This window comes from Diadema setosum, chromosome 6 (assembly GCF_964275005.1).
Source record: "Diadema setosum chromosome 6, eeDiaSeto1, whole genome shotgun sequence".
Classification (NCBI taxonomy): Eukaryota; Metazoa; Echinodermata; class Echinoidea; order Diadematoida; family Diadematidae; genus Diadema; species Diadema setosum.
In genome coordinates this window covers 9866676-9938764 of record NC_092690.1, presented here as the reverse complement: position 1 = coordinate 9938764, position 72089 = coordinate 9866676, and the positions used below count along the sequence as shown (strand labels likewise).

General features: G+C 37.7%; 2 protein-coding genes and 1 pseudogene across 2 annotated transcripts in view; all 3 read right to left on the bottom strand.

Moving 5' to 3' along the window:
* Positions 1–18946: 18946 nt before the first annotated feature.
* LOC140229944 (heat shock 70 kDa protein IV-like) lies at positions 18947–42402 on the bottom strand (annotated as a pseudogene).
* A 9833-nt stretch (positions 42403–52235) lies between these two features.
* LOC140229506 (heat shock 70 kDa protein IV-like) lies at positions 52236–56363 on the bottom strand. The gene is made up of 2 exons (XM_072309756.1): positions 56176–56363; positions 52236–54051 (listed from the first exon to the last, which is right to left on the bottom strand). Exons 1-2 carry the CDS (start codon positions 56361–56363, stop codon positions 52236–52238), a joined length of 2004 nt encoding a protein of 667 aa, XP_072165857.1.
* A 9528-nt stretch (positions 56364–65891) lies between these two features.
* LOC140229505 (heat shock 70 kDa protein IV-like) overlaps positions 65892–72089 on the bottom strand; it is a 17607-nt gene continuing 11409 nt past the window's right edge. Inside the window, exon 2 of the mRNA XM_072309755.1 lies at positions 65892–67560. Coding sequence (XP_072165856.1) covers positions 65892–67560 — 1669 coding nt within the window. The remainder of the gene's footprint in view (positions 67561–72089) is intronic.

Here is a 72089-nt window from a genome sequence, read left to right as displayed (position 1 = left end):
AATAAAAGATGGGTCCCACACTTTATTACAATCGCTTTTGGATATCTCAGGCACTTCAGAACTAATTTTCATCAAATAAACGTTGAATTCCTCAAGGAATTCCATGATCTTTCACTTTTCATAAGAGGTTTCTCATTATCTCATCAAAAAATGTTAGAAACCTGAAATTAGGTCTCAACCAAAACTATACGATCTCTTTAAACCAGTCCGTGCGACACTTTGTTGGTTTTGCGATGCACTGTCACATTTATACTTTCAGAATTGTATAGTATGTGCATACTAAAATCGAAAATGAAGTTGTTTGCATATATCTGGCAGATGTAACAACATTTCGTTATCAGTTTTCAGTATTGCAAATCATCACTCAGCACCACACAGTGCGCATTTCAGTGAAACATGTTTGAGAACTGTTAACACAGGCAGTAGCCAAACTTGAAGTTTAGGTCGGAAATTAACTGTCTGACTGTCGATGATTAGCTCACAACTTGCTGGTACTAAGTTGATTAGTAGTCTGTCGAGTCTATGTGTTTCAAGCAACATCCGGAATTTCTACAAGGAGTCAATAGTTAGATTCACACGCTGTGAACATTCTGAAAGCTCCACATTACACACGTACAGCAAAATGATATTGTTGTCTGTGTGAATTAGTGAGAATATAAGTTTATGATGTAAGCATTCGGCGCATTTCTTCACTCTATTCTAGCAGAACATGTATAATGCGTGGTATCAAATCAATCTCCGATACCGTTCTTATCGCTCTACTTTTAACCTTAAGCCTTTGCCACATCATATACAATCGCAACACTCTAAAAATATTTTGTCTAGTTATACTTGCAAGATAACAGATTATGAAGTCGGTAATCAGGAAAAGGACGGTTATGATTCAGCAACTAAAAAAGAGTCTGCACAGTGTAGGATAGTTGGCATGAAAAAGATGTACTTAAAGATCTATTAATAAAAAGGATAGGTTACAACAAGGAGCGTTTTGCTTTGTTAGGTAAACACAATTTAAAAGAAATTATGAAACGTTGTAACCCCCTGTGTACTTACAGATTGACACATTAAGTCAAAGATGCAACAAGCAATTATCTTCAAGTTTCAACGTGCTTTTTCTCTCTCTCTCTCTTGATTTTTAAAATATCTGTATTAACTGTCATAAAAAAGACATACATGTCAAAGCAGAATCCAACATAGTTTCCAAAGTTTCCTGTTCATTTGCAGGTTTATTTATCAAGTGATGTACAAGTACTTGCTTGTTTCAACATCTCTTATTTTTTATTACTTTCTTAATTAAGTTTTCACATATTTCGCAGATTGAATTTAAGATCTTATTGCTTGTTCATCCATGTTTTCACAAAATTGCTCCTTCTTACCTTTCAGAGCTCCTTGTGAAATATGAGCCTATGAGACTTTTTATATCGTCAGGGGAATCAGTACGTGATACCCTCCATTACAAGAAACTACTTTGGCAAACGTAGTTTATGCCTCCCCAGAACTGTGGAACAGCATTTTTTTGTGTGTGTGTTTTAGCAAAAAAAAATTAAAAAAAATAAAGAGGGTGCCCCCCGATCCGCCACTGGATACGGTGTATACACACATAAATGATCATACACTCGCACTTGCAACCTGGACTGGCTTAAAGGGGAAATCCAATACAAATATAAGTGAGTCTGATAAAAAAAGAAAAAAATCTTATGAGTTCAACGGTACAAATTTGACTGAAATCGGATGAAAAATATGGAAGTTATGACTTTTGCTACTTTCTGCAAAACAGTTCTTGTACAGTGGATATATGCTAATGAGTGAGTTAATAATGTCATAACCTCACAAGTATCCATTGATCGAGTACAAAAATGACGAAAATTCATGGCTTCTGTCATAGAAGTCATGGAACGTAATGTTATTCCTGATTGAATAACTTCAGAATAGTGATCAGTTAGATATAGTAGGATTTGAGCATTGGGCATAATTGCGCTTGAATGAAAAACTGGAAATTTCAAAATTTTACGTACAAACTATAATATACGGCAGGTTGTGAGGAGATGACATGCTTACTTTGCTATTTGCATATTCTCATATTGGTCGTTCAAGAACCTTTCCTGGAAAATTAGAGAAACTTCAAAATGTCATAACTTCCTTATTTCTCACCTGGTTTTGATCAAGCTTTTTTACTTTGTACTCTTTCGTATAATACTAACTTATACTTGGACTGGATTTCCCCTGTAAGAGCATTTCTGAAAACAATAAACGGCTGAAAAGAGAAGACAAAGCAACGGCCACCGCGCTCTTCCACGCTTCGTTGAACGCACTGATCTCGAACAAGCGGTATTTCACGTGATCTCGGAAAGTCGAGAGTAACGAGTTTCCCTGACTGATAATCATCATCATCATCATCATCATCGTAGTCATCATCATCATCGTCGTCATCATGCGCGCCGTATGATAATGACAGGTCCAAAGTAGACGTATTGTGTGAGCGGAAAATCGGCTCTAACACACACAAAAAAAAAGGCCACAAAAGGTGGCAGCCAAATCTGGTGTCAACTTAAAGCTGGGACATCAAGAAAGTGGTGGTAATAAAATTGAGTTGGAAATCCGTGGAAATCTATACTTTTCATTCGGATACATTAAAAGCAGCCGTGGTACATCGCTTCGCCGTGATCGCGATCAGTTTGGTGATTGGAAGATGATGGCGCTTCCATAGACGCAGCATGTATAGTCAGGTCGCTTAGTGAAATTACCGTTACACGGTGGATAAAAGCATCAAATTTGGCACATGGATTCCTTTAGGACTATTAAACAATACTAGAGTAGGAGCCCTCTGGAATTTTTTGATTTTTAGGGTGAAAATGCTGAATTTTGATATTTCTTTATAATATGATATATATATATACTATATTGCGTAAGTAGGGCAGGTCGCTTAGTGAAATTACCATTACACGGCGGATAAAAGCATATTTTTTTCTTTTCACACGGATTCCTTTAGGACTATTAAACAATATAAGAGTAGGAGCCCACTGGAATGTTGAGATTTTTAGGGTGAAAAAGCTTAATTTTTATATTTCTTTATGATATCATATATATATATATTGTATTGCGTAAGTAATAGTCAGGTCGCTTAGTGAAATTACCATTACACGGCGGATAAAAGCATCATTTTTTTTTTCACACGGTTTCCTTTAGGACTGTTAAACAATATTAGAGTAGGAGCCCTCTTTAATTTTTCGATTTTTAGGGTGAAAATGCTGAATTTTGATATTTCTTTATAGTATGATATATAATTATATACTGCATTGCGTAAGTAGGGCAGGTCGCTTAGTGAAATTACCATTACACGGCGGATAAAAGCATATTTTTTTCTTTTCACACGGATTCCTTTAGGACTATTAAACAATATTGGAGTAGGAGCCCACTGGAATGTTGAGATTTTTAGGGTGAAAAAGCTGAATTTTGATATTTCTTTATAATATCATATATATATTGTATTGCGTAAGTAATAGTCAGGTCGCTTAGTGAAATTACCATTACACGGCGGATAAAAGCATCATTTTTTTTTTTCACACGGTTTCCTTTAGGACTGTTAAACAATATTAAAGTAGGAGCCCTCTTTATTTTTTCGATTCTTAGGGTGAAAATGCTGAATTTTTATATTTCTTTATAATATCATATATATATATATATTGTATTGCGTAAGTAATAGTCAGGTCGCTTAGTGAAATTACCATTACACGGCGGGTAAAAGCATCATTTTTTTTTTCACACGGTTATAGGACTACTAAACAATATTAGAGTAGGAGCCCTCTTTAATTTTTCGATTTTTAGGGTGAAAATGCTGAATTTTGATATTTCTTTATATAACATGATATATGTACTGTTGCGTAAGTTATAGTCAGGTCGCTTAGTGAAATTACCATTACACGGCGGATAAAAGTATCCGTTTTTTTTTTTTTCACACGGGTTCTTTGAGGACTATTAAACAATATTAGAGTGGGAGCCCTCCGGGACTTTTGTAGAAAAACACTAAAAAGATCAAATTTCAAAATGGCCGACACTTAATTGGGAAAACCTTAACTTTTCATGTAATATGGGTAATACGATGACAATATATTACATTCGTTTTTGTATTTTGGGTTTTCTTTAGAACTTTGGCTTGAACATTGCGTTAGGAGCATTATATTCCTGCGTAATGTAAAGTCTCTGAACTAATGGGGGAGAGGTATAAGGGCAAAAGATGAGAGTTCACAACAGATCTGAACTTATACATTGTATGTTATCACTTTTCCTTACTCACGCAATACAATACAATATATATATATATGAAGAGTTTGTTTGCAAAAACCGATAAGTCCATTTTTGAAGATTTTGAAGTACGGTCTCTGTCATAAAGTACAAAATAATACCTTTTAAATGATATATTGGCCACTACATATAAAGGTACACTTTTGAAGTTATGGTCAAAAGAAGCAAAAATTTTCTTATTATTCTCTTTATTTTTCTTGAACTTTAATCGCAAATATCTCCATTTGGCAAATATGGACTTATCGGTTTTTGCAAACAAACTCTTCATATATATATATATATATATATATATATATATATATATCATATTATAAAGAAATATCATTTTCACCCTAAAAATCGAAAAATTCCAGAGGGCTCCTATTCTGATATCAATGAGTATAATAGGTCCTAGAGGATCACTTTCCAAATTTGGTGCTTTCATCAGCTCTAACTAACGGTAAGCCCAAATGTTGACATTAAGCGACCTGACTAAGGAAATGTGATAACATGTAAGTTCAGATCTGTTATGAATTGATTTATTTTGGAATTGGATTTCGTTTGTGTGTGTGTGTGTGTGTGTGTGTGTGTGTATCTTTTCCTTAAAAATTGCAGGAGGACTCCTAATGAGGAATCCGTGCGCCAAATTTGATGCTTTTATCCGCCGTGTATGTAAAGCAAGACGATTAAAAAAAGTAGCCAACAGAACAAGCGAATCACCACTTTTTAAGTTGAGGGTCGCCCCCTTTGCCCTACCCCTCCCCCAGCCGGTCAAAGACTTTACATTACGCAAGAATATAAACAATGCTCCTGCCGCATTGTCCAAATTCAGGTTTTAAGCCAAACCAAAAATAAAGATATATACTAATATTTTCATCGTATCACCTATCCATAAGTAATGTCACATGAAAAGTGAAGGGTTTGCCATAAGTGTCGGCCATTTTGAAATTTGATCTTGTGTGTGTGTGTGTGTGTGTGTGTGTGGTTAGTCTAATATTGTTTCCTAGTCCTCAAGAAATCCGTGCGCCACATTTTATGTTTTTATCCCCAGCGTATAGAGCAAAACGAGAAAAAAAAAAAGCAGGCAAAAGAACAAGCGGACAACCATGTTTTTCAAGGGGGGGGGGGGTCCCGCCCCTTTTGCCCTACCCTTCCCCCAGCAGTTCATGCACAGAGACTTTACATTATACAAGAATAAAACGCTCCTAACGCAATGTTCAAGCCAAGGTTCTAAAGCAAACCCAAAAAAAAAAAAGTAATATATTGTCATCGTATCACCCATATGACATGAAAAGTTAAGGTTTTCCCAAGTAAGTGTCGGCCATTTTGAAATTTGATCTTTTTAGTGTTTTTCTGCAAAAATCTCAGAGGGCTCCTACTCTAATATTGTTTAATAGTCCTCAAGGAATCCGTGTGAAAAAAAAAATGATGCTTTTATCTGCGTGTAATGGTAATTTCGCTAAGCGACCTGACTATTACTTACGCAATACAGTAAATATATCATATTATAAAGAAATATCAAAATTCAGCATTTTCACCCTAAAAATCGAAAAATTCCAGAGGGCTTCTACTTTAATATCAATGAGTAGGTCCTAGGGGATCACCTCTCCAAATTTGGTGCTTTTATCCGCTCTGTAACGGTAAGCCCCAAATTTGACATTAAGCGACCTGACTAGTAAAGCTTTCTTTTGGCACGTTTCATAAGGTCTGCAATGTGAGAGTCCCACTTGAGATCTTTTTTTATATGTGATGCCCAGAAGTTGTATCGTGTCTACAGAGTCAAGGACACAGTTCTAAGGTTTAATAGGAGCAGCTATCTGGGAGTTACGCCTGAAAGTGATTTCCATCCTGGTACATTTGGCAGGGTTGAGCTTTATTCCATTCATTTCAGACCATTCAGAAAACCTAGTTGCATGTTGGATGGGTGATTTTAACAGCGGCATTCAACAAGGGACACATCATCAACGTACTTATACGCTTGAATACCGGGAGGGGGTGAGTAGTCATTGATCATTGCGAGAAAGATAATGGACCCTAATCGAGTACCTTGAGGGACACCTCCATGTATACTTGACCGGTCGGATAGTGTTCTTTTCTAACGTAGACATCGTTGACACGAGAACAAAAAAAAAAATCAGCGGTCCGTGGAATCACAGTAAGGCGATCTCCAAGTGTGAGTAGTATCACTACTGCGTGGTCGATTCGGTCGAAAGCTTTTGTAAAATCAGTCAAAACTAGCAAGGACGACGATTTCGACCTCTCTGCATTCATGTACAAATAGTGCAAGATATTAATGATGCAATGGGAGGTAGCCAGTTCCCGAATTGATGTTGATCTAATTTTTGAAGCATGTCGCTGAAAGTCCACTTGGATACAATGATTTCACTTTGCTGTAGGTGAGCACATGTACGTGTGCATACATCACGTGGATATACAGGTAATGCTATCTCCCGTAGACGAAGACCAAGGGGGGGGGGGGGGGGGAGGAGGGAAGGTGGTCATTCGTTTCCGTACAGTCAGTGTTATAGAAAGTGTAACTTTATCAACGGATTACTTTTTTTGTTACTTTATGAAAACAGACTTTTATATGAATTTCTTCATTGCTTTGGCAGCTGCTTTCACTTTACACAATACTTTACACGTTGCCATGGTAACCGCGTGTTTTCTTCAAAATCTTGTGGAGTGAACAACTTCCACAGTTTAGAAGCAATTGAAATACAATTTGGCAGGCATTATGGCCTTGAGGTATAGATGTGGAACACATAATTTTTGTGTTTGTCGGACAAAACGTTCCACGGTAACCATGATTTTATTAAAATTTTGTAGATTAAGTAATTAATTTTGTATTTAAGTAATTAATTTTAAAATTGGTATTTATGATGATTCATAGGTGTAGTTATGTAAGATACTTTTCGTGTTTGTATTTGACAAAATGTTGAAATGGTAACCGCATTTTTTTTTTGGGGGGGGGGAATTTAGTGGAGTGAACAACTTCCACAGTTTTGAAGCAATTGAAATCAGATTTGGTAGGCATTATGGCCTTGAGGCATAGATGTGAAAAAAAAAAATGTTGATTAGAAGTGGAAGATTTGTTGAAAGTTGAATTTTTGATAATAAGTATAATGATTATAGAATTTATTTAAATGAATGAATGGAATGAGTAATGTAATATGTATTATGAATATAATGGTTATTATTTTCAGTTTTCTGCAACAAGTATTGCAAAACATTTATGTTTCATGTTATTCGTAATCTGTGACGTATATGTTGTTCAACGAACAATTGTTATCTGTTTGTATCTTTTGTATGTAACGCTTGTGGAAGGCGCATTTCCACATTCGCATTGTGGACAATAAACAATCAGTTCAATAAACAATCAATTCAATTGCATAAAGCTTTGCTGAACAAAAGTCACCATACTAGAGGTGACAACGCCATGTTTGCTATAATATTGGAAGTTCCATCGACAAATATGACTCAAAACGCAACTTTGCGTTTGATCAGAATCACACGCAAAGTCGCGTTTGGTTCATTAACCTTTTCTGTGTCAATGAGTCAAAATAAAGCACTACTTTCAGACATAATAGGGAGCTTTAGATTTTGACGCGCGGACGTTTGAGAGTGCACTGGACGTTCTCCTCTCCCTGCGTCGTGTGGAAAAGTAGCTTTAGATTACGCTGGGACGCAACGTATAAAAAAAATAAAATCCCCCCCCCCCCCCCCATAATGATCAGTGCATGAAGCGGTTCTCTACGTTGCAAACTGAGCGGACGTAAAAATAGCAAAGTACGCGTAGTGAAAAACTCAGGCGACGCAAGCTAAAAATAGTGAGCTTTAGATTTTAAACGCGCGGACGTTCAAAGAGAAAAAAAACATGATCTGAGCGTGCGCAGTAGCGCGGATAAAGTTACTGCGCACGCTCAGATCATGTTTTTTTTGTCTTTGAACGTCCGCGCGTCTAAAATCTAAAGCTCACTAATAGATCGACTTGACCCGCGCTTCTGCGCACGCTCAGATCATGTTTTTTTTGTGTGTGTGTTTTTTTTTTTGAACGTCCGCGCGTCTAAAATCTAAAACTCCCTAATAATGTGGACATGACGTTGGTGTGGCACGTAGAGGGTTAAATTTGCGTTTGGTATTTGTCAAGCACAGGTCCTTACAGCAACAGACTTGCGTTTTAACGCAAAGTTGCGGGAGATTTGGGGGACTTGCATTTTGTTTTTCGAGTTCCGTTTAAACGCAGAGTTTCAATCAATAAGGCCCAGGTTTTGAGTAACAATTTCGAAAAGGAACCTTGAAGAGAAAGGGAAAATAGTGGAAATAATCATGCTGAGAAAGACATTGTTATTGATATATCTGCATTTGTTATTCACAATAAAAACTTGTTCAGTACAAAAAACAAAAATAAACACAAGCAAACAAACAAGTCGTGTCTTTCTTCGGGTGAATATAGCAGGTAATGGATTTAGGACCCTGTACAGGACTATGGGCTTACGTGTTTCGGGTATCATTGCAAAAGAAATTTATAAGTAGCCATGTCTCTATCAGCGAAATAAATTCACATGTGGGGAGGGAGGGGTGTGGGTGGCTCTTTAAAGCTACAGTATGGGGCCCTGTACAGATTGAAATAACTGGCTTTGGTGTTTTGGATATCTCTGTTTTGTACTTCTTCCATTGCAAAAGACATGGGCCATGACTCTTTTCAGATAAATAAAATCATTTGGGGGGTTCTTTGGGACCACTTTGGAGCTACTGTCTAGGGCCACATTGAGGATAAAATAACTGGCTCTAGGGTATCTCTGTTTTGTACTTCTTTCGTAGAAAAAAAATGAATAAGTAAGACATTATTCTTTTCAGCAAATTGAAGCAAAATGTTATGTGGTACAGAAAAGTTAAGTCTCCGAAAAACTAACGTAAAGGATTGATAACATTTGACACGCTGTATGTTATGGGGGTGGGGGCACTTTGGGGCTACTGTCTTTGGCCCCTTACAGGATAAAATGATTAGTTTTGATTTTGTGATTATCTCCGTTGTGTATAAAGAGCTTATTTCCATTGCAAAGGAAATTAGCAATTACTTTTTCAGCTAAACAAATTGTATGTGGGGCACTTTGTGGGGCTCCTGTCATGGGCCCCGTAAAGGATTTAATAACTGGCTTAGGTGTTTTGGATATCTCTTGTGTACCATTTCCATTGCATCGGGTGAATATATCAGGAATAGGATTAAAGGCCCTCCAGGGCTACTGTCTAGGGCAATGTACAGGACCAAATTACGGCCTAACGTGTTTCGAGTATCATTGCAAAAGAAATTAATAAGTAGCATGTCTCTTTCAGCTAAATGAAATCACATGTGGAAGGAGAGAGGGAGGCACTTGATAGTTACAGTCTTGGGGCCCCGTACAGAATGAGATAACTGGCTTTGGTGTTTTGGATATCTCTGTTGTGTACTACTTCCATTGCAAAAAAAAAAATAAAAAAAATAGCCATGACTCTTTTCAGGTAAATAAAATTGTATGTGTATAATGAGCTTTGCTGTAGAGAATAGGTATCATGAATAATTTCAGGGATTATGACCATAATGCTGAATATCGGTGTAACATCTCATGAATCTTAGGTACTTATGTAACTACGGATAATTTCAACAGATTATTTCACTGGTCAGAGTTCCCGCAAACATTTTATTTGTCGAAGTTAAGACACCGAATCAATCATTAACTAACTGATAGTCTAGTGACTATGCCTTTAATTACGTGCGATGTTTCAGAATGAAAGCGCTGTTGTACATCAAGCATACATATTCCTATTATGCTTGAATACAGAACCCACGGAAAATCGCGCGTGTAGATTTTCCAAAAGTACAAGTTTCAATTCTGGGAACATCGCATCGTATCCTGGTCGCTGGTGAAGAATGCGGTGACTAACCTGCTTGGTGTATTGTTTCTAAAAACACGTTCTTCCTGGCAGGATGAAGCGTGCCATTTTAGATGTGTTTTTTTTTTTTATCACATATAAAATGCATTTATTATTACATATGTGACCGTGCATCACAGAACCAACAAAAAGTCACACCCCTTGATTTTACATGAGGGTTGAAAAAAAATGGTGTAACAGGTCAATCAAGTCAATTCTAAGTTTTCCATACTGTATTTTCCTAAAGAGCCCTTCTACATTATTCTTGAGTTTGAGATCGTAAAATGAATGGGAAATTTGGCTTTCAGCACTTTTTCTGCAATCTTTTTTTTTTTTTTTTTTTTTGGTAGAGTATATAGTGCGATCAGGAGTGTCTTAAAAGAACCTTTTCATTTCTTGAAAATCCTTTGCACACTCTTCCATTTCAACTCTATTTTTGAAAAGATAATGCCACTGCGTTATAAGTTGAGCTAAATGAAGCACAGAATGAGCTGATAGAGCATGCCTATCTGAGCCTAATGTTATAATTCCTTCCTTGTTGTTGCTGCGGTGTTTAACATCCTGTTTTTGTTTTTTGTCTTATTCATCGCAGAGGCAGTACAGCTTAGTAAAGATTAAGCGCTAGACTAGACCCTGTATTTCAGAGCTTCTTTTCTCAGTTCATACTTTTTTCAGAGTGTATGCTTTCTTTCCAGTACCTAAATATGTTAGGAGAGCAAATTTGAATTGAGTTATACACCATTTCAAGGCTTAGAGTCTGCTCTTTCAGGATCTACCCTTCACTAAAAATCCATGTCTGGCGACTTTTTGTTAGCTTTGTGGTGCAGGGTCACATAATATACATACTTGTTCATGTTATCCTTTCCCACAGTTTTCACAGAATGTACTGCTTACCACAAGCACTTGAAATTAGGACGATGACAATCCTGTGGAAAACCGAGTTTTGTATCGATAGTTTGTATGATTCCATATAGGCAGGCACAGCCTACCCTTGTTAGTGACCTCTGAAATCTATTGTCGTACAAGCGATAGAACTCGCACTCTCTGTTTCGACTTGAACGCTGACGACCGCTGTCTATTCAAAATATGATAAAAAGGACATATAAAACTGGAAACGAATGTTGAAACTCTTCACACATCTTACCACTCGCCATTAGTGTCATTTTGGATTGTTTGTCATTTGATGAAAATATGCTAGCATCAAATTTTCTCAAAATGCCGTCATGTGTTACTGCTATCTTAGCAGAACGTGAACGATGGACGTTCAGCCTCGTCTTCTTTATGTTTCTGTGCTCCTCGCTTTTTATGCCCTGTTTCGGTGAGTACTTACTTTCCTACTGATCATAAGCCAAGAATACCTCATTCAATGGAGATCTTACATTAGAGTACGGAAAGGACAGTGTCTTTGATCAAAAATGTATTTGTTGATAGGATACCACATGAAAGTAATTTCAATTCAAACGAACTTAGCTATAAGCCTATAATACACTGTATAATCATTTCAAAAACAGCATAGATAAACGAAATCTTGATATCAAGATATCAATTTCTAATAAGTATGAACAATTCCATTTTTGACACATATACAAGTTATTTCCATAAATTGACTTTCATTTTTGTTAACTTTTCGAGCATTTATATGACAAATATAAAATACGTTGCAGTTGTTCCTATCTTTGGTTTCAAGCTCATAACAACTTGTTCCATCCTCGTAACGTCGTTAAAAAATGTCATTATGTTGTTCAATCAGTGCTGATATATAGACTGAAAACCTTGCTTGCCCCTTTGAATAAAGTAGATAATCCATCTGGTTATTCAGCACAATGCAGAGGTGTATAATATGGTGCAACAATAATTGTTGAACCTTTTGCTGTTCTCACAGCATTTCAGATTTTGGTATATAACAATTTATGTGAACAGGCTTTAGAGTGATAGACGGTCTGCAGAACCTACGTAAAGCCGCACATACAGATTCTCCAAAAGGCATAAAGATGTGTGCTTTGGGTAAGTGATGTTGACTATCTTGCAAATAGGAGTTATTCAGGTGCACGTCACGAGTTCGACACCAACCAAACATATAACCCAAGAACGATACAGCCCATGAGTTCGACACTAAGCAACGACGTATTAATCCCCGTGTTGTAGTGTCAAACTCGTGGGCTGTTTTTAGCTAGTGTCGAACTCATGGCTGTATGACTCGTGAATTTGATAAGCCCAGTTCTTCTCTCTATACGTTATGAAGCTTGGAAGGTTTCGGTAGCGCGTTTTTTTTTTTTTTTTTTAACATTGCTGGCACTTTAATTGAACTATTTGTTTTCAATGTACATTGTTCTTGATTCATGAAAAGATGTATGGAAACTCTTGAAAGCTATAGCAGCACAACTGATACTTTAAGGTATTGATAACTTTTGATTAATGAGTATGTCATAAGTTTAGGCATAAACCGACTATCTCTCGTATAGTGGCTACTGAACAGTTTCAAATCCCTGCACTTAGTCCCAGACAAAATAAGTTAGAAATGAGATACAGTGTAGAAAGGAATTTCTAAGTTTTACGTAAAATAGTGATGGTTCATAAAATCATTTTCTTCGATTACCTGGATCAAGAGAGTTTTCTCTCTTCCCCTCTCTCTCTCTCTCTCTCTCTCTCTCTCTATCTATCTATCTCTCCCCTGTGGCTTTAAACCAGCTAACAAATTAAAGTCTGTTTTGTTTTGTTTGTTAGATTTTTATTTCGAAGAAAGGGTTTAGATTCCGTACGATGTGTAAATTTGTGTGTATATATACAAACACACACACACACAGGTGTCTGTGTATAGTTATACATATACACACATACATAAAACAATAGTATTGTCCCAATAGAGGAATGCATTAAATGCAAATTGCATTGATTTGTATTTATTTTGAATAAAAGTTAAGGTAATTGAACCTTGATGCATTCCTCTACTGTGACATTATTGTTTCTAGTATTGTCAATACACGGAGCAAATAGGGCCTATAATGCGTATATATATATATATATATATATATATATAGATATATATATATATATATATATATATAGATATAGATATAGATATATATATATATATATAGTACAGAAACGTAATAAGAAAATTGGTCTGCTCGGCATCTTGAAAGATCTTCAAGATCTAGGATTTATTATTTTTTTTTTTTTACGGCGTTCTTCTTCTACTGATTCGTTAACTTGTATATATATATATATATATATATACAAGGAGCAAATAGGGCCTACAATGTGAACATATGTATGTATGTATATATATATACATATATATATATATATATATATATATATATACATATAATTATATATATCAATTACAAGTATATAATTTATATATAATGTATATAATCGATTATTTACGTACAGGACATAAAGAGCACCAGCGCTCCTATGCGAATAGTACGCGTCCTCATCAGCCTATGACAGTCGGAGCGCAGCATCGAAAGCAAGGTAAATGTAATCAATATGGGCTATCAATTTTCAATAAGGGCGATCAATTTTCGATAGAGCATTACTTTGAAATCATATAAAACCACTTTCTTTAGCTATAATGTATATCTGAAGTTTGATCGCTGCAGCGCCACATGGGTATACTGTATATTATTTATGTACTATTACTATGGGAACGTGTGCCGAGTTCATGCTGTGTTCGAAATCAGTATGAATGGGTACCACGGGTTGTACCTCCTCTTTCCAAGGATTTGGGAGCATATTCATCCCCAGTTCATCCTAAATTCGAGTCTGGTATGACATCCGAGGATGCCAATATGAAAGGGGTATAAGACATGCAGTGTTCCCAAAGCAGCTTGAATCACGCACAGTGCCATTATTCCTTGTATGTAGGATCTAATACTCGAGGAAACAGTGGAGCTGTGGAGAGGGGGGGGGGGGTTCGTAGTTCGATTGTTAGCTTATTAATTAAGGAAATTGCTTCCGTAACTTATTGAAAATGGTCAAACAGCGACCTGAAAATGAAATGTATGTACTTGTCATTCTGTAACTGTGACACGTTCATGCACAAACTCTTTAGTAGATATCGCTATGCCAAGCCAAACAAGAGCAAGACGGTTTAGAGCTCCTTTGCAACAGACTCAGAAATACACAAGTCTGATATCAGAATGAAATTTATATCAAAAGCTTTCATGTTGTACGGTCTTTTGCCCTGCTTTCCAGGAGATGATATAATGTGGTTGCACGTCTACTATGGCATCAGTTTGGTGATTGCGGTCACTGGAAATCTGGTTGTTGTGACTTGCGCATGGTAAGTTTACATACAATAGGTGATGAGACAGCACCATTTATCAAATGGATACAATTCAAAGTACTCACCCTCACCTACAAAGTCAAGCACGGTTTAGCCAATGGATACATCTCTGAACTATTAGTTCCCAAGAATTCATCCCGTGTCCTGCGATCCTCCCGCTCAATCCATCTCCAACTTAGCCCTGGACCCATACCACGTACCTGGCGTGGCAGTCGTACTTTTGCCGTCGCCGCTCCCCAACTATGGAACATGCTCCCCATTCACATGAGATCTTCACCTTCTCTAGATACGTTTAAGACCCTCCTGAAGACACATTTAATGAAGTCAATATGAGTTGAAATTACTATGATCTTATGTTTTTGTATGTTACGGGTTTTTTTTTTCTTGCTTTGTGTGTGTGTATTAAGTATGCTATATAGTTTTAGCATTTGATTAGTGCTAAAGTATGTTAAATAGTGTAACTTATTGTAGAGTTTTGTAGTTATGTTGAATAATGTAAGATAATGTTTTGGTATAATAATGATACATGTAAGGCGCTTAGAAACTATGTATTAAGCGCGATATGAATGTTAATTATCATTATTATCATTATTATTGTAATTATCATTATCATCATTACAATACTAATAATAATTATTAGTAGTAGTAGTAGTAGTAGTTGTATTATTATTATTATTATTATTTTGTATCATTATTATTATTGTTGTTATTATCTGTAAAAACATTCAAAGCCCCCGACTCTCATAATTTGTTGCACGTCATTCACAAAGTTGCTGCTGGGGGAAAAAAAAAATAAGTCTTCACTTCATATTTGACGATATTGAGGTTGTTACTATATTTTTCAAGGTGGGATTAACATGCAATACCAAGAATGCATGACCTTCTGTGCATAGGCCCTATATGGGTAGTAGGAACTTTCGATCCTATGGGTCTTCTTTTATTGTTTTGTTGTCTCTGTATACGCAATGGATGGAATAAAGGTCTTGAGCATAAGAAACTATGTGGAGTGATAAACGTAATGAATTGAATGTGGGATTTCAACATAACGACTATCTTCCCGAGATGACGAAAGAGTGCGATAAATTATAAGCATTACACACACACACACACGCACACACACATGTATACATATAAATGCATACATAAATAATGAATTTATCAATAGACAAAGAGACGTACCCGGCGGAAATAAAGGAATGCGTACACACAAAATCTAGATGTATCTAGGGGTGTCAATCACATGCATTTACCCTTATGAATATGTTTCCTTTCTTTTTCAAGTATATACCAATGGGTATATAATCATGTAACAGTTTTTGCTCATTCTGTTTGCCTTTGGCTCCTTGTTTTCTTCCCTGGTACAGCCTGACGGCACACCTGATATGTTACATGGTTATTGCCCGATATGGATACGAAACAAAGCAAAACAATGACGTCGCCGGCGCTGTAAATGAAAAGTTAGGGAGCGGGACAACGATGGCGCTAATCTGACTGCCATATCAAGTTGATGGATAGACTCCTGTGACCCTCTACGAAATACCAAAGATTTCCCCTCCGAAGCTTGCCCAGGTTATTTTTTGTGGAAACGTCTGCGCAGCAACATTTAAAGCTGTGTTGTGTTTTGCTGGTATATCAAGCTGTGTTGTTGAGCTCGAATGGATAGCTTGTGAACTGTATACATAGCCATAATATTCATACCACATAATATTTTGTTGTATTACTTTCTGATGTAAAGGGTGTGTAGGATACACACAAAAAAAAAAAAAAATGAGGAAAAAAGTGACACGTAGGTTCCATAGCTATACATGCATTGGCATTAAAACTATAACAAACAGACCATATTGCATTTTGCATTCCTTGCAAATAATGCATTTATTTTGTCTAGAGATTCAGTTATGACACAAAACATTGGCTGAGGGAATGATTCCAGTTCACATTTATCATTTTCTGATGTGCTGTGAAACTGTGAGTGTAAGTAACTGAAGTTGATTTCCATGCACATATATTTCTACTTTTATATGTCCTTGGTCATTTTACATTTTTAGCTGCATGAACGTCGATTTTACATGACACCCTCCAATTTATCAGAACACGGAGGCTATAAAATTAGAAATGTTTAATTAAATCTCTTTTCGGAATCTTTAAAAACTGCATGATAAAATATATTGTGTTAAAGGGAACTTGCAACATTTTTTTTTTTTTTTGGGGGGGGAAATGTTGGTGAAAAGACTGCTGAATGAGAAGAGTGCTACGGATTATGACATCACATTTTAACTACGATATAAAGAAAAGGTAAAAAATCCACAAAATATAACTTTATTAGAAAGGTACACATTTCCTTGACTTGTTACTGACATAATTGTGTCGCGTAACATGCTTTTTGAAATAAGTGTTGGTGTAGTCCTCTTTCATTTTGCTAGAAAGTGCAAATATATTGAATTTTTCTTTATATCTTCTTTTATTTTTATTCATATGTGATGTCATGATCTGTCGTAGTCTCCTGATCCAGAGGAACTGTCACTAAAACTATTAAAAAAAAATCATTACTTTTTAATGGATTGTCCTCTTTTCCTCAAACTGTCACTCAAATGTTCCAGAGATATTGCTGCATTCACTCAATCCACATGTATATTTGAGGTAAGTTTCCTATATACAGGTATTGATAAAGATATATTTACTGGAACCTGGTGGCCTGTGTTTTAGTTTATGGGGGTTTTAGAATTTAATATGAAACGGGTTAAATTGCATTTTCAGAATTTAAATATGTATAGATGTGGTACACACGTTTGGTAAAATGTTTCATATATTTCTACTTTTTTAAAAAGTGTAAGCCAAAAGACGGACCTAGGAATCGAGGCTTACGGAAATTCTTCATCTGTTGAGTAATAACGATACACATTCAGGGATAAGTGAATTGTGGGCTGTGTCACCTTTTGTGCTGCGTGTGCGTCTGTAGTATGTACAAAGACTGTGAAGGTAGACAGCGCTAACCGGCATTGACAAAATAACAGCACCGAAGGGAGTGGTCAGTGCCATGTGTATTCTCACAATAGAATAATGAGAAAAATGAAAAAAGCAAGAACAAGAATCCCTTCCTCCTCCTCAACATTTGTTGGGTAATTTCTTCATTTTCAGATTAAATTATTGGGAAATCTATATCCACGTCTATGAAAAAGAGGGTTTTCAAAATATCTAATGGTGCAACTTCCTCCTCCCCCATCTCCGATGAGAACGACCATACATGCATGCACACGACGCGCGCACAAACACACACACACACACACACACACACACAAACACACAAACACACATACACGTTCACACGTGCAAGTCGTGGCTACTGTGTTTCCAACATCAGCATCATAGACAAACACCTTCATGCATCTTTGTGACGTTACCGGTATACATATAACGGTACGTATTAACACTATGAATATCAAAGTCTATAAGCATTGTGATGCTGCTGTAAGAAATCATAAATGAATGGTAGCCAATGATAGTTGTACATGTACGCATGATATTTACACAAAATACAAAATGCTTGGAACACAAAATGCTTTAAATAAACACAATTACAGTGTACATGTATATGCATGATTTATTAACAGCGTAAAAGGAGATAATAATAATAAAAAAGTGTACGTCTACATCAATGTCACATATAAAAGACATATAGAAATGGGAAAACACATAATGGAATAATGACAGACTGTACGAAGACGCAAACCTACGACTAAAGCGAATGCTTGATCTAAGTGGAAGCCTCATTAACACACACACATATAGAAGTGTCTGAATTAAAATGTATGAACAAAGAAACAGCCGAAGGGGGAAGAAACGGTAGGTTCCATGACATTACTCCTGCGACAATTGCTCCCACAAAATACTGTACCTGCACACCAAAGCCAAATACATATAAGTTCCACCCACAAACACAACCTTAACCCTAATCCTAACCCTTACATCGGCCTAAACCAAAAACTCTATCACAACCCTAACCTTAATCGTAAGTCCCTGGAGGAAATAAGACACCAATTGTTGCAGGAGCAAATGTCGTGTCACCGGGTAGCCTTTTGTCAAGGCTCTCTCGCTGTATGATGAGAGCCCAGGCGAGTGGGGCTGTCGTGCTCGGCTGGCCTCGCTTCGCTTGACAAAAGGCTAGAAACAGGGTGTAGGGGTAATTAGAGGCTTTAGAGTGAATGTGAACATGTATGCAGCGTATGTGTCGATGTAATGTTTTAATAATTAGGTTTGTGTGTGTGTGTGTGTGTGTGTGTGTGTGTGTGTATGTGTGTGTGTTTGTGTGTGCGTGCCTGTTGATAGCTCTTATCAATATTCCATTCAAATACTGCATTCACTGCAGAAACGCGATGTTGACCAACTACGGTTGATCAAAAACGAAGAAGAAGAAGAAGAAGAAGAAGCAGAAGAAGAAGAAGAAGAAGAAGTAGAAAGAAGGTGAAGAGTTCAAGCTCGGAAAACAAAACAACTTTCATGAAATGAGGAACAACACAACTTTACTTGTGTAGGGCAAGCATTCGGAAGCTTTAAACAACATACTCGTGCTGTACAGAATATTCATACTCGCACATGTTTCTTTCTTGTGTTATTCTTATTCACTTCCCTCCAATTATGGTCCTTAGGTAAGAAATCACTTATCATTCATAAGTTGCCACTATAGGCTGGCAAGCTTCTGGCAAACTGTTGAAGGAACACTTTCCTGAACAAAGTGTATACATACAATTTCAATACGTTACAGACATTGAGCAGGAGGAACAGAATGCAGTAGGTTTTCATTGAAGGAACACAGTTGAGGTAGAGACGTCATATTATTTGTTGATACACCTTGTACATTGTATAATGTGTATCTCTGTTTGGCTTTTTTAAGTGTTAGTACATGGGATTTTGAAAACTCTATCGAATGGACAAAACAATGTCTAAGAATGGTTAAGAAATTGGAAAACACTTCACCGAAAAGACTCTTTTCCTGAAAACTTTTTATGCAAATGTTTTGAAAATTGTGCCTATAGCTCATTCAGATATATGATGATTTTCATAAAACAATGCATTACTACAAATCTACAATAAATATCATCGCCGTCTGAATGTTAACAACACTACATTTTTTATGAAGTTAATTTTATTTTAAAAAAGATAACGAACCACAATTTCCAAACAGTAATCGATCGTAACTACATGTCGTAGTACTTTTTCGCAACAAACCCCGTATAAATGTCCCCCATGTCGGTTTCATGATCAAGGATAGCACATTATTGTAATCACTGAATGGATTCACACGCAGAAAAGTTACAATCAATACATCTTATATAAATTGCTGAGTACATCAGGAGTCTAGGTTTACTTAATCGACAAGGTGAACAGTCATATCATACGCGCCATCCATTGATTTTGTTTACCATAATTTACTTCAATCAGTGGAACACCGTATAATAAAACCACTAAACATCGTTTTATAGGTCATAGATGTTTACTGTCACTATCTTGTCGCTGCCATAGAGGCACCCTATATGATTTCAAACAAAGTTATACAACATGTAAACTAAATCGAAGCTCTTTACTAGTTACCAAATAATGTCGTTAAACACCCATGAAACATTACGAACAAACATCTAGAAATCTTTACCGTCATAGCAACTCATCCCTCAATTTTTCCCGCTCACACTTTGATAAACATAATAAAGATAACTCTCGCGCATTAAAGTGCACTCACAGATATCACGGGTACACATAAAACGATCAATCCTTGTTAGGGAATATCACCAATAAACTCCAATTCTTTCATGGAAGGTCACAATGAAGTACCTTGGTAAATCAACCCCTGTCACTTGTACCAGAACTGAGGCTAAACTGGATGGTAGCCATGCCTTACTGTCTACTTCAAATCTTAGACATAATTGGGGAGCATGTCTTCTGAAGCTCATCTAGTTTGTGTGTGAACTCCTCCTTAGTAGCTGTGGAGTTGAAACCCAGCCACTGAATGACGTCATCTGCAGCCTTGATGACCATCTTTTTGTCATGAGCAGTTACCTTCCTTCGGGCTGACGGTTCGTTTACAGCAAACTTGACCCTGTAGGCGTAGTCCTCCAGTTGGCTTCTGGTTCTGAGTCTTTTTCGCTGGAGGTGATCCTCAACCTTGAACCTCTCAGCCTCTTTGATCATGAGTTCAATTTCTTTCTTGGATAGACGACCACTTCGGTTGATAATCGTGATATTATTGCTTTTGCCTGTGCTCTGGTTCTTGGCTGTCACATTCATGATGCCGTTGGCGTCGATGTCAAAGGTCACTTCGATCTTTTGCACACCTCTGGGAGCTGGAGGAATGCCACTCAGCACGAACTTTCCAAGCAGGTTGTTGTATTTGGTGAGCGCCCTCTCTCCTTCGTACACCATAATACTCACGCTTGTCACGTTGTCGGAATGTGTTTTGAAGGGTTTAGAGACCTTGACAGGAATTGTCGTATTTCTCTTGATCACGGTTGACATTTCACCACCAGTGGTCTCGACTCCAAGAGAGAGTGAAGTTACATCAACAAGGATCACATCCTGAATTTCTTCACTCTGATCTCTAGACAAGACGGCTGCTTGGATTGCTGCACCGGAAGCCACAGCTTCATCTGGATTGATGGACTTGTTGAGGTCCTTGCCATCCAGGAACTCCTGCAGAAGCTTCTGGATCTTGGGAATACGGGATGAACCCCCGACCAGCACAACGGTGTCGATATCTTTCTTGTTGATCTTTGCATCGATGATAGCCCTCCCAACTGGGCAAAGGCTTTCGTGGAAGAGATCAAAGCAGAGGTTTTCAAAGCGAGCTCGTGTGACGGTCGTGCGGAAATCAACTCCTTCAAACAGTGATTCTATTTCAATACAGGCAATGGAACTACTGGAGAGTGTCCTCTTTGCATACTCAGCTGCGGTGCGGAGACGTTGGAGGGCTCGCGAGTTGTTTGTCAGATCCCTCTTGTACTTTCGACTGAATTCCTCTGTAAATTACTGGACAAGCCTGTTGTCAAAGTCCTCACCACCAAGATGGGTGTTTCCAGCAGTTGAGATGACTTCGAAGATGCCGTCATCGATCGACAAGACGGACACATCGAATGTTCCTCCACCGAGGTCAAAGATCAGGACATGTTGCTCTTCTTCCAACTTCTTATCCAGTCCGTATGCCAAAGCAGCTGCTGTGGGCTCATTGATGATGCGCAAAACATTCAGGCCTGCAATTACACCTGCATCTTCAGTGGCCTGTCGCTGAGCATTGTTGAAGTAGGCGGGAACGGTGATGACAGCATCTGTGACTTTCTGACCCAGATATGCCTCGGCCGTCTCCTTCATCTTGGAGAGAATCATGGAACTGACCTCCTCTGGGGCAAGGATCTTATTCTCACCCATGTACTCAACCTCTAGAGCAGGTTTGCCTCCTTGGTTTATTACCTTGAATGGCCAGTGCTTCATGTCAGCTTGCACACTCTCGTCTGTGAATCGCCGACCAATCAGCCGCTTGACGTCAAAGATTGTGTTTTGGGGGTTCCTGTATTGCAGGAGAAAGTGAAAATATTTTTTTTTTGCAAGAAAACCAAAACACAACCAAAACAAGCGCTCCTGTTTAAAAGATTACTGCATCATTGATCTCAATAGGAAATAGCATCATCTTGTAGTTGTTTGACTTCACAAAATATAGAAGTGATACAGAACCTTCTTTTCACGTAATGGTTTTGGTGAATGATTTAACAAAATGTTCTGGTCACTACGCTATAAAACATCATACAACGAGTGAATGAACAAAGTGATAATAATTCTTTTTCCTGCCAGTCCCTGCCCCAACATTTTTTTTCCCTATTTACAAATGTCATACACGATGCTTTTTCGATTTAAACTTTAGTTCGGTTTCCAGCAGTGACATATATAAGGAACAGGACATTTATACCAATAACTATTTTTTTTTCATAATTGAAATGAAGCACTCTGCAGACATATGAAAATAAATCAAAATTTTACTGCCTTCATCATTCTCCTTTGTTTTAGTCTTGAAATTGTTATGCATTCAAGAATTGCAAAATTATCCCAATATCTGTTTTAAGAATTGCCTCACTCTATCACTTTCGCTCTCTCGTATCGGGACGTTCCATTCTCTGATTTCATCGCTGAGTTTTGTGAGATACATGGGATGACCACGTTTCACTCGACTCTAACACTGCCCAATTTTGCACGTTATCCTTGAAATTTCTACCGCATAATTTATGCGCATCTATAATCGTTAACGCGTTTCATGAATGCTGATGTGTATTTTTTTGTTTCATCTGACATATGAAAAAAAAAAAATGTACTATTTTACAGTGTGATATCAATTCAGTGTTAGCACGCATTCTTTCCATCAACGAAAATATGGTAGGCCTACATGATAGAAAGAACACACAATTACACATAACAGATGCAATATCATAGCAAGAACATGGAACACAACTGCAGTACAAAATAATGCAGAACAGAAAGAAGAAGGAACAAGTGAGAAAGGAAGAGAGGTCTGTGAACAAGCCACTCCATCGGGACAGGTGAAAGTACGAAAGTTATTAATGCTGTAGTCTAGTTCTGAACCCTTTTTATCGATTCTCTTTTTCGTCGAGTGATGGCGCGATCCCGAGAATTGCTACCTCGGGGGCGCATTTCCGCCTTACTCCTTCGCCTAGGCTTTTCTTCGATATATTGCAGTGAACCTGCTGGATTCAAAGTCTAGGAGCTAGCGGCGCACCTTATGAAATCGCGCTATCACTCGAAATCCGTGTCGTACCCACCTACTAATAGTATCTACCGTAGGGGGGGTTCAAACGTACACCAATTAGCGGGATACAAATCTCGAGATTTGCATCGCGATCGGTATCTCGAGTTTTTTGCACGTGTGGACAGAAAAACCCGAAAATTTGCGCGATAAGCATCGCGATGCTAATCCCAAGAAATCTTGCGCTAATTCCTCAATTAGCGGGATAATTTGCCCCGCGCCGGTACGTGTGAACGGTCGGGTTTAGAATCTCGAGTTTTTGTATCCCATCATGCAATGCGCACAACACAACAGCGAGGCCTCTGCGCAGAGGTCCTTCACTTCTTTGGCGCGCCACAACAACCACACCACTGACGCGCAAAAACAATAGCCGGGTTCACACGTACACCAATTAGCGGGATACAAATCTCGAGATTTGCATCGCGATCGTCATCCCGAGTTTTTTGCACGTGTGGCAAGAAAAAACCCGAAAATTAGCGGGATAAGCATCGCGATGCTAATCCCAAGAAATCTTGCGCTGGTTCCTCAATTAGCGGGATAATTGGCGCCGCACTGGTACGTGTGAACGGTCGGGATTAGAATCTTGAGTTTTTACATCCCATCATGCAATACGCACATCACAACAGCGAGGCCTCTGCGAAGAGGTCCTTCACCTCTTTGGAGTACAACAACAACAGCGCGCGAACCACACCACTGACGCGTAAAAGACAATGGACAAAGGTAAGTGCGCGCAGGCAGTGATAGAGAAGGGCGCTGTGTGACCCAGTTTGCAGGCTTTGCAAAAAAACTCGAGATGTGGATCGCGATCGTCATCCCGCTAATTTGTACGTGTGAACCCGGCTAGTGTGCAGGTTTGGCTGTTATTTCGATCGGCAATTAGCGGGATAATTCTGTACGTGTGAAAGGTTGCAAAAAAATCGAGATTCCGAGCGCGATCGCTATCCCGCTAATTTGGAGCGTGTGAACGGTTGCGAAAAATCTCGAGATGATGGAGCGCGATTGTCATCCCGCTATTTTGTGAACCCGGCTCGTGAGTGGGATAAGTTACCTTATGCATGCGCATTAAATTTATGCCTAGACTGTTCTTTCGGTCGGCAATCAGCGGGATAATTCTGTACTTGTGAACGGTTGCAAAAAACCTCGAAATTCCGAGCGCGATCGCTATCCCAATAATTTGGAGCGTGTGAACGGTTGCAAAAAAATCTCGAGATATGGAGCGTGATCGTCATCCCGCTATTGTGTGAACCCGGCTGTGAGTGGGATAATTTGCCTTATGCATGCGCATTTATGCATAGACTATTTTTGTATGCATGTGCATGTGGTGAGCAGCGGTGAGCTGAGCAAGAAGCTTAATTTTTACTTATAGTAGATTACTTAATTGCTGTTATTTTGCTAACTTCACTTCAATCAATTCAAAATTGCAATGGAAGAAGAACTAGATCATGCAGATCTACAGAACACCAGATCGAGGTCTCAGCCTCAGAGCCAAAACTCAGTCTTAGAGACTCCAGAGTCAGAGGAAGATGCCATTCCTTCACCTTTGTTTGTAGGTGATTTTGAGTTGTGAATGTCTAACTTTAGAGTCTATTTCTTATCCAGATCTAGACTCTAGACCTCTAAGTTATTCTATTTTGTTTAGACTCTTGGCCTTAGCCTTAAAAGTTAGGTTGTTTCTAGGGTCCATATCATGTATCAAACTTAATGATTTGTAATAGCATTTTTAGTTTAGGCTTTACTTAGCCTAACTTAAGATTAAGAAGGCTTTAAGTTTAAGCCCAAGGGCAAGAGTCTATAGCTTAACAATAGATGTGTCGCTTTAAAAGAGTTTTATGTCTCAAGATTCCAGTCAAGACTTCAGTATCTGCATGATCTAGTAACTAAGTAGTGCATTTGTAAAATATAAAAAGTAATAGTAGATCTACTAGAAGTAGTTGACAATCTATTCTAATTCATAACTTAGTGTTACCATTTACGCACCCTTAAAAAAAATCAATACTACATGTATTTTCCTCATTTTCCTTCTCATAAAATAATAGTAATTATAAGACCTTCATAATTCTCATTAATCTTTGTATTTCTTTTGTATGTATTGCTTTTTATTAACGTATCTGTATATTCTTTTCATTTTTGTTTCTTGTAGCATGAATTTTGCATAAGTGCATGTGGTTTGCCCAGATTGATTCATAATGTTACGTTTATTTTAGTAGGGTGATAACGGTGCTGCCTGAGTTGAAAGAGAGCGAAGTGATAAACGCGTACATTGCCAAAAGTACGGTATTAAATAGTGAACACCGACCTGGTGTTAAATTTTCGGTGCTCATTTATGGTGCTAAATTAACACCTCCGGGTGTCATTTCCAAATATAAAACTGTTTTTTGAAGAGTTTCTTAGTAACTGCACTTCTTGCTGATTTTTAATTTAAACAAGACGATCAAGAATTTTACATTAAAATACTAGATTTTTGAAAAAATTTGAAAATAAATTTACACCACAGTAACACCAGCTGGTGTGGTCTCTTATTGAAGCTGGACGGGTGTTAAACCATTGATATTAACACCAACAAATATCAAATCAACACCATGTGGTGTCATTTTTGAATTAACACCAGTACAGTGTCGAAATAACACCAGGTACAGTGTCAATCACCACGAAGTGTCGGGTGAACACTTTTCAACACCATCACAGTGCATTTTCTACACCTGTGGGTGTGGTCCTCTGTTGAAGTTTGATCGGTGTTAGATTTAACACCCATGGTGTTAAATCTAACACCGATTTTTTACAGTGTATGAAGAATAAATGATTGACTGACTGCAATTCCATGCAGGATGACGCATATTTTCAGGTACTCAATACGCATGCGTGACAGGTGACAAGGGATATGTATAGACTACGTTCACTAGTCGGTTTGTTACTATTATTGGCGAAATTGCCTAGACGAAGGTGTAAAACGGAAATGGGCACCCCGGGGCCAAAGCTAGAGTGTAACTGCAGGGGCCCACGCGCCGAGCCAATCATCGAGCATTCTTCTTCTTCTAGAGTATATAATGACAACCAACCAAAGTGGGAGTCCCTTTTTTTTTTCTTTTTTTGATGTAGGCACTCATATGTCTTTATGCCCTACAAACCTGGCTCTGGCTTCGCTTTGATGCTAGACTGTGAGTTGTTTCGTCCAACAGTGCTTGAATGCCAATTGTTTGGGCTCCGTCCCTTTTCCGTGGTGCGATATTTTGCCCATTGCGACAAACCAAGAGAGGGAGCAATTGCAATACATTACCATGAGACTGCAGCGCGCCCAACGAAAAATTTCTCGCGTATCGTTAGCTCTATTAATAAAGCGTATCGCAATCCTCCGGTGTCACGCCCTCTACGGCTTGTCGCGTACACTGAATCACCGCTACGAGTAAAATGAATCCAGAAGCTAGACTAGATTGCCCATAGCACAGGACTCAGGACTCAGAATACACTTCCATCCCCATGAACACACGGTTATACACTAGCTGCCTAACACCACCCCATCCCCCCCCCCACACACACACACGTGTGTGTGTGTGGGGGGGGGGGGGGAGGGATGGGGAATGGTGATACACGGGGGAGGGGGAAGGAGGTCCTCTGTGGTTGGCTACTACAGCGCATGGCCCCCATACACTACATAAACAAAGCATTTACCCGGTGAGGTATTATGTGTAATGAAAATGGAATGAAAATATTTTTTCTAGGCTATTCCATAATCTGGGCCTAGTGTAAAACAAGTACATTTTGGGTGTTGAGTACAGTTCTCACGAAAGGAAGATGGGATTCACAGAACCGTTGTGTGGGATATTATGTGTGCTTGATTATTACGATTGATTAATCGGGAGAATAGTCGATTGCAGTTATAACGGAAAATAAATCGGCCAAATTAAAATTTGCTTGATTTTATTTATTTATTTATTTGGTGATAAGCACAATCAGGGTATGCAATCATGACTTTCTCACTTTAAAAAATTGTAACTTCTTAAGGAATGCACCAACTGACTTGAAAATTCACATGCAGCATGCTAAGACATCAGTAATCACATGTGGTAAGACAACAGCTAATTTCTTCTCATTTACTGTTAATTATTAAAGATTAATTACCAAAAAGTCCCCCAAAACCCACGTAATGCGTCAAAAAAAGCGTTTTACAACTTACGTAAAATCAAGATTTGAGGTCCATATTTTAAGTCTACCCCTATGTGTTTGGTATTAAATTAATGGATTTTTTTCCTGGCATTGCTTGCATGCAATAAAAAACAGTGGTTCTTTCAGCTGGAGAAAGTTATAAGGTCTGAAGTCCCATCCTGGTAGGAGTGTATTAATGCTGACTTATTTTTGTGACATTGTGACCTTTTAACCCATGCTGTACAGCTATACATGGAGAAACAGCTTATTTTTCTGCTTTTCCTGAGAGTACTGAAGACACACTACAATATGGTGCGCTGTTTGCCAATAAATGTTCAGCCAGTTTTGAGTTTTGAGCCATTTTCAAATGCTGAGTAAAATAAGTGCAGCCGTTTTTCAGTATTTTCAGTGAGGTATATCCTAATTTGACTACTTTCAAGAATCTTTTCCCCTTATTGAATATCCTTGTTTTTTTTAACCATGAATTGTACATATGTAGAAATCTGTTGTGTGAAAATTTTAGCAAATTTGAGCAATAGGAACTTATTTTTTAATGTTTTTACAAATTGCTGAGCATAAATAAGTGCAATACACGCCCATGTTATACTGCATGAAGGTCATATGATAAGTGTTCAGTGTTCATATTTCAATGCTTGTTCAATTTCTAAAGATATCATAAGCAAAAACATAGTATTTTGGCTTAATATGTCATTGTTTGAGTGTCACAGCTTGGATATCAACTCAAGTCATTATAAATCTCACATTCATTCTTCTATCTGTGTTTACAAATATGAGAATTGATCCAAACACTGTGCGCACATTCAAGGTCAAACTGTACAGATAATTTTTTTATGAAAAATATAATATCTTCCAAAGTACCAGCCCTAATTTCATAAAAATTTGTAATAATGGCCACTATATGTCTGTTACCTATTCCTGAAAGTTGTGCCTCTTCACTCTTTGGCAAAAGTGAAATATGATAAAATATGTAAAAGTGGTTTTATTTGAATTCAAAATAATGCCTACAAAATTGATCATCCATTTCGAGAAGTGAAAATATGAAATTCATTTATATTTTGTGATATGTCATGGCTATGTACTGGTGGTGAATGAAAGGGATATTTATCAGGAATATCTAACAGCAATATCAGATGAAAAAAACATTCTCCTTTTTTTTTAATGAATTTTTCCAATATATTAGTCATTTCAATGTAATTCGACACCCCTAATTTAAATGCTAATTTATGCGCAGTTTAATGCAAAATTTTGACTCTTTCTTTACATGAAATGAAAATTTGAACACTCAGCTACAACAAACAACAAAAAAAGCATTTTCAACAAGTTTTTTTCATTTTTGCCCTGTTACACAATTGCATACCCTGATTGTGCTATTGACCATTTATTTATTTATTTTTTTTTTTGGGGGGGGGGGCCTCAAAAGTTCATGTTCAAAAACTAGGAAGCAGTATGTGCTCAGGTATGGAGATTTAAAACAATTCAAAGCGCCATCTCCTTGTAATACGTATTGCTCAAAACAACGATTCCGTGATTTTGATGCGACATTTACTAAAGTGTAACGAAGATGAACGACGATCATAATGCAATTTGTTCTCTACCCTCTATATTAATAATTCTTTATTCTCGATATGGCACTTCAATTGGATCTTTTCATCTATGCGAACACTTCAACATTTAATGGAAAAAACGTCTTCTTGTCATCTCATGGAGAAGTGTCAATTGCTGGGAAGTCTATCTAAAAAGTTGTTTAAAGGCATCTTTATTCAAACCTGTCTATATCGGCCACCCAAGACAGACGAAAAAGTGGCTGTTATAGACTGGTGGCCACCATGGACAAGTTCTTAGTTTTAGTGGTCGTATACGGCATGTGTCCACGGTAGACAGGTGGTTGCTAAGCCAGGTTTGACCGTATGTGACTGTGCATCACAAAACGAACAAAAGTCGCAACCCTTGATTTTACGTGAAGACTCAAAAAAGTTGAAACGGGTCAACCAAGTCGATGTTATTTTTTTTTTTCATATTTTCTGAAAGAGCTACACGTAGACCCTTCTTCTACATTATTCTTTAAGTTTGGGATCATAAAATGAATGGGAAAGTGCATCTTCTGCAGTTTTTCTCCAACCCTTTTTTTGTAGAGAAAAGAGATCAGGTATGTCTTATAGGCCCCTTTTCGTTTCTTGATAACCCCTTTGCACACTCATCACTTTCAAGTCTGATTAATTTTGAAGGGAAAATGCTACTGCTTTGAACGTTGGGTATAGTCATCTACAGAATGTGCTAATAGATCATGCTCAATTTCAACTAACTTTCTTAATGTGATAATCCCTTCATTGTTGTTGCTCCAGTGGTTTAAATCCTATTTTTGTGGGGTTTTGTGTTTTGTGTTTTTTTTTTTTTTGTTTTTGTGTTGCTGTTGTTGTTGTTGTTGTTTTTTTTTTTTTTTTTTTGGGGGGGGGAGTTGTCCTATTCATCGCACAGCTAGCACGATTTGGTAAAGATTTCAAAGCCCTTGAATAGACAGAAAGACCTTATACTTTAGAGTCTTTTCTCGGTTCACACTTTTCCAGAGTGTGTGCTTTTTTTTTCCTATATGTTGCTAGGTAACACTCTTAAAAAAATCGAGTGAAAGTATTCACTCTTAAAGGAGTTAATTCGAAAAAGAGTGAATTTAGAGTGAAATTGGAGTGAATTCTGAGTGAAAATGTTAATTTTCACTCGTTCTGGAGTGACCTCAAGGATCACTCGAAGATTTTATCGGCAATGTCTAGACGCCGGTGCGCAAAGCAGCGTTTCATATGCATTATGGGATAGCTCAACGGACAAACTTGGCCGGTTTTGGCTGTTGCGTTACGTCTTTATCTATGGGTATTTTTTGTTGAAGATTTCTTTGCTTTCCATCATGTAACCTGCCTATATTGAAGATTCTCAGTAACGAGCCATGATGGCTCTAGAGACCGTAAATCGGTAGACGTTAGAAATTTTAGACTTTTATTTTAGTTGAATCCAAAGTGAAGAAGAATAACAGCAAGGTAAGGAGACCAGACGAATATTACCTCGATCCCTCGACGGTACCTGACCAGTCAAAAATCACTGATGTCGGACCAGCAACCTTTTCAGGAATACATGTACTAATATTTACCGGTAAAAAAAGAATGGAAAACTTGGTACCTATACTGGTCCGAGGTCGGATCAGTAGAAAAATAGGTTGGTGTGGAACCCTGTCATAGTTATCAAAACCCTAAACAAATTTATGTCAAAACTAGATCTGCTCCCGAGTACTGATGGTCGGAACTTTCCACCCTTTCTATTCCCCCCCTTCTCTCTCAGTGTCTCTATACATATTATATTGAGTAAGTTGTCAGTGTGTTGGTGTGATAACATCGTCGGAAATAAAACTGAAACCAAGTTCATGCTTTATTCACCAACAGTTTATTTCGGCACACAAATTTTCGCTGTTTTTCAAGTGTTCTTGGTCACGTTGGCAACGCGGTTGCAATGTACTGTTAAGTGTTGAGAATGACTTCGGCCTAATTGCTATGTTCTCTCGGTAACAATGACATATAACAACAATACCAAACAATAATCGCCCGAAAATTTGTGAATAAACTCTTGGCGAATAAAGGAAGAACTTTACACATATATATATATGTATATATATAATATATATATATATATATATATATATATATACACATATATATATATGTGTGTGTGTATGTGTGTGTGTGTGTTTGGTCCCCCCCCCCCCCCCATGCACAGTTTGGTTAGGCGTGCCAGTGTTTTAGAGGATGGTAAATTGTTGCATACATGTATATTACAAAGGTAAAAGATTCTAAGGTTTGTTTATTTGTTTGTTTGTTTCAAATTCCATCTGAGACGATGACTGGATAGCGCATGCTCAGCTGCACTATAGCTGGTCTGTCATGAGGACGCTTCCAGTAGTTGGACGTGAGTGGGCTACAACGTACTGTTGCGGGAAAACGGTGTTGTTGACACTGACTACTGGGGGTTTTGCAGGATGTACCGAGCGGGAATTATACCCCAATACAGGCAGATTTTACGCAATGGAAGAGAGTAAGTTATAGGGTACAGATACATTCACGCAATTCACCATCACGATGAGAGAGGGACATACATAGGGTTCAAATGGAAGAGCGTTATTTCCGGGCAAACTGCTAGTTTATTGGCAGATACTTTCGTTGACACACGTACATGATCGCCATGACTTATTACAGAACTATTCTAACTGCACGACACGAACACTCTGGTTCCTTGATTCAAGAAGTCTTAGAATCAAGAAGTCCCAAAAGAAGTCATAGGTGCGAGGAGTCTCAAAAGTCAAGAAGTCTGCCCGCTATATAGTCAGAGCAATCATTATCTATACCTTAATGTTTAAATGTATTTCTTGAAACTTCAAGTATTCGCTTGATTCAAATTATGTTGAAGCTCTGAGAAACATAGAATATTTGGGCGCATAACAATTCTTCAGTGGACTATACACAACATAGTATTCCAAACGATGTAATTCGTGGAATGTTAAGAATTTACGGAATGTGCAATGAATGTGTACTTATCAGAGATTCAGGCTAGAGCGGAAATCCACTTGTTTTGGAATGTGCCCATGCAGCTCGGTACTTTTTGAGGTAGAGTTACGCCAAAAATCCTAATGTTTTGGGACGAAGGACGGTAAGAGGAGAAGCCCTTGAAAGTGTCAACATGGAGGGTGCTTGGCACGTGTGGAATGTAAACATTTATGACCCCACGAGCCCACTGCGGAGGGCAAGTGGTACAACAAGGCACAATTGTTCTGCATGGTCAGTGGTTTTCTGCCTATCCACATTCGTTAAGGCCGTGTCACACCATAACGCGGGCTTGTGGCGAGGAGGTAGTTTCCAGCACGTAGAAGATTTTCAGCGGGCGAACAAGAATGTTTGCAATTTTCATTCATGCCTTGTCATACCGTACGGGGGAACTTCTGCGGCTTGACTTGCGGGGAAACAAATTTACTCCAAGGAGCTCTCCGCAGTTGGTCCGCACCTGACAGTATCTAGCGCGTAGTTGCCCGGAGGTGCTCACGCAAGTCCGATTTAACCGCAGCCAAGTTTTGAGCATGAACAAAACTTTTTCCGGGTGAGTTGCGAGAATGCCCGTAGAGGTCCACGCAGAACGCCAGTAGAGGGCTTTTTACACTTGTGTTTCTTAACCCCGGACTTTCTCTGACCCAGGACTATCGTTAGTCCCGTACCATTTTTTCAGCTTTTAATTTTTTACACTCGCCAATTAGTCCCGTACTATCTCTTGTCCGGGGCTAAGGAGAAAACTGACCTTTTTACACTCGTATTTCTTAGCCCCGGACTTTCCAAACCACATGAATATTCATAATTACGCTGTGTACTGTACACGTACACGCACGCACCGGCAGTACTTGATTACCTCGTTTCTGATTGGTCAGTGAGGGTCGGACTTCGTCTCCGTCGCTTAGCCCAGTATTATTTTTTCGTTCTGTTTACACTCACTTGCTTGGCACCGCAATTGCGGTGCTAACCCCTGCTATTTTGCAGGGCCAGATAGTACCGTACTATCGGTGGGGCTAGCCCACTTTGGCAAAAACGAGTGTAAACAGAAAGTGGGCTAAGGATAGTCCCGTACCAACGGTGGGGCTAAGGCCCCCCCCCCCCCCCCCCTTAGCCCCACCGTTGGTCCGGGGCTAAGCAAAAATTTACAAGTGTAAAAAGCCCTTAGGAGACCCTTAGCGGCAGTACTTCCCAGGCAATTCCCACGCAGGTACTTCGCAGTCCCGTATGCAGCCAAGATAATGAAATTCTGTGAGATTTCAGCCATTCCATTAGAGGAATTCCTTCACTTAGTTGTCAGCCCCCACGCGACTGGTACAAAGGTCACACAGTATACTCGCAAGTATAACGCGTACATGCGCTGACTCGCACAAATCCTTTTCCGCCCTCAGGAATGTCCGGTATGCTAGAAAATCCCTACACGTAACAAGCCCGAGTAGCTTGCCCGGAAAGGTGTGACAGGGCCTAAACACGGTTGCGGGTGAAAAAATATGCGTGCGCACCTCCGGGCGACTACTTTTGAGATACATGCTAGGTACTGTCATGTGCGGATATCTACGGGGAACTCCGGGTAGTCAAAATTGTTCTTTGCAAGTCGCACGCAAGGCTGGTGTGACACGGCCTTTAGGTACGTTCAGGGAGGTGACCCACCTCCCTGGTACGTTGTCATGGTTGTACCAGTATATTTCGCGATGAATGAATGAGGCTTGATCGGTGGGAATCTCTCGCACACGGCACGCACCGCCATCATAATTTATCATTATTTTTTAATATCCTATACGACGACCGCCTACCCAAGGAACGGAGTGTTTTGCTAGAAAATGAAAAGGTATGCTTACTGAGGAGCTGTACCATGCACTGAGGCACCTCCCTGGTTATAATATTAAAAAATGTTACATTCTTAAAGTGTAACCAGGGGACCGTTTCATGAAACTTTTTGTAGGTGATTTACACTGACAACTGTTAAAAGCTATTGAAATCTTTGCGTCTGATTGGCTGATAGCAAATTTGTTGGTGAAAACCTTCGACGAACTCGTTGATGAAACGCCCCCCCCCCCCCCCGGTCTTAAAGTGTAACTCGATGCCCAGGCTTCAGAAAAAAGTGTCAGAGCAGGGAGGTTGGTGAGAGCATATGAGAGTGCATACTTACGGGAGTTATAGGTTCAATACATTAAAAAGATCAAGAGCAAGATTTTTCATATTGTATTTCTTACTTTGTAAGATTTATTTCCTGCAACTCTTTCATATATATATATGAATCACAATTGTTTTCTGCGAAACCTACGAATAAATATAGAATTACGATGTACATGATTTAAAGGGTGTGTACAGTTCTGGTCGAGGTGAAGATTTAGCTTTTAACGTTTTGTGAGATATTCAGAAACCACTCTATGAGATGTCAAAGAGCATGCAGTTCTAAGGGGTATCAAAAGTTTATTCGATGAAAATCGGTTTTGAAATGGCTGAGATATCCAAAAACAAGGTGAAACAAAGAGATACTAATAAAGTTGGGGCATGTCGCCTTTTATTATTAGCTCTTTTTTGGATATCTCAGCCATTTGAAAACCAATTTTCATCAAATAAACATTGAATCCTTCTTAGAATTACATGCTCTTTCATATTTCATAAAAGGCATTTCATTATCTCACTTAGGAATGTTCAAAACATGAATCCCTACCTCAACCAGTTGAGTACTGTACAGTCCCTTTAAAGGAGAAACAAATAAATGTGTACATTAATTCTTTTACCAAAATATATTGCATTATCGAATGTCCATATAATTATCTAAGAAATTATGGATTTTTTTTCTAAACCTTCCTCATTATATAGAACCAAAATAATAGAGTTAGGCAAATGCTGATATGGTGTTAAACATGGTAAAGTTGGAATTCAGTTTCATGTTAGATTATGGCGGTATCCAGGCGTGTCCTGGTAGGGGAGGCGGAATTTTCACATTTTCAGCATCTTCTTCAAAAATACAATTATGACAATAACTTGTATACTTCCACCAAATGTGTAGCATCTCTTGGGTAAAAGAATCCCACTTTGTTTGAAGGGGCACCAAGTCCAAAGGCCTCAACATAAGGGACCGTTTGAACAAAATACATGCAAATCTTCTTCAGAACCATAACTGATAAGTAACAGAGCTGATGCAATGTTATATATTAGAAAGTGAATGTATGAATGTATTCATTTCTTAAATTTGATATGGCGGTTGAGGGATGCCGAAGGAGGGGTATTCACGGTAATGTTCATATTTTCAACATCTTCTTGAAAAATCTATGAAATTTTTACTTCACAAGGTAGGTAGCATCCCCAGAACAGAGTGATTCAAAATCTAACATATTACTGGTTTGCTGGTGTGTAAGTAATCAATAAAGCCCCTATGGGCTTTAATTTTCACAATTTTTGCCTATAACATATTCCTGGTTGTTTTACATCCCAAGATGAGAAAGGTCCTCTCTGGTTTTCACTTTGAAATCCTACATGGTGGTCATTGATGCAGGAAAGTGATGTCATGATTTTTATTTTTATTTTTTTTTCTGATCGGTGAGATGTCGACTGCTTGTACGATAAAATTCACAATTTTTATCAGGAAATGCAAACTTCATTCCTCATGCTTCCACGTTTCCTTTTATTTTATGTCTGCTTTCTTTCATTATGATTTCCTTATCTCTCAGGTGCAAAGTTAGCCATAATTAATGATGAATCCATAAGTATGTTTTCGAAAGTGATTTGATTAATTGTATCATACAGAAACAGCAATAAATGCAATGAAAAGAATTGCTCATATAGGACCCTGAAAGCATCTGCAGCTTCGCGTTCGTGATGTGTATAATTATTGGAAGTAATATGTCTGCTCCACGTAATGTGTGGTTTATTGCGCATTATTGTTTTCGAAAATATGCACCCCATAAAATATCCTGCATACAGAAATGATCATGCCTATTGTGGTTATCAAGTGTAGAAACATTTTACAACTCACTGTGAGAAGAAAATTTTGGTATAGGGAGATATCAAAAACTATTGTAGAGGTATGTACATGTACCAGCATCATATTGCTGCTCAAAGGCATACAAGACACTCGCACATCACGCATCAACAACACACTAACACTCACATTTTATATACATCAAGGCATGATAGATTAGGTACAAAACCAAATTATGAAAAGATGGCAATTTTCCCTTCGTAAATAAAGTTTCCAGTATGATGGACTAGTGATGTTTTTCACACGTTATAGGCCTACCTGCCATTCCATCCCCATTTCAGTGCCATTTACTCCCTCATCTCCCCATATGTCATTCACCTCTTCTTTTCTAATAAGCACACTTCATACATTATGTTGGTGAGTTTAGGAATGAAAATAATGATAGACAAGTTGAAACATAAGCATGCAGAATGAATGTTACTTGTTCTATTTTAAAACCATGGCAAATGTAAAAGTGAGTGGTGGGTGAGCAGCCGGCAGAAAGAACTGGTCAATAAACGTATCCAAAACTAAACGTTCTTTACGCGAAACACATTTTCAAAAGCCTAGGCATCGAGTTACACTTTAGGGCTCACACCCGTAAATACAATGGAATATCCCACCCCCTTCACAACTTCGTACCAAAGATACCAAAATAAATGAAGAAAAAAATCAATTAAAGATCAATGATGTAGTTTGGCAAAAAATTGAATAGCTGTAGATATTGAGTATGAATTCCTCTACAAACTGCATTCTGGTTGGAAGATGAAAGCTTTTCTGATGGAATTTGAGGGAACTATATTTCATTGGGTACGTGTACGGAAAATAGGTGATTTTTTGAGTGACAAGAACTCGTAGTCTGGCTTTGCGGACCCCTGGACAGAATTTGGACTGAAGAATCCATCCTGAAAATTTGATGGATGAAAGGGTATATCTCACTTATCCAGGTTAGTGACGCTAAAACACCTCATTTTCCCAGCTATTTTACAGAATTTTTTGAAATTTGATTTTTAACACACCCTATGGGGAAATATTTATGGGTGTGAGCCCCATAGAGGATGCATGCAATGCACACAAGTCTATGGGAAGTATTCATCCCATACAAGCTCTGCTGGTTTATGTTGATCTATTGTGTCAGATCTCTTCCTCCCTCCCCCTTCTCCTTCCTACCCCCTCCTCTACAATACCCCTCTCCTCTACCCCCCCCCCCCCCAACTCTGCTTGGCTACAATTTGTTTTCTTATTATGTTGTTGTGGTACTAGATCTTTGTACATAGCAATCAGTATCACACAACTTTGAATGACTGTGTTATTTTAATGTATTTCTTTGTTTTGGCTACCACTGAAACAGGTCAAAATTCATATTAGTCTGTTTGATTAAACAAAGTCTTTTAAAGTACTTTGTAGGCAATAAGGTGATGATGACACCCCCACAATCAAGGATTACTGCCTGCATTTTGTATTCATCTTATGAAGAACTGATCAACACTGCAAGATTTATTTTTTTGTTTAAAAACCCAAAGGGCATGATTTTCAAAAGTGTCCCTTTGAGAAGCTTTATAACCCTTCAATGTGTAATCTCCCATGTGATGTAGGGGCAAATATCACCAAAAACACGTGTGATGTCAAAAAGTCAAATGAGAAATATGACCTCCACTATAGGGCTCACACCCGTAAATACAATGGAATATTCCAGACCCCTTCACAAATTCGTACCAAAGATACCAAAATAAATGAAGAAAAAAGTTAATTAAAAATCAATGATGTAGTTTGGCAAAATACTGAATAGCTGTAGATATTGAGAGTGAATTCCTCTATAAACTGCATTTTGGTTGGAAGATGAAAGCTTTTCTGATGGAATTTGAGGGGACTATATTTCATTGGGTACGTGTACGGAAAATAGGTGATTTTTTTTTTTTTTTTTTTGAGTGACAAGAACTCGTAGTCTGGCTTTGCGGACCCCTGGACAGAATTTGGACTGAAGAATCCACCCTGAAAATTTGATGGATGAAAGGGTATATCTCACTTATCCAGGTTAGTGATGCTGAAACAGCTCATTTCTCCCAGCTGTTTTACAGATTTTTTTTGAAATTTGATTTTTAACACACATCCCTATGGGGAAATATTTATGGGTGTGAGCCCCGTAGAGGATGCATGCAATGCACACAAGTCTATGGGAAGTATTCATCCCATACAAGCTCTGCTGGTTTATGTTGATCTATTGTGTCAGATCTCTTCCTCCCTCCCCCTTCTCCTTCCTACCCCCTCCTCTACAATACCCCTCTCCTCTACCCCCCCCCCCCCCCAACTCTGCTTGGCTACAATTTGTTTTCTTATTATGTTGTTGTGGTACTAGATCTTTGTACATAGCAATCAGTATCACACAACTTTGAATGACTGTGTTATTTTAATGTATTTCTTTGTTTTGGCTACCACTGAAACAGGTCAAAATTCATATTAGTCTGTTTGATTAAACAAAGTCTTTTAAAGTACTTTGTAGGCAATAAGGTGATGATGACACCCCCACAATCAAGGATTACTGCCTGCATTTTGTATTCATCTTATGAAGAACTGATCAACACTGCAAGATTTATTTTTTTGTTTAAAAACCCAAAGGGCATGATTTTCAAAAGTGTCCCTTTGAGAAGCTTTATAACCCTTCAATGTGTAATCTCCCATGTGATGTAGTAGCAAATATCACCAAAAACACATGTGTGATGTCAAAAAGTCAAATGAGAAATATGACCTCCACTATAGGGCTCACACCCGTAAATACAATGGAATATTCCAGACCCCTTCACAAATTCGTACCAAAGATACCAAAATAAATGAAGAAAAAAGTTAATTAAAAATCAATGATGTAGTTTGGCAAAATACTGAATAGCTGTAGATATTGAGTGTGAATTCCTCTATAAACTGCATTTTGGTTGGAAGATGAAAGCTTTTCTGATGGAATTTGAGGGGACTATATTTCATTGGGTACGTGTACGGAAAATAGGTGATTTTTTTTTTTTTTTTTTGAGTGACAAGAACTCGTAGTCTGGCTTTGCGGACCCCTGGACAGAATTTGGGCTAAAGAATCCACCCTGAAAATTTGATGGATGGAAGGGTATATAATCTCACTTATCCAGGTTAGTGATGCTGAAACACCTCATTTCTCCCAGCTGTTTTACAGATTTTTTTGAAATTTGATTTTTAACACACATCCCTATGGGGAAATATTTATGGGTGTGAGCCCTATAAGACCGAGTTCGTATACACAGTATGTCTCACTTATCCAGGTTAGTGACGCTAAAACACCTCATTTCTCCCAGCTATTTTACAGATTTTTTTGAAATTTGATTTTTAACACACCCTATGGGGAAATATTTATGGGTGTGAGCCCCATAGAGGATGCATGCAATGCACACAAGTCTATGGGAAGTATTCATCCCAAACAAGCTCTGCTGGTTTATGTTGATCTATTGTGTCAGATCTCTTCCTCCCTCCCCCTTCTCCTTCCTACCCCCTCCTCTGCAATACCCCTCTCCTCTACCCCCCCCCCCCCCAACTCTGCTTGGCTACAATTTGTTTTCTTAATATTATGTTCTTGTGGTACTAGATCTTAGTAAATAGCAGTCATCAGTATCACACAACTTTGAATGACTTCTTGTATTGTGTATCTTGTATTGTGTCAGATCTCTTCCTCCCTCCCCTTCCCCTCCCTACCCCCCTCTCTCTACCTCTCTCCTCTATACTCCCCCCCCCCCCCCCTCAACTCTGCCTTGCTACTATTTCTTTTCTTAATATTATGTTCTTGTCACTAGATCTTAGTACATAGCAGTCAGTCATCAGTATCACACAACTTTGAATGACTGTGTTATTTTAATGTATTTCTTTGTTTTGGCTACCACTGAAACAGCTCATACATAAAATTAGTCTGTTTGACAAAACAAAGTCTTATCAAATACTTTGTAGGCTATAAGGTGATGATGACACACCCACAATCAAGGATAACTGCCTGGATCTATGTATTCATCTTATGAAGAACTGATCAAAACTGCAAGATCTTTATTAAAAAACAAAAACAAAAACAAAGGGCATGATTTTAAAAAGTGTCCCTTTGAGAAGCTTTATAATGCTTGAATGTGTAATTTCCCATATGATGTAGGGGCAAATATCATCAAAAACACATTTATGATGTTAAAAAGTCAAATGAGAAATATGACCTCCACTATAGAGGCTGAGGAGGATGCATGCAATGCACACAAGTCTATGGGAAGTATTCATCCCATACAAGCTCTGCTGGTTTATGTTGATCTATTGTGTCAGATCTTTTCCTCACTCCCCCATCTCCTTCCCACCCCCCCCCCACCCCTCTCCTCTACCCCCCCCCCCCAACTCTGCTTGGCTACAATTTGTTTTCTTATTATGTTATTGTGGTACTAGATCTTTGTACATAGCAGTTATCAGCATCACACAACTTTGAATGACTGTGTTATTTTAATGTATTTCTTTGTTCTGGCTACCACTGAAACAGGTCAAATTTCATAAAGTTAGTCTGTTTGACAAAACAAAGACTTTTAAAGTACTTTGTAGGCAATAAGGTGATGATGACGCCCCCATAATCAAGGATTACTGCCTGCATCTATGTATTCATCTTATGAAGAACTCATAAACACTGCAAGATTAAAAAAACAACAACAAAGGACATGATTTTCAAGTGTCCCTTTGAGAAGCTTTATAACCCTTCAATGTGTAAGTTCCCATATGATGTAGGGGCAAATATCATCAAAAACACATTTTTTATGTTAAAAAGTCAAATGAGAAATATGACCTCCACTATAGGGCTCACACCCGTAAATACAATGGAATATTCCAGGCCCCTTCACAAATTCGTACCAAAGATACAATATATGAAGAAAAAATTAATTAAAAAACAATGATGTAGTTTGGCAAAAAACTGAATAGCTGTAGATATTGAGTATGAATTCCTCTACAAACTGCATTTTGGTTGGAAGATGAAAGCTTTTCTGATGGAATTTGAGGGGACTGTATTTCATTGGGTACGTCTACAGAAAAAAAGGTGATTTTTTGAGTGACAAGAACTCGTAGTCTGGCTTTGCGGACCCCTGGACAGAATTTGGGCTGAAGAATCCACCCTAAAAAATTGATGAATGAAAGGGTATATCTCACTTATCCAGGTTAGTAACGCTGAAACACCTCATTTCTCCCAGCTATTTTACAGAATTTTTTTGAAATTTGATTTTTAACACACATCCCTATGGGGAAATTTTTGTGGGTGTGAGCCCTACTCTCTAAAAAAGATCGAGTGAAAATACAATGTATTCACTCTTGAAAGAATGAATACAAAAAAAAGAGTGAATTTAGAGGGAAATTGGAGTGAATTTTGAGTGAAAATGTTCATTTTCACTCAGAATTCACTCCAATTTCACTCTAAATCCACTCTTTTCTGTCATTCATTCCTTCAAGAGTGAATATTTTCACTCGATCTTTTTTAGAGAGTTTGACCGAGTTCGTATACACTGTATGTCCACTTTCCATTGACGAACAGATGAACAGTCACCCTGGTTCGATTCCGTAACAAACTTAACTACACTCGGGAATCGAACCAGGGTGACAGTTGCTACTAACGTATGTTAAGGGTAATATCACATACTGTAATTCCCCCTGCCTTCTGAAAGAGAGAAGTCCAGTGGTCTTTTCTTATGCGAGAAAAATGGAAATATGTTGAATTTTCTTAATTCTTTCTTTAAAATAGCGTTGTACTCATGTGACATCACATGCTATAGTAGTCTTTTCATCCAGCCGTGACTGGATGAGCAGAAACTTAAAAAATCAATAACTTTTGAACGAATTGTCCGATTTTGCTCAAACTCTCGCTGATGTGTTTGTTGCATGCACTCAACCCACATGTCAAAGAAGGTGGCAAGTTGAAGAAACGTGCACTTTATTCAAAATGTAAAGTTTAATGAAATTCCCTTTTTATTTTCCTTATTAATGTAGTTGTACGCATGTGACATCATACACTGTAGTACTTAGTCTTCTCTTCCAGCAGTGACTGCCCAGATATTTAAAATGTTCATAACTTTTGAACGGATTGTCCAATTTTCCCCAATCTTTCACTGATGTGTTCTAATAATATTGCTGCATTCTCTCAATCCTTTTGTATATGAAGGTGGACTTGTCCTTTATCAAAGAAGCATTCAGATTATACTAGGCCTACATGTACTTACATAGCAACTTGATTCTTGGCTGCCTCTCCAACCAGCCGCTGCGCGTCAGTGAAGGCGACGTAACTCGGTGTGGTGTTATTTCCATGGTCATTGGCTATGATTTCCACTTTGCTATTACGAAATACTCCGACGCAGGAAAATGTTGTCCCCAAGTCAATACCAATTGGTACAGATTTTGTCAGTGCCATTTCGTTATTGTTGTTGTTATGTTGTTTTTGTTGTTGTTACTGTTTTCTTCTTAGCAGCTTGAAGATTTCTGAAAGAATAATGACACTGGTGTTACCGGCTGAAATCTACCGCCTCCTGTTCTGCCTGCTCACACTCACATGACCCTTCACCTGCTTTCACCAGATGCAAAATGAAATGTCCGTTGTTCATCCGACCAGCAAACTCTAGCTCCTTTATCGGCCTCAAGGATATATCATGCCTTCATGTCTCCTCTCGATCTCGAAAATCATTGGGCCTCGTGCAGCCGTCAAACTGTAAACGCAACTCGTGTAGTTTATACTCGCCAATGCGATATTTCGCTAGTTTCTGACTTTCTGCACGGAGAATACCGAAATCTACATGACCGACCGCGAGGAACTTGGTGCACGTGCTGCCGTGCTCGTCGAGATGCAGTCAAAGTTCCTGGAAGACTGGTAGTAGTCTGGGCTCCTGACCGTTTACCTCGGTGTGATATTTTGCTAGTTGCGATAGACCAAGAGAGGGTGCAATCATCTTTCATTGCGATAATCGTGAGACTGCGCGCCCAACGATTCTCCCAACAAGTACACAGTAGTGTACTGTTGGGAGTAGTCTGATTTCCAGACCCTTTGCCAACTGGACTCCGCGGCGACAAAGTCGCCGCCTTTGCCGGCGACAAAATCAACTTAAACTATACTAGTTTTCGACGTTGAGGGCGTCAATATCGTGAATAGCGAAATAGTATGGGCAGAGGGTCTGGAAGCCAGACCATGTTGGAAGAGGCTGCACTGCCAGGATGGTGCATGTAGTCTTTAATAGCCGCAGACTCCGTTACGACCAACAAGGGTTTGTGCCTGGAAACTACTGTCCCATAGGTCCTGTATTGTAGCTTCTCACCAAAATCGTGCATGTAATAGTATTGGCGCAGACTCCTTTCCCGACCAACAAAGGTCTCTCTTTCACCCCCTTGGATTACTATGGAGCTACACGTGGTGCATAGTAAATTGGAGTTTCGGAGATTCAGAGATTCAGATTCGGAAAGCGAGCAGTTCTCACACAATGATCAGGGAAGCTGAATTTAAAAGTATAGTAAAATAGAAAGTATCTTTCTGCAATTTCATGTGAACTATATGTATGTGCATGAGCGTTTTTGTGACACGTGTTTGTGTGATTGAATGTGTGTGTGTGCGCGTGTGTGTGTGTGTGTGTGTGCTTGTGTTGCATCTGTCCTATGTAAATATGTTACTATTATATAGTATGTTTAAAACTTTAGTATGTTTTGCTTTGTTTTATATGTTTATCCGGGACCCCTTTTTTACAAGCTCTGCTTCTTTTGGGGTCCCAAACCATTCATTATTCTTAATGCTGTATCCTTTTGTAAAATGACAAATGTTTAATGAATTGGTTGAATAAACTTGAACTTGAACTTGAAGCTATAGTAGCTCAAGGAGAAATCAGCGAAACAAGTATGGAGCGGGTCAGTTATACAGTCAAACCTGCCATAGCGGCCACCTGTCCATAGCGGCCACCTGTCCATAGCGGCCACTGGAAAATTCCCCCCCCCCCCCAGAAATGACATACATTCTACAGACACGGTGTATACCGGCCACCTGTCTAACGTAGCCAGCGGCTACAAATTCTGTTTCCCGCGGTAGATTTTAACCTGTCTATAGCGTTCACGGACCCGATGGAGCCGTAGCCGAGCCAGTAGTTCAGCGTGTTTTTCTGCTTGAATAGCCGTGCCAGTCACTCCCGGGCAACGTTCAGTGATTGCCACTGCTGCATTTATCACTTATTAAGCTTTCTTTATGACTGTATAATAATACACATGCTACTGTGCAACAATTTCATAAACACCGGCGTTGTTCAGTGCATGAAACACACGTGTGTATACATACACACATACAACATGTGCATGTAAGTACATTTATAGATGTATACAACGATGAAACATGTACATGAAGGCAATGCACACGAAGTTGGATAGCCTGTCTATACCGGCCATCTGTCTATAACTGTCTTTTTTTTTTCGTCCCCCTTGGATGGCCGCTATAGACAGGTTTGACTGTACTTATACAAATAACATGAGGGCGGGTGATGAGCTAGTGAGAGATTGTGAAGGAGAGAGAGAGAGAAGCAGTTAAAGAGATGCTACAAGTCTGTGGTGATCTTTCTATTCAGTACACGTCGGCCTACCTGACTGGTTTTAATACATTAGCTGTATGGTCTATAGTTTGTTTTGCAGTGGCTAGAGTTTTGTTAAATTGGAGATATAGGCCCTGTATAACTTCTTTCATTACAACTTACCTAATTTGATACCCTATTCTGTGATTGATCAGCTTATTAATGAAATATATTTCTTGGCTTGGCAAAATATTCTGCCAAGAGAATAAATGTGGGGCCTGCCACGTACTTTCTGAATCGCATGTTAGACGGTTGTACGTAAGCACATTTACCGAGCCGAGGTAGCTAGATTCACTTAGATTATACGTAAGTTGCTGAAAATAAAAATACACCTAAAGTAAAGATAAATCTGTCGTTTTTGCCCTAGTTTTGTGCTCTGCCTATACAAATTTTACCTTATTCCAGGGGCACAAGAACTCCATTAATTTCCCATCGGGCTGATAAACGAAACCCCTTATAAAGATTCAATGTACTTTATTGTTTCCATAAAAAACATGATTCAAAGTAATACAAATTGTCAATTTGACTTCCATTCATCTGACAAGGATAGTTCATCAAACATGCACATGTATATGATATTATTATATTTAAAAAATGCACACTTTGTAATGGTACGAAAAAAAATAAGCGATCGTTATAACGATGGAGAAGAAAATAAACCAACCACTTAGGACGTAGAACAATGGAATGCGAAAAACAACAACAAAACAATGAAATAATTTCATATTAACTTCATCTCTATACCAAGTGTACATTCAAGGATTGATAATGCTGTACAAGTAATCTATAAACAATACTTACTATGTGACCCTGCATCACAAAGCAAACAAAAAATCGCCAGATATGAAATTTTAGTTAAGACCATATTCTGAAAGAGTAGACTCTAAACTTTAAAATGATATATAACTCAAATCAAATGGACTCTCCTGTAACCTATCTAAATATTGGAAAGAAAGCACAAACTCAGGAAAACTGTGAACTGCGAAAAGAGGCTCTGAAGTACAGTTTCTATTCAATTAAAGGGATAGTACAGTATTGGTTGAGATGAGAATTGGGCCTTTAAATTTTTGCAAGATACCAAGAAAACACTTATGATATAGTACATAGCATACCATTTTAAGAGGAATTCAAAGTTTATTTGATGAAAATCGGGTTTGGAATAACTGAAACATCCAAAAACAAAGTAAAACAAAGCGATCGTTACAAAGTGTGGGTCCCACACTTTATTAGAATCGCTCTTTTTGGAGTATCTCAGCCATTTCAAAACCAATTTTTATCAAATAAACGTTGAATTCCTCATAAAATTGCATGCTCTTTCATATTTCATATGAGATTTCTCATTATCTCACCTAAAAATGTTAGAAACCTGAAATTAGGTCTCAACCAGAACTGTACGATCCCTTTAAAGCGCCTAATCTTTACCAGGCCGTTCTGGCGGTGCGATGGATGGGACAAAAAACAGAATGTAAACCACCAGAGTAACACCAATGAAGAGATTATCAGATTAAACTGAAATTGAGCATGCCTTATTGACACATTCTGTCCATAATTATTGCCAACTTTCAATGCAGCAGCATCATCCTTTCTTAAGTTATTAGAGTTGAAAGTGAAGAGTGTGTACAAGGTTTTTAAGAAATGAAAAGGAGACTCTAAAGACACACCTGATCACACATTATTATTCTACCAAAAAAAAAAAAAAGTTCAAGATAAACTGCTGAAAAACACACTTTCGTGCCAATTTTATGACCCCAAATTTTAGCTTAATGTAGAATAAGACTTGCTCTTTCAGAAAATATGAAAAAGTCAAGATTGGCTAGGTTGACCCATTTCCCCTATTTTAAGTTCTCACACAAAATCAGTGTATGCGATTTTTTGTTTGTTTTTGTGATGCACGGTCACGTACTATCTTAGAATGCATATAAAACATATGAAATTTAACACTACATAAGAATATGATGGCGCAGACAGTATTAGGCCGTGTTTACCAGGAATGTGACCAAAAATTGGAAGAAGACATACACACGGTCACAAAAAAAAAACAACAACGACAGCAACAACAGCAAAAACAACACCGACAAAGCACAAAAATAACAGATATGAAGAAAAAATGCACACACGCAGTTACTGGACAACAAAGAACGAGGAAAGAGGAGCAGGGAAGAATGGAGAAAGAAAAGGAAGAGGATAGGAATGGAAGAACTTTAACAATGTGCCAAGCGAGCTTCGTTACGCTCATTGATTAGTCTTGAGCCGTTATATTTCGATATGTTAGGCGAAAGGACGGAACTTCGGTGTTAAAAAAAAAAAAAACAGCAAAAAGCAAACCAAAATAATGATGATAATAATAATAATAATAACAACAACAACAATAATAATAATAATAATAATAATAATAATAATAATAATAACAATAATAATAATAATAATAAAACCACTCATCTGAGGGTGGTGCGTAGCAGACATTATTTGGTTAGCCTTTATCGAAGCCGTCTTAGTTGCAGTAATTTCATGAAAAGCGAGAAAAATACTCAGTGCTGCCCCTTGTGGTCAAGTTTAACCTCCCTGGTTTAATGTTCTACTGTATATGACTTATGAAGAGGTTATGCGAAAAGTAAGGAGCGCCCAGGGAAATCATTGCGTTATGAGATTCCTCGCTGTGAGAATTGGTGCGATGCATGCCCATTCTAGAATCAGTGACACCATTGGACCAGTTATATGGTCCACCGGCGCCAGGTATACAGTGTGATTGAAGGGAAACCAAAACCCAAGAGAAATGTGGATTGAGTGAAAGCAGCAACATTAGCAGAACACATTTGTGAAAGTTTGAGGAATATTTGACAATCGATGCAAGAGTTACGCATTTTTAAAGTTTTGGGGTTGGAACGGCTGGATGAGGACATTACTTGAGTTTATGACATTATGTGTGGACAATTATAAAGAATATAAACGTGATGATGGAAATTCAACGTGCTTTCACTTTTTTAAGAAAGTGAAAGAGCACTTAACTTACCGCTTCCAGAGAGCAGGGGAAATAATACAGTTGCTGTAATGTGTAATTTTCATGAAAAATGAATTTTGTGTAATTCCCTTTATATTTTCTTTATAAAATATTGTTTTACACATATGATGTCATAACCTCCAGTAGTCTCCTTATCCAGCGGTTCCAACATCAACACTTTAAAAAAAAATCATAACTTTTGCATTGATTGTACGATTTTCCTCAAACTTTCACTTATATGTTTACTAGTATTGCTGCTATCACTCAATTCACATTTTTCTCTGGGTTTTGGTACCCTTTGAAGTGTAAATAACATAGCACCGGTGGACCGATGGTGTCACTGATGCTGTAATGGACATTGGCACGGTACGTTGTGAAGGGATGACATGCTCACTTTGCCATTTGCATATTCATATTGACTGTTCAAGAACTGTTTCCTGAAAAAACAGCGAAACTTCAAAATGTCATAATCTCCTTATATTTCATCCGATTTCTATCAAAATTATACCGTTGAGCTCGACTGGATTTTCCTTTTAAATCCGGTTTAGGGATAGAACATGGAAAACAAATTTGAACAAACATTTGAGTAACAAAAAAAAATTATTACGAAAAATAAGATGCTAACATAAAAGAAGCAGATGAGATTAAGGGCTTTCAGCTTGCCTGGGAAAACAGCAACAACACACTTCAAATGTATTTACACAAGATATTCCATACCTGCCTTATGATTTATTGTATAGAAAGGCAATGGGTCAGGTTTGAGTGTTGTGGCAACATGACATAATGTCGAAAGCAAAAAGCAGTTGTTAAAATGTATCGATTGTTTTTATGCTTACTCTACATAAGTATAACAGAGTAAAAGAATATAGAATGTGTGAAATATGTACTCTCAGATTTAGGAAGATCACAAGAACAACAACAACAAACGTCTTTGCAGCAAACAGTAGAGTCAAAAGTAGTCATCCCGACCATAACTAAACAGAATTACAACATTAAATACAGTACAAATGCTTGACAATAAATCGAAACTTGAACTGAAACGAAAATTGAAGAAAATATAAGAACAACTCAATAACAATAATGAAATAACGCAATAAAACTATAAAGAAAAGCAATAAAACGACGAGATCTGTGACGCGATAAGAAAGAACACAAATATCTGTAAGCGATACTCTGGCAATGAAACAAAACAACTCAACAGTATCCGACGCATAATACCGCCAGTCCATGTCCCTTTTCCACTGAAGCTATATAATCACAACGCAAGGATCGAATCAGTCGTAATGTTACTTTACGCACTCATATCTACAAGATGTAGTGAAAATCAAATAATAACAAGTATTATTTGCATTTAGTATAGGTATTGATAAATGTGAACATTTCTATATTTATCTGAATCAAAGCTTGTCGCACTTTGACTGCTATAATCTTTGATTATCAGCTATCGAACCATTCCTTTGTTGAAGCATATATTTCACGCTCAGAGCCTGCAACTATCAATATACATTCCTAAAGAATTTGATAGCGTCATTTCGGCTATCGTTCAAGCTTTATCTCCTAAACGCAGCAATAACAAAATAACTTGGTGCCACAAGGCAAAGCAACTCGGGGGAAATAACGTTTGCAAAGGCCAAAAGAATAGTGTACATGACGCTGTATGTCGTAAAATACGTCACGTATTGTTTTTGTTTATATCATATGATATTGAGGAAACTATTTATCTCTCACATTACAGCATGTGCAGTGCTCTGGGGTACCTCCACTTGACAGAAGTCTTGATTGTTTCTAAAATCATCAATGTAAATGCATGTACCTTATTTATTATTTCCTTAGAGTACGGAAGACGTGCATGCGTGTACAAATTATGAAGCTATTTATTCAACTCAAAGATTGTTCAATCTAAAAGTACACCAGCACTAATTGTTGACCGTCATTAAGTCAATTTGTAAAAAACAAAACAAAACAAAACAATCTATTAAAACAGTTTGACTTTCTCTCAGATCTGAAACAGCCAGCAATCTTCAACTCTTTAAATCAAAGCTTTTATCATCTATATACAGTTTTATGCTTAACATCACACACAGTATGAAACTACCTGACTTTGTTGAACATTACATACATATTTAATTGGCTTACCTTATAACAACAACTTTAAATATTATATGCATCAACAGAGACCTTCTTGCCTGAACTTAGTCTAGCTAGCCACCTCCTTATTTCGCTCATATCACAGAAAAGAGCTTGCCTATACTTGCATGAATATTGGTGTACCGCAAATAGCAAACATCAGTCCATGTCTTGGAATGATGCATATTGTATCATTCCCTGTACTGGGGTCAAGTTGATTCCCCTTTGTTTTAATCCTCTAACTTGTCTACTGAAATCAACTACTTGAGCAAGAGTACAGGCTGTCAGACCAAATTACTTTTGTCTCATATATACCATATAATGGTACACTCATGCTAACCTCTGCATTAGGCACACTTCCCCAATCAGGCACAGAACAATATAAATACAGTTGGAAACGTCAACGTTCCTTCATTAAGCTTGCTCAACATGGCATTCATCGGTAGTGCTACAAATACAAATAGCACTAAGCTTTAATATGAAAACGACTATACAATTATTTCATTATTAAAAGGGTGCAATTCATAGACAACTGAAATGTCATCTTTGGGGGGCATTTCATGAAGGAAGTTGTCGGATAAAATATCTGACAAGTCAATTATATCCGACAAGTTCTGAGAAATTCTTTAGTCTGATTGGCTGATTTCTCTGAACTTGTCGGATATAATTGACTTGTCAGATATTTTATCCGACAAGTTCCTTCATGAAATGCTCCCTTGATATCCACTTGTTATAGTAAGTCAAACTTTACCTATAATATACCACCCATACCTGTGCTTTATTGGTCTGCTGACCTTACTATGACCGTCTTATTTGCCACCGTTTAAAGACATCGTTGCCCCCAACAATGTGCACAAAGATTGATTAGAGTGCTTCGAAAGTGCACTCACATATGATTCAAACCAAGATTTTTTTTTTTTAATCATTGATAACTCTTCATATCTATCTCAAACGGAGTCCTTATTTCATCGCTTAAACACGATGATACTCCGGGACATTGATTATTTACAAGCCGGCATATTCTGATATCAAAGTACAACTTCCCACAACCTTCCACAACATTATTTTCCCCTCGTATTGGATATCCTACATATCTAAACAGACTCCTACCTTGTTACTGTTCCATAACTGTTTTAGACCAGAAGGCAAGCAGACACTCTCTCTCGAGTTTTATCCGATAAACTGAAGCCGTGTACATCTCTTCTCTATTGGACAATTGTAATTAAATATAAAGTTAATTTATGAACCAAGCGAACAATAAGATAATGCGAAGTTTGTTCAAATAGTTGTCACTATCAAATTATGATAGAGTTATGGCAGTTACTTGCGACAAGATTATAATAGGCAAACTATATACCCTTTCACATATCAGCGACAAAGGTGACAATACTACACCAAAGAAGTACTATCAGAATTTGTATCATCTTGCACTGATACATATGCAAACACACTATAGGCCCTACTTTCTCACATAATTAACATTCAAGGATATTGCAAATCCCTCGAAGCCACACACGCCAACACTTCCCTGTAAACACATATATATTAATTATTAAATATCATTAAGTATCACAAGTTCATCTTTTAAACATGCATTCTTGCAGATATTTGTTACATTCAGACGGTGTTAACCTAACTCGAAGATGTTATCGTAGTTAAGTATGTATGGGGCTCCAAATATCGCGTTTTCTCATCCGTCGTGAAATCAGTCATATCGTCACGAAATTACAATTTTTACAACGATAAAAGTTTTCTTCATGAAATTTAATTTTATGACGAAATGACTGATTTCGTTACGACAGAGACCACGCAACCCGTGGCGCCCTATACTTAACTACGAGGATTAAGGATCACCGTCTGAACATAACTTATAAACAACGACACAGGGAATTTAGCGAGAGGGGGTGATGGATCACTTGAGCTTTGCTGATGTGAGCTGCAAAAAGTCATTTCGTCATGTAGGAATGCCCAGGGATTGATTTGGCATTGTTTGAAAGTGGAGACAGGGAGAAGTTACTGTCAAAGGTCACTGAACTTTGGTTAGTATTGTCCTTTTTGTCACAAATTCGGCTCAATATATCCACTGGTACCATTGGTTATATTATTTGGAGTTAAGGATAAAATGATTCCACTTTCATTTGGACGAAATAACAGGGTAAAAGGTTAGATGTCATCTAAACTGGGCTAGATATATCAAATAATGTTAAGACGGACCTTAAATGTACGTATGTCAAAGTGTAATATATAGAAATACATTTCTCTTGTGCAGAGAAGATTAGGTGTCAATATTCAATTGCTGTAGTCGAGATAAATGAGCATTATCAAAATGTAACTAAAGGGCCAGGTTCTCGTGGAAGATAAAGTGAATGCGTTAGAAGAGGAGGCATCTCCGTCTACCGTCGACTGTGATTTTTATCTCCCTGTCTGAAACGGTTACCGTGGCCGGGGTCACTGATATGACTAGATTGACAAATCCTTCATGGATTTCATTTCTCTCTATCTTTTCACATGCTTTATAAGCATTTGTCACTGGTACCACAGCCGCATGTAAAGAACGTTCAGTAATAGAAGGAGCAAGCCAATGCAGACTACGATTAGCACAGTATTGTCACTTTCAGTAGTGCCTCTTTCTTCAGACTGAGGCCGCACTGGACCTGGTGGAGGGGCATTATTTTGCTGTTTATTTTCAGCATACATCTTGCTTAGGATTGGCGAGCAGATGTTCTTAAAATCTGTCAGTTGGTGAATGTACTCTTCATTCGTTGTCTTAGAATCCAAGTCTAGCCACTGAATGACATCTTCTACAGCTTCAACAATCGTCTGTTTGTCTTCAGGAGATAGGTTTCTCTGAGCAGCAGGTTCCTTGAGAGTCGATGTGACCCTGTAGACGTAGTTCTCCAGTCGGTTTTTGCTTGCAAATCTTTTCCGTAGGAGATCATCCTCTGTTTTGTGCTTCTCTGCATTGTTGATTATGGCTTCAATTTGTTCCTCAGAGAGACAATCGATGCAGTTGGTGATGGTGATTTGTTTGTTGCTACCTGTACTTTGATTCAATGCAGTTACAGTCAAAATGCCATTTTCGTCAATGTTAAAGGTCTCTTTGATTTGGGGCACACCTTTTGGAGCTGGAGGAATGCCACTCAGCCGAAACTCTCCAAGTAAGTTGTTATATTCGGTGAACTCTCCCTCTCCCTGATAAATGCGTATAAACACTCCCGTTTGGTTGTCAAAAGCTGTGGTGTAGTACTTTGCTGCTTCGACTGGAATTTGTGTATTTCTCTCGATTACTATAGACATTTCTCCACCAATGATCTCAACCCCAAGAGAGAGTGGAGTTACATCATGCAGGGTGACATTCTGGATTTCCTCGCTTTGATCACCAGATAAGATGGCTGCCTGGACTGCTGCACCATAGGCCACAGCTTCATCGGAATTGATGGACTTACTAAGGACCTTGCCGTCCAGGTGCTCGCGTAGAAGCTTCTGGATCATTGGAATGCGGGTTGAACCTCCAACCATCAAAACAGTGTTGATGTCTTCCTTGTTGATCTTTGCATCAACGATGGCGCTTTCAACTGGATCAAGACACTTCTTGAATAGATCAGAGCAGAGGGTTTCAAAGCGAGCTCTCGTGATGTCAAAGCGGAAATCAATCCCGTCGAACAGCGAGTCCACTTCGATACACGCATGGGAACTACCTGACAGACTCCTCTTTGAACGCTCAGCTGCTGTGCGGAGACGTTGGAGGGCCCGAGGGTTGTTTCTGAGATTCTTCTTGTGTTTTCGTTGGAACTCCCCTACAAGATGGTTGACCAGCATGTTGTCGAAGTCCTCGCCACCAAGATGGGTGTCCCCAGCAGTTGCCAGGACTTCGAAGTCGCCATCATCGAGAAGCAGGATGGACACATCGAATGTGCCTCCGCCAAGGTCAAACACCAAGACATGCTGTCTATCTTGTACCTTCTTGTGAAGTCCATAAGCCAGGGCAGCCGCTGTCGGTTCGTTGATAATGCGAAGGACTTTTAGCCCTGCTATTTCACCGGCATCTTTGGTGGCTTGTCGCTGAGAATCGTTGAAGTAGGCGGGAACGGTGATGACAGCATCTTTGACTTCCTGACCCAGATATGCCTCAGCTGTCTCCTTCATCTTCGTGAGAACCATGGAACTGATTTCCTCCGGGACGAGGATTTTATTCTCTCCCATGTACTCAACCTGTATAGCGGGTTTGCCTTTTTGGTTGATTACCTTGAACGGCCAGTGCTTCATGTCCTCTTGAACAATCTTGTCTGTGAATCGCCGCCCAATCAGTCGCTTGACAGCAAAAGCTGTGTTCTTTGAGTTCCTATAGTACAAGCGAAATAAAAAATGAGATTTAACGTTTGCAGAAAACAGTAATATGGAATTCATCCATAACTTATACTTCATCATTATCTTCTATAGAAAGGGAACAATCGAGATGTGGGAAGAGTAATTCCCATCCCCCCCCCCCCCCCCTAAGAGAGCTTATTTGAGAACTGAAATTCATCGATCTAGTGCACACTGTGGGTAAAATATCTGGACGAATTTTCAATGTTCTATATAATGCCTTATAGCCATATTTTCTTACAATTAACCATGTTTTAGTTAAATGTATTAGCAATGTTCGTTTATCACTATTTTGGCACATTACTGGAGGGGAAGTATTAGGTCCTTACCCCCCCCCCCCCCCCCATCGACGCCATTGTGATGAAACAAATGTACATGCATCTATTCAGTTTTTAATTCCTACACAAGAAGAATGATACCACAGTAATAATGGATTCAACACAAGGAGTATCCTTGAATTGTTGTAAGAAGTTGTTTGTTGCACTGCTGATTGGACCTTATAATTCAAAATGTCTTGAAATGAAAAACCGAGAATGAACACAAAACAATACAAAAACATTAAGCATAATTCAAAGCATATAAGCCTGGGTTGTGTACACATCTTTGCTTGTTTTATAAGAAAATTTCACCCATTTCTGCCCCCCCCCCATTACCCCAATCGTCAAAATATATACAATACATTACCTTTAAACATGCACCGCAAAAATATTGGCGTTTGATTTTATGTGTTCATATGGCACTTCGTGGTGTTGATTTGACACTGTAGCTGGTGATATTTTTGATACTGCGCCGGTGTTAATTCAACAATGACACTACATGGTGTTAATTTGATATATCTGGTGTTACTGCTAATGGTATCACATACGCCCTGTGTCAATATGTGGAGACCACACTAACTGGTGTTACCGTTTTGTAAATGTGTTCACAACTTTTTTTTTCAAAAATCAAGTAGGCCTACTTCTTGCATCGGTAAGTTCTTGTTCATCTTGTTGAACAAGAAGAACAATAACAAATTACCAGTCTTTAAAAAAAAAGTGTCATATTCTGAAGTGACACCCGGAGGTGTTAATTCAACACCATAAATCAACACCGGAAATTAAGCACCACTTCGGTGTTTCATATTTGACACCAGACTTTTTGCAGTGTTGCAAGGTGAACGGCATTATCTATTCACTATTTTCATATTCATACTGACTGTTCAGGAAGCTAGCGAAACTGCAACATTTTATAACTTTCTTGATTTTCATCCAATTTTGCCAGAAATCTCTTGTTGCTGTTGTAATACTTTACTCTTACTTTTCAGACTGTACAATCTAACTAATCCGTTATTCCCCTGAAACGTTCAATGGAGTCTGGGATGGCATTGCACGTTGATTAGAGGGTGTAAAGGGGAATTAATCCCCAAATATACACGTGGATTAAGCGAATTTGCCAATATTAGTAGAACACATCAGTGACAGTTTGAGGAAAATCGGACAATCTGTTGAAAAGTTATGAATTTTTGAAATTTGATGACGAGCCCACTGGATCAGAAGACTACTACAGACAATGACATCACTAGGATATAAAGAAATTGCAAAGAAAATTCCACAAAATATCACTTCAATTAAAATGTATTCCCTGAAATTGTTACTGTCATATGTCGAGGGTATTATCATCCCCCTACTTTCTGAAAGAAGTAAGTCTAGTGCTGTATCATTATGCTAGAAAAGTGAAAAAAAAAATCTATAATTTTCTTTATATTTTCTGTATATGGTACTAGTCCATATGTGATGTCAGGATCCGTAGTAGTGCTCATCAAGCGATTTTTTTCACCAAAACTTCAAAAATTCATAATTTTTGAACGGTTTGTCCGGTTTTCCTCAAATTTTCACTGATTTATTCTATTAAAATTGCTCCATTCACTTAATCAAAATGTATTTTCGGGGTTAATTTCCCTTTAATACCTCAACATGTCCAGGAATTTAGAGATAAAGCTTTTTATTTCGGCCCATGTGTTGTTCTGGTTCGTAGTACATGTATTTCACAAGTAGAGAATGGTAACACAACACACTTCCAACCGACTACTATACAATCCAAACAGAAAGATTATAATGTTTACATTGCAAGTTGGTTCTTGGCGGCATCTCCAACGAGCAGCTCCCTGTCGGTGAAGGCGACGTAGCTTGGCGTGGTCCGGTTTCCCTGGTCGTTGGCAATGATCTCGACTTTGTCGTGCTGGAAGACAGCCACACACGAGTAGGTTGTTCCCAGGTCGATTCCAATAGCTGGAGCTTTTCCTGGTGCCATACTCTAGATTTACTATCTATTCACCAATTGAAGAATTCCAATGATTATGACGCTGTTATATAACCTGGAAGGAGTTGCAAAAGCGCGTTTTCTGCGCCTACCTTCTTGTTACTTCCTTACTCGTTGGTTCACAGTTTAAAAATCCGACGTCCATTTTCCATCAGGTTGGCACAATACAGCTGCTGCTTCGTGCTGTGAAGTTAGATATCTCCAGTCGTTTGATCATTTGGCTAGACGTGGGGCCGTTGAACAATGAACTAAACTCGCTTATTGCTTCATTAAAATCTATTTCACAACTCGCCGAAGCGATCTTGCGCAACGAAAGCCGTGGGAGGAACTTTGTTTTTCCAATCAGAATCGCAAACTCAATGTCATGGTAAGGATTGGCATTGCTCACAACAAAACGCGGTTAAGTCCCGGAATATCCGAGGGGCGCGAGTATCGAACATTCCCTGGTCTTTGTCAAAGACCCTAATGCTGTATAGGTGTAAACCGTTTCGGTAATGTATTCGAATTTTGTGCTAGTTTTGTTCACACACACAAAAAAAAAAAACTTTAAGGACAAGTCCTTCATATACATATGGATTGAGTTAATACAGCAATATTAGTGGAACACATTAGAAAAAAGTTTCGGTAAAGTTGGACAATCCATTCAAAAATTATGAATTTATCTGCGCAATCACTGCTGGATGAGAAGACTACAACAGTGAATGATGTCACATGCGTAGAATGATAAAAGGAAAATATAAAGAGAATTTCACAACTTTTTTTGAAAAAAAAAATGCATATTTCCTCGACTTGTCTCTGACGTATGTCAAGGGCAATATTTTTCTCCCTGCCTTCTGAAAGAGGTAAATTAAGTCGAGATTATAATAATAATTTTCTATATGTATTCTTAAATGGTTCTACACGTGTGACTTTTGGAACTGTAGTAGTCTTCTTATCCAGCAGGACTGAGCAGAAACTTCAAAGATTCATAACTTTTGAACGGAGAGTCCGATTTTCCTAACTCTCACTGATGTGTTCTACTAATATTGCTGCATTCACTAAATACAAATGTATATGAAAGTGAATTTTCCTTTAACAACCACAAGACTTGCCCTGCCTCAAAACAACTAAGTGGATTCCTGTCCAAGTTACTTAATGGGAGGGAACAGGTGAACTGTGAAATGTTTGATTTCTACGCTGTAGGGAAAACAAAAGTCTGTAGATCTATTTCAGGAGAAGCGAGCAGAGGGTAACCTTTTTTTTCGGCTGAGGTCTCTTGGCGTAGGTTTATATTTCACTGTATACGCAACTTATTCCAAACTAGCATGAATTGTGAAAGTGATGAACAAAACAGACATGAGGGAGAACGAATATATTTCTCCCTTCTTTTTTAATCTTGGCGTCAGCTGTATGTGTACGGTTGTTATTCGCGTGTTCACCGGTTGCCTTGCCAATAGTTGAGAATAAGACGTGGGGATATAAACACAATAAACACATTAAGTTTATCAACATTGTATTTCAACTGAACCCTCTACACCTGGAATTGGCGAAATGTGATGACTTCTTCCGTCAAGAGAGTGGCTTTGCCCAACTTCTTTAGGGAGCAATTGGCTTCCTCTGTTTCCGGGGAACGTGGTAATCTTGTGTAAGGTTACAATATTGTAAAATGAGAGGAAAAGAAACATTCTATTGGATGACTACATAGAAATAATGTATGTATAATATATACATATATATATGTATATGCTTATTATGTGTGTGTGTTTGTGTGTGTGTGTGTGTGTGTGTGTGTGTGGCGACGTATACATCACAGTGTGTATTCTTTCATTTGATTTCGTTTCAATATATTTTCATACTTCTATAGAAAAAAACATAGAAAATCAATACAATTATACAAACACAAAAGGAAATAAAGAAATTTGGTTGAAATGTTCACCTTAATGTTCGAAAGTATCTCGATATTAGAATAAACGAAACGTGCCAGTTACAGTAGTAGCCATCCATTGATGACTATAATCTGTAAGTGTGATGCCAACATAAAAGCAGGCTTCTTAAAGTCGTAGGTCCCAATATGATATCTGGTATAGGGAAATATGGAGCACGGAAAACAAATTATGTCAGTATAGCATCATATATATTAGAAATATATATATATATAGATTATATATATATCAAATGATATCAAGGAATGAAATTTGGATATATATGTTATTTGCATTTTCTTTCGAGTAATCTACGATGTACAAGCTTTGCTTCCTAGTATCTCACTCTTCTCCCTTGCTTCAATTTCTTTCTTGGTCTCTATTGCGAAGTGAGCATTGCCTTCCCGATATATGATTGTTTGTATATATATATATATATATATATATATATACAACGTATGTTGTATCATATCATTTTTTCGTGATTTGTATATTATTTTTTTAAATTGCTCTATAACATGAACCGACAAATAAATACATTTATGTATTACTTTTGTTGATGATGGATTTGAAATTGTGCAGGTATAGTATTGAATTTAATTGAATTGAAATGGAACAAACATTTGAGTGACAAAAAAAAATGATTTAAAAAAGCTACCATAAATGACGCAGATGAGACTTAGAGCTTAACTGAGAGACAACGGCAAAAAAAAAATCAGAAATATTGAATTAAGTGATTTCATTACTCTAGTTCTTTTGCGTAGAAAGTCGATGGGTCTGGTTTAAGCGATGTGGCAAAGTGGCATAGTTTTAAAAAGTAGTTAAATTAGAAAATGAAAATAACAGTTGTTAAAACTCATCGATAATTATTGTTAGACCTACTCTTCATATGAAAAAGTAAAGGAATATAAAATGTATGAAGTGCTATGTTGGCCTACTCTGAGACTTCAGGAGGGTTGCACAGAGAAAAAGTATTGTCTCTGCAACATGAAGTAAAGCCTTTTGTAAGGGCTCTCATTGCCGAGGATGTGACCTCGGCGAGTGAGTGGTAGCACCGACTACGACTTCTCGAAATTAAGTAATGCGCTTTCACCAAGGCGACTCCAAGACGGCGTCCGACACGTTTCCGGACAAGGTAACAATCAGCGTTGTTTTTCACCTCTGCAACCATCTTCCTTATCTTTGACTGCTGCCTCGCCATCCATAACTGTGCTGAAGCTGCCACAACTGCTTCAATCCTTCTTCTTGCCCTTCCGGCCTCCACTGCCCTTGGATGGCATGGCAGAGGGAAAGGACATCTCTCGAGTAAGAAGTATTTATATAGTCGTCCCCTGGCAAAAAGAGATTTGGGGACTCTCATCCATTGCTGTGGTTGCTTTTTCTATTTGTTTGGGTTTTTGGTTTTTTTTTTCCTTTGGGGGTGATTTGTTTTTTGATAAAAGGGTCTAAGAGCGAAAAAACATTTAATTTGTGTATTTTGTTTGGTGTTTTTTTTTTTATTTGCACATTTCGATTTAACCATTCTAATTATTCGATTTTCTTTCTTTATAATAATTTGATTTTCTTTGTTTACTTTCTTTACAGTTTGACTTTCCATATATGTTCGGATATTTATCTATCTATCATGTAATATTTTGTGTTGTTCTCTCTCCATGTATATATTGTATTTCTTATGGTTCGTCATTTATATGTAAAAAACCCGCACTGAATTTCCTGTACTGGTTTTTATCGGACCATTTAAACGAATTGAATTTGATTTAATTTAATTGATTATATATATATATATATATATATATATATATATATATATATATATATTAGGCAATTACCTACCTTTCAGCAATGTTCTTTTTCTTCATACGACAAAGGCGTATCTGTAGGCACATCTCTGAATTTCACAGGAATAAAATGACGTATCTGTAGGTATACCCAAACAATTACTCGTACTTTCCAAATTGATTTATTTGGCAAAGGATTTATCTCCTGATAAGGCTTTGCGCGTAAGCAGCCACAGTATGACATTATATACCTACGCCTTTCTGCTTGAACAATCACTCTTACGTTGTTATCGATTAAATTTGGCAGGTCGTAAGAGACGTAAGAGACTGCAATGTTCAGCCGACAGGTATATTCAAGTTGAGCTAACCAGCCAGGATATTTTTTATTTTACGCTAAAGAGTTTTTGATGTGTAGTAAAACAGCAAAGGAGCGCTACACTTGCCTTGGTGTAATGAACAAAAATGTGTGCAAGATTTGTCAGCTGTGACTTAAGAAGTAAACGTAGGAGTGAATCAGAATTTGAACATTTGGGACAGAAGGAACCAATGGATGCAGATAATTATGGAAGATCCTGAAATGAGGAAATACGAAAGTGTGTGAGAGAGGAATATACCTACAGTAGGTAAGATGGAACAAGCTACCACGGACACTGTTGACATATAACACTGTATAATTGCTTCGAAACTTTGATTTTATTATAATATTTCAGATGTATACATGTTCCTTTGTACATTTATATGAAATGTGATATTCTGTGCCTGTTTTAAAGAAATGCTCACTGTACGAAGTTACATTCACTGCATGGAAGAAAATACATGTAATTTGTCACAGGAGCGTGTACTTATAATAATTGTAGCTTTAAAAAGGAAAATATACACCAAAATATACTTACTTTCAGTGAAGCTAGAAATGTGAGTAGTACAAAATGAAATTCGAGGTAAATCGGACACATTTCAAGATGAAAGACCTGCTGTCTTTACTCCTTAATAAAGCGGAAAGAATATTACCTCTCAATATATGTCAGTTACTAGCTGAGGGAATATCCACTTTCCTAAGAAAAATAAGATTTTTTCTTGTTTTTTCTTACTATTTCTGACATGACATACAGTTGAACCCTTTCCATCCAGCGGTAATTGCGATTTTGCCAATTCTTCAATACAGGTTTTTTTTTTTCTTTTTTGAAGTGGCTTATCAGAATTCATCAAGCTTCCCTGATATCTTCTACAAAAATACGTCTGTATAATTATGCTGAACCGTTTATCTTCGTGATAATAAATCGGAGCATGACGTTGGCAGTGTAAGTCCATTGAAAAGCTATCAGGGATTCATTTTAATCATGTTTTTTAACACTGAATTCATCCTTTCATCTTTGGCTCTTCATGGAGAGAACCAGTCCATGGATGCGTCGTTGCTACGCCTAATGCGCACAGGCACTGCGCGGTTATACCATGCACTGTGGCAGCAACTACCAGACTAGAAGCATTCCATCACAAGCATGTTAGTTTTGAAATCCGTCCGACCAGGAACAGACGTATAGCCTTGTGTGTTTGTCTGCTTCAGAAACGGATTTTAATCTTTAAACATCACATCGCATCCTGGTCGCTGATGAAGAATGCGATGACTAACCTGTTTGGTGTCTTGTTTCTATATCATGCGCTTTCCTCGCCAGGATAAAGCGTTTTTAGTCTAATGCCATTTTAGGTTTGTATCACATATATATATATATATATATATATATATATATATATATATATATATATGTATATATAGGGCTTTGTCAAGTCAATACATTTGACACAAGTGTCAAATGTATTGACTTGACAAAGCCCTATGGGCGAAAATTCGTCGAATTTACGTCTCTAACGGAGTTTTTATATTGAACTTTTGTTGTGAATCTATACTTTCTTAGGACTCTATAGCAGAAACTAATTATTGCTGTTATTTATATATATATATATATATATAATTATTAGAAGAAAGAGTCTCAAGTACGCCATGGATCCAACGATTACACAAAAATTTTATTACAAAATTTTCGGTCTGCCTCAGACCTTCGTCAGTGCACTGACGAAGGTCTGAGGCAGACCGAAAATTTTGTAATAAAATTTTTGTGTAATCGTTGGATCCATGGCGTACTTGAGACTCTTTCTTCTAATAATTACAACATTCGAAGTCCAACACGTGGAAAATTCCAAGATATATATATATATATAGATATATATATATATATATATATAGATAATTATATATGTGACTGCCCATCTCAAAACCCACAGTCGCAGATTAGGATTCTCTGTAGTGGACCAACTCCAATTCTAAAAGTTTCTAAAATCTTACCTTAAAGAGTGATCTTTTCTCTACCTACTGTAAAAATAAGAGGGTTTTTCCTGCCCATTTTTAATTTCACTTATACTTTTGCACTGCACGCCTGAGTGACCCTAATCTTTGAATCTTCTCAAAAAGCCTATTTTCTTCCCTTTCTGTGAAATTGCACGTCCTTAATCTCTCTAATTTTAATCACTTTTTGAATGGGCTATGACACTCAAATTTTAACCAGCTATTATCATCTTAAAGCTTATAGCTCACTCTTTTAAACTATGTAGAAAAATGTAAATCCATTTTGGAATATCACTACCTTTTGTGGCTGTTGAGCTGGACGGCCACCTATATATCATATAGTCTAGCACGCACGTTTATATGATAAATGGGTGCGCGCGCGCGCGTGTGTGTATAATTATATAAATAACTGGAAAATGTTAACTCGTTGTTGACATATACTTATTGACTATGATACCGAACCCACACCGCTGTTACGAGATTCGCATCCGTTGTACAATGACAATTTTATATGTCTACGTTTACACAGTTATGAGTGTATAGGTGCATGACAGGAATTATAGGGAATGTTAATAATTCTGGATGGGATGCTCATCTATTTTATAAATGCCCCATTTTTTGAAATTTACGCATGTTATCAAAAAATAAAGTGCAATTCAAAACTTGTGGTAAATATTTTATAAACCAGAATCTTGGTAATGAATCCATCCAATGTGATACGGGATGCACTCCCATCAATAGTCTGTATGTGTACACCTACTTATGTATTATACATTCGTTATAGATAAAGGAAAATACCTGCGAGGGCGTATATCAATAATTGTGGCATGTGGCATCTTTTCTCTGAATTCAACATATGGAAAACACAAGAATTATGGAACGGAACTCATACCCTAGGTAAGAGGTTAACACCTGCCATAGTACACGTACTTGTACTCATACAATATTCCCAGGTTAATAAGCTGCTGATGCAGTACAGATGTACCTACGCAAACAAAGATGTGCTGAATATACATAAACCATTTTCCAATTTCAATTTCAATTTCAATTGCTTATCATTTCCATCAAGAAAAGGATACATGATATAATGTGGAACATTTGTCAATTTGAAGTTTGGAATGACAGATCACTGGACACGATACTAAATAACATGGAAGAAGTAGCAATGAATACTTTGCCATATGCTAACCAAACAAGAAGAAGAACTTCCTAATAATCAGAACAATGAAAAACAGTGTTGCACTAAAAAGCTAAGCTTGTAGGACATGGAACACTCAAAAGAAAACAAACAACCATATTGCTCACCAATATACCAATATAGGACCTACAAATCTATTCATGTGAAATCCATCTATGTACCATTGTACATTATGATGCTGATAAATCACACAATCATCAACTATCAACGGTACTTGTTTTAGAATCCAAACAAAATGTATTGTAACATAACAATGTTATGGCACAGACACTATTCAGTTCATTTAGCCGTTTGTACCAAGAAAACGTGACCAAAACATAAAACATACATGCGGTCACGCAAAACAACAATAATAACAACAAAACACAGAAATAACAGATATGAAGAAAAATACGCTTACGCAGTTACTGCACAACTAAGAACGAAAAAAAAAGAGCAAAGAAGAATGGAAAGGAAAAGGAAAGAGGTCTGTTTGCAGGCATTTCAATCTGAAGGACAGGTGGATATAATGCATAAATAGAGACTTTTTATAGACAACACAATTATCTAGTATACGTGGAAAGCAACAATATTGAAATGTAATTAACTTAACAGATTTTTCTACTGTTACTAAGGTATTCCAAAACCTGAGTCCAGCATACACAAACGTATCTGAGTATGTACAATTCTCATTAACTCATAAATGGAAGATAAAATTCATCGGATCGTCTCGTGGTATAATTATGTATATATTACGATGAAGAAAAAAAAAAGTGAAATATTTTGGGTATACAACATGATTACAGTTGTATTCAAACTTTTCATATTGTCTGCTATATGATTGAGTACTTTAATACTTTTAATTGTCATATGCAATGTAATCTTCCTTTGTGTTCTCCTCGTCCTCCCCTCCTCATGAAAAAAAAAAGAAAAGAAAAAGAAAATTTCAGTGACGTACCAACAGCAAGAAGCAATAGATACAATTAACCATCGAGTACATCGACCAGCAAATGCAATCTATCAAATCGCAATGGAACCACTAGAACAGAATCGAACCGTTTATTTAAAGCAAGAATGTCAGAACGGCTTTTCAAGATGTCATTTAAAAAAAAAAAAATGAGTAGATTTTTATTCGTAATTATCAATGGTTCTGAAATCAAAAGGACTTTATCCATGAGGCCGATTTTATAACAAGGTTCCGTAATAATATACCGTCATTCCCTACACTCAAATTCAGTAAATATGATATATTTCAAAACGTTATACAACGGAAGGGCTCTGCTACATTAACGAGATTATGTGTATTAGATGAATGTCAGTTTCTTTGGTACATCTTGTAACCGGAATAATAAGCCGATATTGCCTAAGAAAGCATTTGGATCCATTTGTGAAGTATTCAGTCTAGAATAGTGTATCCTTTGTAATGTAAAGGATACAGTGTATCCTTTGTAATGTTCATTCTGGTTTTTGTTTAATGTTTGTGATGTTAATGATCCTATATTCTTTACCTGGTCGAATAAATAATGATAATGATAATAATAATAATAATAATAATAATAATAATAATAATCTTTTTTGACTATTTACCCGTAGTTTGTAATAGAAATTATCCATTTTCATTCCTGCGTGCATATCTGATAAATGTCTAATTGTTAAGTTGTAAAATGATGAAAGATTTTTATTGTGTGTCATGCAAGAAAATGAATTCATTAAAAAAAAAAGTAGAAATTATCAACCAGCTAGTCATATTCTACCTCATTTAGTGCAGTAAACTGGATAATCTAAGCAATTAAACAGGATCTGATATATCCTGACAATTGTTGCTGGCTGGAAAATCTTGAAAGATAATCAGCATGTTGTAAATAAAGGGATTTTTTAAAAGTCTTGAAGTAGTTAATCTCTCTGGACAGAAAAGCTGTAAAAATAGCATCGAGCATTTCATTTTAACTCTCCTCTTTATTCCTCTTTTCGTGCAAATTGCTGGAAGATTTTAAGTTCTGCGTCCAAGCAAACATTTCAGAAAACTAATTGAATTTGAGTTTGTACCCTTTCATAACCAGTCCTTACTATGGGTGACACTAAGTCTCCTCCTTACCCGCAAAACTGTACGTTCTTCATGCAATACCTTTACCACAAGTGTCCGCAATATGAAAATAAAAAGCATTGAGAAAGGTTACGCATGGCAGCAGCTAAACTCCCTCATTATTATGCAGTGGCTACTAAACAAGAGTATGTATTGAAATGTTTATTTACTCCATCTCTTCCACATCAGTTAGACAATTAATCAGGTAGTCCTTGCTGTAGTCCTACTCGATGGTAGTCATTCTATCGTCCCCTGGCAACATTTATTTTGCTCATGATTGGTGAGCAGGTTTTCTGAAGCTCCTCAAGCTGCTGTGTTAACTCTCCCTCGGTTGCCTTGTAGTTGGAATCCAACCACTGAAGAACTTTTTCTGCAGCCTTGGTGACCTTTTCTTTGTCACCAGCGGTTAGCATCCTCTCGGCTAATGTTCCGTTGACAGCAGATTTAACGCTGTACGCGTAGTCTTTCAGTTTGTTTCTGGAAGCATTTCTTTTCCGGTGAAAGTCATCCTGAAGTCTGAATTCCTCAGCGTCGTTGATCATGAGTTCAATTTCTTCCTTGGATAGACGGTCCCTGTTGTTGATAATCACGATGTTGTTGCTGCTACCTGTGCTCTGTTCCTTGGCTGTCACATTCATGATGCCATTCGCATCAATGTCAAAGGTCACTTTGATATCTGCTACACCTCTTGGTGCTGGTGGAATCCCTGTCAGCATAAACTCTCCAAGTCGGTTGTTGTACTTGGTGTGTGCCCTCTCTCCCTCATACACTTGAACCTTCAGGCGAGTTTGGTTATCAGAAACCGTGGTGTAGGACCCAGTTGCCACGGTGGGAATTGTCGTATTTCTTTTGATTATTGTTGACATTTCGAAACCCTCGACCTCAATTCCGAGAGAGAGTGGGGTTACGTCAACTAGAACTACATCTTGAATTTCTGCGCTTCGATCTCCAGACAAGATAGCTGCCTGGATTGCTGCACCGTAAGCCACAGCTTCATCTGGATGGATGGACTTGTTAAGGTCCTTGCCATCTAGAAACTCCTGTAGAAGCCTCCGGACCTTGGGGATACGGGTTGATCCTCCAACCAGCACAACAGTGTCGATGTCTCTTTTGTTGATATTTGCATCAGTAATAGCCCTCTCAACTGGGTCAAGGCACTTTCTAAAGAGATCATAGCAGAGGTCTTCAAAACGAGCTCTGGTGATTCTTGTGTAGAAATCAACTCCTTCGAAGAGAGAGTCTTCCCCAATGTTGGCGTGGGGAGCAGCTGAGAGGGTTCTTTTTGCACGCTCAGCGACTGTGCGGAGACGGTGGAGAGCTTCTGGGTTCTTTGTGAGGTCCTTTTTTTGTGTGCGCTTGAATTCCTGAGAAAGATGGGTGACCAGTCTGTTGTCAAAGTCCTCACCACCAAGATGGGTGTTTCCAGCAGTTGACATGACTTCGAAGATACCCTCATCGATCGACAGGATGGACACATCAAATGTACCTCCACCAAGGTCAAAGATCAGGACATGTTGCTCACCTTGCACCTTCCTATCTAGTCCGTATGCCAGGGCAGCTGCCGTCGGTTCATTGATGATGCGAAGGACATTCAGCCCTGCAATGACACCTGCATCTTTGGTAGCCTGTCGCTGAGCATCATTAAAGTAGGCGGGAACAGTGATGACAGCATCGGTGACTTTTTGACCAAGATATGCCTCAGCTGTGTCCTTCATCTTGGTGAGAACCATGGAGCTGACCTCCTCCGGGGCGAATATCTTTTTCTCTCCTTTGTATTCAATCTGTATTGCCGGTTTACCTCCTCGGTTGATCACTTTGAATGGCCAGTGCTTCATGTCGGCTTGCACATTCTCGTCTGTGAATCGCCGACCTATCAATCGCTTAGCGTCAAAGATTGTGTTCTTGGGGTTCCTGTATTGCAGGCAAAAGTGGAAATAAATCAAAAATATTCAAATCAAACCCAAACAAGTACTCTTGTTTAAGATGTAATGTATTATAGATCTCAAAAGGAAATAGTGAAAACTTGCAGTAGTTTCATTTCATCAAATATGAAACTGATAAAAGGCCTTGTCCAAAGCGCTTGTCATGTCATGGTTTTGGTCGACAATTTAGCAAACAAATTTTGTCATTATATTCAGGCTATTTAAAGCCTTGCAACGATTGAATGCAATGGGTGATAAAGATTATTTTTCATGTCAGTTTTTGTCCAGCCTTTTTTGCTAATTATAAAACAATCATGCTATACACAATGCTCTTTCGAGTTCAACTTTTGCTCGGCTTACAGCCTTGGCATATTTCGTGAACGAGACATTTTCATCCATAAGTCAATTTTTTCGAAATTGAAGTAAAGCAAAAGCATGAAATAAATACAAATTTAACGGTCTTTGTCATTCTCTTTTGTTTCAATCTTACAATTGATTGAACTGAACGTAAGAATTGCAAGATTTTCCATGTAATACTCAACTTTTTTTTCCACTCTGTACATATGTTGCGGTGATAAAGCACAATCAGGATATATGCAATCACGGTTTTCTCACTCTAAACTGTTGTAACTTCTAAAAGAATGCATCAACTGACTTCAAAGTTCACAGGCAGCATGCTTAAACTTCAATAACCATATGTGGTAACACAAGTTATGATTTTCTCTCAGTTGCTGTTAATTACTGAATATTAATTACTAAAAAATCCCCCAAAAAAAACATGTGTAATGCATCAAAAAAGCGTCTTACAACTTACGTAAATCAAGATTTGAGGTCTGAATGTTAAGACTACTCCTCTGTGTTTGGTATCAAATACATTTTTGTTTGTTTGTTTTTTCTTTCCTGGCATCCCATGCATGTAATTAAAAAAAAAACAGTTGCCTTATCTGCTGGAGAAAGTTATGACGTTCGAAGTATCTTTATGGTAGGAGTGTAATGTTGACTCCTTTCCATGACCTTGTGACCTTTTAAGCAATGCTGTACATATAAACATGAGAAACAGCTTTTTTTTTTTCTGAAAGTACCAAAGACACACTACAATGTCGACTGTTTGCTAATAAAAGTTTAGCCAGTTTCGAGTTTCGAGCCATCATTGAATGCTGAGGAAAAAAGTACAGCTGGATGCTGTTGTTGTTGTTTTTTTTTTTGTATTTTCAGTGGGTTACATACATGCTTGACAACGAGAAAGAATCTGTTCCTTTTATTCAATATCCGTATTTTTTTTCGCCATAAATTGTACATATGCAGTAATGCATTGTGTGAAAACTGATCCGATGCCCACTTTCTACTGAATCAAAGTCATGTGATGAGTATTTAGTGGTCTTATTTCGATACTTATTCATTTTTATATATAATTATCATTAGCAAAACATAGTATTTTGGCTTAATAAACCATTGTTTGAGCGTCACATCTTGGACATCAACTAAAGTCAACGTAAAGCTCAAAATCATTACTACATCTACCATGTTGTGTGTTTTTTTTTTGTTTCTTTTTTATACGCGTATGTGAGAATGGAACCAAACACCATGAGCACATGTATGAAAACCTAAGGTCAAAACTGTGAACATACATTTTTGGATGAAAAAATATCTTCCAACATATCAGCCCTAAATTCTAAAATAAATAAATTCTCAATAATGCCCAAAATATGTCTGCTATCAATGCCTGGCAAAAGCGAAGTATTATAAGATATTATACGAAAGTGGTTTTATATGATTTCAAAGTTATGCCTGGAAAATTCAGCGTCTATTTTGATTATTTGAAATACGACAATAATTCATATTTTCTGATATGTTATGGTTATTTGCTCGTGGTGAATGGAACGGGGTATTTACAAGGAATACTGTTATAAAAGCAATTTCAGAAGAAAAAAACATTTCTCCTTTATTTATCGATTTTCTTCAATATATTAGTCATTTTACGTAATTTGAGTTCCTAATTGAAATGCTAAAATATGCGCATTTCAATTTAAAGATTTGATTTTTTTTTTTACATGAAATGAAAATTTGTATACTCGGCTTTAACAGACAGCAAAAACGCATTTTCACCAAGTTTTCTTTTTCTTTTTCATTTTTCCCTGTTACGCATTTCCATGATCTGATTGTGCTATTGACCTTCCTTTCTTCATACATTACCATGCATATTTTTGTGAACTTGTAAATGTCCTTGTTAACTACTCCAATATCATTATAAACGACGGTTTAATTCTGAGATTGTCGCAAAACAGGGTGGGTTTTTTTTTCTTTTACTTTGGGTTCCCGAAAGTTGGCAACACGAAATAGCTTTGCCTTGCCCAATAATATAGGTTTTCCCGGTCAATTTCATACTTTGGTCATTCAAATTCATATAACGTGCATTCAAATTCACACAGCGAACGCACTAGGAAATATTCGGGCATTCAAATTCAGAATCCGAGCGATCAATTTCATTTATGGGCGTTCTATTTCGTTTTTGTGAAATCAAATTGACGATTGGGCGTTCAATTTCTAAATGCCAGCATTGCATTTCTTACTCGCGCATTCAAATTCACCCGATAGTCATCAAAATGATAGTCCCGATGAGCTTGTTTGGAGCGTTCAATTTCATTTTTAGACGAGCAAGTTCCTACTTCGTGCGATCAATTTAACGACGAAAGTGGAGTAGACTTTTTTTAAGAAAGGAGAAATCGCATACACAACCAATGAATGCTTGCATATAGTGTAGTTATTATTGTTGAAAGGCTCTATTGTTATCTGTTTATACATTCTTTGTTTTTCATCTGAAAAAAAAAAATCTAAATTGTAAGGTCCAACAGCAATACGTAGATAACAACACAACGACAATCTAATCATATTTCTTGATGATACTACACTGTACATGCATGCTGACAACGCACAGACACTAACCACAGAATAGTAACGCAACAATTTAAAGACAAACAGACGCACAATGACATCACATAGTCCAGCCAGCAAAAGTCAACCAATAAAATAGCAATAAACAACAACTTAGACGTATACAATGTTCATGTTATCAGTTTCAATGTGGGCCTAGTCGAAATTGCTTCTTTTTTTTTCTGAAGGTGTCAACCAACCTTCCGTATCATGCTCGTCTGTAGGCATATATAGTGCCTAATGTTTGTTTGTTTATTTGCTTCTTTCTTTAATTTTCCATCTAAGAAGATGGCTGCAATAGCTGGTCTGCTATGGGATCCAGTTGGATATCAGGTGGGACCACTTTACCGGGTTAAACACTGCTCTTTGCGATGAATGAAGTGGGATCTTTTGCTTGCATGAGGTGTGACTCTGTCACACATGGGACCTCCATTTTACGTCCTATCAGAGGGACATGTGCCTGTATATTCCTTTTCGTGAAACCCGATTTCATATTTGTCATTGAACAAGTGGACCTCTACTGCAAAAGAAATAATATTCATCATAAATCTCGACATATTCAAAGCTAAGTAAAAATGACACACATACACGTCAATAAAGTAACTAAATTCCGGCCTTCTTTTAAATTGAATGCAGCTATTTGGAACATGGTTGCCTATTCACGAATTTGAATGACCGACGAGATTCTTAAATTTGATTGCTCCGATAGTGAATTTCAATGCTCCGACAGTGAATTTGAATGATACGATAGTGAATTTGAATGCTCCGAAAATGAATTTGATCGCTCCGACAGTGAATTCGAATGCCCGGATTTTGAATTTGATTGCTGATTCAGTGCTGCGAGCGTGGAATGCGTTAAATTGAATGCTCGGAATAGGAACTTGCATGACAAAAGTATGAAATTGACCGGGAAAACCTATATTATGGTCAGATCTTAATTCATAATACTATGGAGGGGTATTTCCTACGGTCATATATATATATATATATGTGTGTATATATGTGTACTATCTCTCGCGCTATATATATATATATATATATATATATATATATAGTGCGAGAGATAGTTCCCTTCCCACACGTGCGCGGTGCCTCATTGTGGGTAGCATATATACTGAAAGAAATTAGACTGAGGCGGAAGGGAAACTCAAGATCGAGAGCAACGTCCGCCTCAGTCTAATTTCTTTCAGTATATATGTATATATATATATATATATATATATATATATATATATATATGTATATGTTATACATGTACAACATAATGTATATGCAAATCAGAATATAAAAGCATAGTGTAGACAGTGCTTGGTTTTAATATATACTTGTTTACAGTGGATATACAAACAAAATGAGACATGCTACGGCACAGTCTGCATACATTCAGCCGTGCGTACCGGACAAATATGTGAATTAATCAACAATACATGCAAACACACACACACACACACACACACACACACACACACACAAATGCACGCATAAACTAAAGACGCAATATTGTAGCGCAAACAAAGAACACGACGGCATTACAACACAACGAAGAACAAGGAGAAAGGGGAAACAATGTAGTTATCTGGTGATGTA

Excerpts from the sequence above, each read along its gene's own strand:
- LOC140229506 (XM_072309756.1), bottom strand. The coding sequence starts at position 56,363 with ATGGCACCAGGAAAAGCTCCAGCTATTGGAATCGACCTGGGAACAACC. Across the intron at positions 54,052-56,175 it reads GCCAAGAACCAACTTGCAAT|GAACTCAAAGAACACAGCTT; the intron begins GTAAACATTATA and ends CTTGTACTATAG.